We start from the raw sequence: 72,089 nt of genomic DNA on the forward strand, positions 1-72,089 counted from the left end.
ACTTCACGGGTAAATATCGTGGTCCTGCTCATAATCGGTGTAATTTGAATTTTAGAGAGTCGCACACAATTCCAATAGTTTTCCACAATTTGTCCGGTTACGATTCTCACTTTTTAATAAAATCCCTCGCGTCAACTTTTCCCGGTAAAATTACACTGCTTCCCATAAATAAGGAAAAATATATATCCTTCACGAAACGCGTCGATGGAACAATGATGCACTTGAGATTCATCGATTCGTTCCGATTTATGGCTAGCAGCATCGATAAACTTTCCAAATATTTGACCGATACCGATAAACGCATAAGACGTAAATTTTATAATAACCCGACTCAGTTCAGTTTGATGACCCGCAAAGGCGTTTTTCCCTATGAATACGTCGATTGTTGGGGGAAACTCGATGAACCGCGATTACCTGCAAAGAAGCATTTCTACTCGCACCTCTGCGATGCAAATATTTCAGACACCGATTACGAGCACGCGAAAACTGTTTGGAGGGAATTCCATTTAGAGTCATTGGGGGGCTACTCAGATTTATATTTAAAGACCGATGTTCTTTTGCTTGCCGATATTTTCGAAAATTTCCGCGCTAGCTGCTTCAAAACATACAATTTAGATCCGTTGCACTACTACACTGCACCGGGGCTTGCTTTTGACGCGATGCTCAAGCATACTAATGTAAATTTGCAACTTTTAGACAACCCTGAAATGGTATTATTTATTGAAAGAGCCATTCGAGGCGGCGTAGCGCAATGTTCTAATCGACACGCTCGGGCCAATAATAGATTCATGGGAATAGATTTTGATCCAAACAAAGCGGAATCGTATCTCATGTATTTTGACGTGAATAACCTGTACGGCGCAGCTATGAGCGTGCATTTACCAATCGGTTCGTTCGAGTGGGAGTATCAGCACATCGATATAACGAACCATCCGGACGATTCACCGATCGGCTACTTTCTGGAGGTAATTTGGACTACCCTGTAGAACTCCACGAGGATCACAAAGACTTACCTCTTTGTCCCGAACATTTTACTCCTCCAGGTAGTAAAAATGCCAAACTCGCGACCACCCTTCACCCCAAAACAAAGTATATATTGCACTATAGAAATTTGAAACAGTGTCTGAGTTTAGGATTGAAATTAACGAAAGTGCATAGAATTTTGAAGTTTGCGCAATCTCCATGGCTCGAGCCTTACATCACGCTCAATACAGACATGCGTAAGCAATCTAGGAATGAATTTGAGAAAAACTTTTACAAACTCATGAATAACGCTGTGTTCGGCAAGACTATGGAGAATGTGCGAAATCATAAAGATGTTAAATTGGTTACAAAATGGGAGGGAAAAGGTGGCGCGAGAACGCTTATTGCCCGAGCAAACTTTCACAGCTGCACCGTATTTGACACTGATATGGTTATCATTGAAATGAATCGTGTCAAAGTTCACTTCGCCAAACCTATTTACGTCGGCGCATCAATTCTAGATCTGTCAAAAATCTTTCTCTACGACTTCCACTATAATTATATTAAAACCAACTTTTCGAATAAACAGGCTAAATTGATGTATACCGACACAGACAGCCTTATTTATCAATTCAATGTGCCTAATATCTACGATATCATCAAACGTGATGTAGATACAATGTTTGACACCTCTGACTATCCGCCCGACAATGTGTATGGTATTCCCCTTAAAAACAAAAAACAACTAGGGCTAATGAAGGATGAAAATAATGGTAAAATTATGACAGAGTTTGTGGGACTGCGAGCAAAGCTGTACACATTTACTACGATGGGTGAGGATAGGGAAAAATACGACAGTGGCGTAAAAGTGAGTAAGCGTGCCAAGGGTGTAAGAAATTCATCGATAAATAGCATCACGTTTGATGATTATAAGCGCTGTCTGACGGCTTATCGAGAGTTGACTCTTCCACAGTGTTTAATACGCAGCAAAAAACACGAAGTAAGCACGATCGTACAAAAAAAATTGGCACTGAGTTGGCAGGATGACAAGCGGCAATTGATACCTGGACAGACTGACACCGTACCTTGGGGGTTTGTCCCAGCCCCCCAATAGCTATAGGATAAACTGTAGACATAGAACATATTTATTCGTTTACCACGAGAAAAGTTTTCAGAAAATGAAAAAAATTTTTCAGGAAACGAAAAAAATTTTTCAGAAAATGAAAAAAACTTTTCAGAAAACGAAAAAAAGTTTTCAGAAAATGAAAAAAAGTTTTCAGAAAACTTTTTTCCCATTTGATTAACACGTAAAAAAAGTTTTCAGAAAATGAAAAAAAGTTTTCAGAAAATGAAAAAAAGTTTTCAGGAAACGAAAAAAACTTTTCAGTAAATGAAAAAAACTTTTCAGAAAACGAAAAAAAGTTTTCACAAAATGAAAAAAAGTTTTCCAAAAAATAAAATGTGTAATAATCGTATGGCAAAATTGCATATTATCATTATTATTATTATCACTATTATTATTATCATTATTATTATCATTATCATTATTATTATTACTATTATTATTATTTTCGTAGTACAGAGTATGGCACATGTGCGCACAAAGGAGATAAAATGTGGAAATATTTGTATATTCAAAATCTTTTATTGTAATTCGGAAAATACATACAAATTATGTTACATGTCTGTTTTATTTATCCAACTATTGTGCGAATTATCAAAACCCAACCACTTCACATAGAACAGATTCCCCCGCTTGCGTAACACTTTCTCCACAAGGTAGCCGTTGGGATATTTCACTTTGGCGAGCTCTTCCTCGTAGAAGCCCCCCTCGATGGGATGATCTTGATAATCGGTAAGTTTGTAGGTGGGTGGATTGGTATTTTTCACCTCACTCACGGTGAATATTTCAGTCGTCCAATTGGGTGTATAGCCTTTTTCAAATACATTCTTGTACTTGCTGATTCGAACTCGATCGCCTACACTGAATTTCCGCGCTCGATCACTTCGTTTGATTTGCCGAGGCTTGTACACGCTACGATACAGCTGTTTTTCATTCTCCGTGCTAACATCCACCGGTTTCATCCGAATCGTGCGATGTTTGGTGTTGTTGTAGGACTTCATTGAATCATCCAAAATATTAATCCACTCGTACGATCCTTGGAGAGTAAACCGCTTCCACATTTTATTCTTCAATGTTCGATTGAAACGTTCACATATCGACGCCTTTAAGTTGTTAAATGTCGAATACATGTTGATATTGTGATGCTTCATGAGGGCTTTGAATTCGCTGTTGTAAAATTCTTTGCCTCGATCAACGTGCAGATGTGTGGGTATACGACTCTGGATCAGTACAGATTTCATGGCAGCGGCAACATCTTTCCCACTCTTGGACTTTATCGGCACCGCCCACGCGTACTTGGAAAATATATCGATGATTGTTAGTAGGTATTTGTATCCCTTGTTGCACGAACTGTATGCGGTCATATCGACGAGATCAGCTTGCCAGGTCTCATCCAGTCCGCGTACATCTACGAATCGGCGCGGATAGTTGCGTCGAGCCTGTCTGTGAAGTTCGGCAGCTATTACAGTCTTCATTGTTCCCAACTCTTCACCTATCAATTTTTCGAAGTGCTGTCCAACCACTCTGGTTCCTCAATCGATACTAATTCCCCGCTGGTCTGTCCCAACGTTGGTGTTGCCTGCTCCCCAATATGTTTGATGCGATTCAACGTATTTTCAATGATTTTGTTATTTATGCGTAGCTGTTTCAACTCCTCGTTGTGATTATGTGCGAAACTCTCAAAATTTGATTGAAAAGTATCCCCAATATCCACAGCCATAGACTGTAAAGCGGTATTGAGAACTTTTAAGGAAACGGCGTCGGTGAAGTGCTGCGGATCAGCTATGTTACACAATCGTTTACCGTCCAAATCATACTGATTGTCGCTGGTGATTTTGAATCCAACACCCGGAGGCCCTCGAATAAATTTTTTGCCCCCACCACGCTCCGAGTGTCGCCCGAATATGTCTATGCTCATCACTGGACGGTCGCTGAACAAATGATGATTTTATGTTTACACGCCGCTAATAAACGATTCCAGCCTCACGCAACTCCTCAATAATGGAGACTATTTCGTTGGAATGGCTGGTATTGCCTGCAGCCTGTGACGCCATAAGCAGCCGGAGACGATCTACAATTTCATTTGGATCATCAGTAGACGTAATCGACATCTTGCCCCTCCTTTCGCGCAATCTTATAGACGGGTAAGCCTTTACCTGATTTTTTCGGCGAACCAACGTGTTGTGCAATGAAATTTCTATACTTTGCACTTTTTAAATCATCTCGAAGGCTTCCATCGGCTTGGTAACGTTTTCGATGCGCATTTGTCGTCGTTACAATTTTTATATAATTATTCTTGTCCGCGTCATTTACAACCGATGCATCGGGTGATTTTTTAAACAGTAATTCGAGTAATCCAGGTGTTCTCTCATAACTTTTATTCCCCACATTGACCAGATTATCAGTGAAATTGATCGGTGTATCGCCAATCATCATACCGCTTGTCAACTTTCGAACGCCGTATGTAGTATCCAAATCCCTCTTTTTACTTGAGCTGAACATTTTCAAATATTGTGCTGTGGAATCCGTTGTTTTCTTCACCGGTGTACTTGTAGTAGAAATTTCACCAAACTTCAGTGTTTTATCATTTGCATCCATGAAATTCCCCACATCCATATCCTCATCCTCCTCATCATCATCATCATCATCCTCGGCACTCTCGTCATCTTTTTCCTCTTCTTTTTTCATTGTCACATCCGGTAGTTCCGTTTTAATTTCACGTTTAATATGCTGCTGCTGCAGCTTTGAAGTATCCACCAATTTTTGCAGCGGTGTTACTAAAGGCTTGAATACCTCCCCCATAACCTGTTCGGTCGTGTCCTTGTCCAACTTGAGCATCTTATGCTTCAGCCGTATGACATCGGATGCTTTTGATATTTCACTCAACGTATCGCTATGCTTACGAATCTTGGCACTCTCCATGTTGCAGGCTCGATTGTTGCAACGAAACTGTGCAAGTTTATGTTAGTTTATGCTTATAAAGCAGTTAAACCCCTTCCTATATCGCCCCCCATTGATTTCGCTATCCTTGTCAATTACGGTAAAACTGTAATTGCCATCATTCCAGCATGCCGAGCACAAGTCTTTAAATTGCTGATACGTCATGTCCGTGTTCACATGATCGTTGTAGATATGTTTCAGATTCATATCATCCTGCCGAAATAGCACCAATAAGTTTGCATTGTCACGCACTAGATGTTTTGGAATGCGCGCGTACGTTTGACTTAGATAAAAGCTATCGATATCGCAATGCCTGCCCATGCTGAAGTATGCTCTGATATTATCCTGCTTTTCACAAGCCACATCGTCGAAAATCATAATAGAGTTGGGGCGAGCATCTTCCGGTTTTACAACCTCATCGTTCTCGTGAAACGGGAAATAACCCACTCCCTGCACAGGTTCTAGTAACTTTTGCAAAAATTGATACTTTGGTTGGATGAGAGATTTCGAATAAACGTAGACATTTTCGAATCGCAATCCATTGCCGTGGGTGATGAGTGCGAGAAGAGCGTTAGTTTTACCGCAATTGGATGGCCCGCAAAAAATTGCTCTCACGGTATTTGGCAGCAATTTTCCTTGTCGTTTTTCTATCTTCCTCTTACCACGTCGAACCATTTTATCGAAATTTGCGATAGGTAGTTTATCGGGCTGATCTTGAAATCTCATGATGCTTCGTTAGCATGACAACGAAAACTGAGATGACGGTATATAAATTCCGCCTTTTATAGAAGTCACGTTAGTTGTTGCCCGACTATGAGGATGTGCACACGGAAAAAACGCGGTGGTGGTTTGTTAAATAAAATCATCAATCATCTCCCAGTTGAATTGCATGTGCCAGGGTATCAGTACTGCGGACCTGGAACGAAATTGGCCAAGAGGTTGGCTCGTGGAGATTTGGGGATCAATCCGCTGGATGCCGCGTGTAAAGACCACGACATTGCATACGCAAAGAATCACGATACCGCAGCGAGAAATCTTGCCGACAAAGCGCTCGCTGAGAAGGCGTGGAATCGCGTCTTGGCCAAGGACGCTAGTGTGGGTGAAAAGGCGGTAGCCTGGGGAGTCACCAACACCATGAAAGCTAAATCTAAACTCGGAATGGGCTTAGCTGCAAAGCGGTCGAAACTTGGAGTGGCTGCGAAGAAGAAATCTGGAACTGACGGGAAGAGTAAACAGCGGAAGAGAACTGTGAATCTTAAATCCATCATCACGGCAGCAAAGGTCGCCATGCGACCGGGTTATAAAGCCGTCGAGTCGGCGTTGGCGGGTGCTCGTGCGGCCGCGCGTGGGACTGGAAAGAATATTCGTATGCCTCGCGTTATACCTGTGCCTGATAAAATTGGCGGCATCCTGCCGTTTCTCATTCTAATTCTGGCCGGTCTAAGCGCTACTGGGGCTCTTGCGGGTGGTGCTGCGGGTATAGCTAAAGCTGTCAACGAAGCTAGTGTCAACAAACATCAGTTGAAAGAGGCCAAACGGCACAATGCAACAATGGAGGCGATTGCTTTGGGTAAGGGATCATACCTGCGACCCTACCGCAGCGGAATGGGCCTGTACTTACGTCCGGCAAAAAACTAGTAAAGCTGCCACACCGAGCTCTCACCAACATTGATTTACGCAACTATGCTAAAAATATGAAAATTTCACATTTTCGAGGTGTTTTCATGCGGAATGATCTGCCGAAATCAGGACCAAAAATGCGAGAATCCGCAATTATTAATCTTGATGATAAAAACGGTCCGGGGACACATTGGGTGGCGTACAAGAAAAATGGTGACCATGTTGTGTATTTCGATAGTTTCGGTGATTTGAAACCACCTAAGGACTTGATGAGGTATCTCGGTGTTGGCAGCGTTGAATACAATCATAAGAGGTATCAAGAATATGATACTGTGATTTGCGGCCACTTGTGTCTCAAATTTCTCAGCGAACAACTATAAAAAGACAGGTGTTACATGAGCAAGCATTAGTCATGCCGGAATCGTTGACGTTAACACTGTCAGGCACATCCTCCGTGCTGGAGGCTCAATATTTCCCCCTAATCGAGTTATCACCAGAGAAGAACTATGTTCTCGGACTCGTCGAGTTCCTGACATTCAATTCAATACCCAATATTCATGAGAGGTGTAATAAATTTTACCTGAAACGAGCGGACAACAGCAGAGAGAGCATCGCGATACCCACGGGATGCTATGAAATTGAGGATATTGAAAATTTTCTACATAAGGAGCTACCCTCCGACATCACCCTTAGCCTGACAGCTAACAACAATGAGCTGAACAGTGAAGTCACATGCAATCATGTGGTAGACTTTAAGCCCAAAGATTCGATCGGCCGATTATTGGGATTTAAGGCGGTTGAGCTATCACGAAACGTTACTCATAAATCTGAATTACCCGTAGCCATACTGAAGGTTAATACTTTACGCGTTGAGTGTAGCATAACCACAGGAGCGTACATAAACGGGCGTCGAGCTCACACGATTCACGAATTTTTCCCAACCGTTCCATCCGGATATAAGATTGTCGAAGTGCCCACCAACGTCATTTACCTGCCAATCGCCGTACAGTCGATACATCATTTACAGCTGAGAATAGTCGATCAAGACGACGAGCTGATTAATTTTCGCGGCGAAACGATTACTGTACGTTTACACTTGAAATCACTCAAATAATGGGAATCGTGTTTGAGACGAGAAAGTCTGGCAAAAGTTATAAAAGTCAAACGTCATGGCCAAAAATCGTCAGTCGCCCAACACCTCTGACAACGTTTACACCGCCTACGAGACTGACACCTCTGAACGTTCGGTTTCTCCAGAGCCTAGGTCTTCGATTACGTGGAAATTTTGGAAAATAAAAATTCGTGTTCGCTGCATCCTGTGCGTGTTACCATGGAAGAAATAATAAGAATACAGAAACCTGTGGTATTCGACGAATCGATCGCGCACTCTGAGATTCATGCTCATCAACCGTTTGCATCATCCACCTTCCAGAACAACGATGAAATCCATATTGTTGTTCAACATCAAGACTTGTGTCTACTGCCCAGTAAAAGCTCTCTACACATTCACGGAAAAATCACAAAGGATGATGGTGTGGCTGCGGTGACGGTTACGAAATTGATCAATATGGCCGTTTGTCATTTGTTTGAGGAAGTTCGCTACGAGTTGAACGGTGTAGAGATTGATCGGAATAAAAATGTCGGCATCACCAGCACTATGAAGGGTTACATATCCTTGACTCCAGGCCAGCAATATAGTCTGGAGAATACCGGGTGGTTGAGTGGGGATAAGGACCTAACCGATGCCGCTGGAAATTTCGATGTTGTCTTGCCGTTAAATTATGTGCTAGGCTTCGCCGAAGATTATCGTCGAGTCATCGTCAACGCTAAACACGAGTTAATTCTCACACGTTCCAACACTGATTTGAATGCTGTGATTCAGAGCTCGGCGACGGAAAACTTTAAAATCACCCTGAATAAAATCGAGTGGTTGTTGCCCTACATCAAACTGGCTGATAAACCGAAAATCCAGCTACTCAACTACATCGCCAAGGATCCAGCCATATCCATGAGTTTTCGTTCTTGGGAAACGTACGTGTATCCGATGCTCCCGTCAACAACGCGGCATATATGGTCAGTCAAGACATCGACGCAGCTTGAGAAGCCGAGATATGTCATTCTAGGATTTCAAACTGCAAGGAGAAACGAGCCGCTGAAAAATGCTGGCGTATTTGATCATTGTCGGATCAGAGATGTTAAACTCTTCCTCAACTCACAGTGCTATCCCTACGGAAATATGAATATTGATATATACAATAATCAATACGCCATTCTCTATGATATGTATGTTCGATTTCAAATGAGCTACTACAACAAAGAAGCTGAGCCTTTGCTATCGAGGCGTGAATTTATAAACCAAGCTCCCCTTATCGTCATCGATTGCTCCAAGCAGAACGAAACATTGAAAACTGGACCTGTGGACATTCGATTGGAATTTGACTCTAGCACTACGTTCCCACCACACACTTCTGCCTACTGCATGATCTTGCATGATCGCATTGTTGAATATAATCCGATCAGTGGTACTGTTAAAAAATTGGTTTAAGTCAATTTTGGAATAACAATATGTTTAATTAATATGGATATTGAAAATAATATGTATAATTTTACTCGTTAAAATTTAGAATAAGAAAATTGAGAATACAATAAGAAAACTAAATGTAATTGGTGTTAAATAAAAAAATTGTTAAAAGCATTCAAAACGCCATTTTAAACCTTCCTTCAGGGGTCATTTCCTGGAATTTTTTCAATAGATCTAGCGGGTTCTTACCTCATCTGATTTATGTGCGGCTTTCCGGCGCCAACCAAGTCTCGACAGGAATTATTTTGTGTGTGTGTGTGTGTGTGTGTGTGTGTGCGTGTCAAAATCCTATGAAAATAGCCGCCAAAAATGACCGGGGGGGGGGGGGGGTGCGCGTGAGAGAAGGCGCGGCGCGGGTCGGGGGGGGGGGGGGAGACGGCGCGCCGCGATTTGGGGGGGGGGGGGGCTAGGGCGGAGCTAGGGGGGAACTAGGGGGGAACTAGGGGGGAGCGCCGCCATCTTTGAGTTAGAACTCTCATATATACACTACTGTTAACAATTTTCCTCGTTAGGGTATAATCATTGTATGATTATTTTGTTTCATGTTTTATTTGTTATCAAACCTCTTGTATCGGATATAAGTTTTTGTTTGCTCATGTTTACTTAATTTTACTATTTGCTATACTTCTATACTCTTGTGAGTACATCTGTACAATTGAGGTATGCGTATATGTAAAAGACTGTATGTTTATTTATACATCCCAGTCAACATTCACACAGTTACATCGTTGGCATAATAAAATGTCCGCATCAACGATACAGACAAACTGGTATACAAAAAACTACTGTTATATTTCGGATACATTGTTAAAGCGGATATTTCGATACGTGTGCAATGTAACTATTGTCATTGTTGCCTTGGATGAAAGTACCTTATAATAAATATATATCATGTTTCGCAAAGGTGTGTGCTTTATCTCATTTAGTTGTCCTGTATTTCTCATAAGAATACATAGGTGTGGATGTAAAATAATTAATATCATTTAATTGGTGCAAGTTACCATTACTGAAATGGCTAAGAATGTGAGCGTTGCTGTATCATCTAACCCCTGAGATAAGTCCATATTGACCATACAAGAAGCTTTTAACAGCTTATGTATTAATATAGTACATGAAAAATTATACCGAAAACATATTCTCAAGTTGGTTGTTACACGTTTATCGGAACCGCGTGATATTCGATTAAGTGTATTCAATTAAACGTATAATAATTGTTTACGGATATCGTTTTTACGTTAAATCAACACACATTAAGTACGTGTATTATTATAAAAAAAATTTTCCAAAGAACACGCTTATTAAACGTGTTTGAACCACGAAAAATGGTGGCTATAACAGGTATATATTAAACGTCTACGTTAACATTTAAATTGCGTTCTTTCGTACTTGTTTCATTACGTTTCCGAAAACCGTAATTTCGACGTTTACTTCAACCGTGGAATATCCGGATCATAATCACTAACAGAAAACGTTGATGAGCGCAGTCGAAAAAACCTATATCAGGGCGGACATTTTTCACGAGAAAAAACGTATGTGCTGAACGATTATTCAACTATATACAACGTTATTTTTCGACGAATTTCTTACGATTTATTTACCAGCAATGTTTATTGGGATATTTAGACTCGGAAGTATCAAAACAAGAAAACAAATACATGAACAAATGGGAAGTAAATTTCAACGAGCATATAAATACTAATGAATTTGAAATTTCAGTAAATCATTTAAGTTTACATCAACAACGAGAAATTGATAAATTGATAGATAAACACAGATCAGTATTTGCTAAAGACAAATATGACGTCGGCACTATAAAGGATTATGAGGCCCATATCGACCTAATGGTAGATAAATATTGTTACAAACGCCCATACAGATGCACGATTGAAGATAGAAAAGAAATAGAGAATCAGATAGCAAAACTATTGGAAAAAAAACTGATCGAAGAATCATACAGCCCGTTTGCTGCCCCAGTTACTCTGGCATATAAAAAGAAGATGAAAGAAAATCAAGATTATGTATAGACTTCAGAGAATTGAATAAAGTCGTTGTCCCACAATCACAACCCTTCCCACTGATTGAAGATTTGATGGTGAAAACAGTAAAAAGCAAATATTTCACAACGTTGGACATTAATTCTGCATTTTGGTCAATTCCTCTGAAAATTCAAGATAGACACAAAACTGCATTCATAACACAGGAGGGCCATTTCCAATGGACTTGCTTCCCATTTGGACTCAAAATAGCTCCAGCAATTTTTCAGAGAATATTGGGAAACATCATAAGAAAATACAAGATCTCTGATTTTGCAGTAAATTTTATAGATGACATCATAGTCTTTTCAAGAACTTTTGAGGAACATATAACACACTTATCAAAATTGCTGGAGGCAATATTAACTGAAAGGTTCCGGCTAAAATTTTCAAAATGCACCTTTGCAAATAATCATGCGAATTATTTAGGTCACAGAATAGAAAATAATTCAGTAAAACCTCTGAAAGATTATTTAACGGCTGTCAAAAATTTTCCAGTCCCAGAAACAAGAAAAAATATACGTCAATTTCTGGGAAGAATAAATTTTCACCACAAGTTTATACCACATATTGCAATCATTCTGGACCCATTACACAACCTATTGAGAAAGGACGTACAATTCAACTGGTCAGAAGAGTGTCAAGAATCGTTTGATAGAATAAAATCACTAATGTGCTCAGAACCAGTCTTGAAAATTTTTGAGCCGGAGGTTCCAATTGATATTTACACAGATGTAAGCATCAAAGGAGTGGGAGCTGTGCTAAAACAAAGAGATGAAAATGGAGATAGTAAGCCAGTGGCTTATTTCTCAAGAAAATTAACTGAGGCCCAAAAGAAAAAGAAACCGATATACCTTGAATGCTTGGCAATAAAAGAAGCCGTAAAGTACTGGCAGCACTGGCTTATGGGAAAAACATTCATAATCTACTCCGACCATAAACCCTTGGAACACATGAACATAAAGGCTAGAACGGATGAAGAACTAAGGGATTTGACATACTATTTATGCCAATATGATTTAAAAATAAAATATAACCCGGGAAAATCAAACCAAGAAGCAGACTGCTTAAGTAGGAATCCAGTTCTAGACCCTTATGAAGACACAGAAGATTTCCTGAAAGTGATGAATTTAATAAATCTAGAGGATATAAAAAGTGACCAAAATAAAAATCTAAATATACAACGTGATAAAAACAAACTGACAAAAAAAAAAATGAAATTTACCACAAAAAGACAAAAAAAAAAGAGAAAAAATCGTATTATCAGAAGATTTAAGTAAAAACCTGATAGAAAATGTACACAAAACTTACTGCCATATTGGAAGAACTGAAATGCTGAATAAAGTAACACTATTTTATACAGCAAAAAATCTCATTGAGAACATAAAAAAAATCTGTGATACTTGTGAAACTTGCAAAAAAAACAAATCAACAAAAAATCTAAATATGGTTTGATATCACACTTGGGGCCAGCGTCATATCCTTTTGAAATTATATCTATCGACACCATTGGAGGTTTTGGTGGATCTCGTTCAACAAAAAAATACCTACATCTTCTCGTTGACCATTTTACGAGATAAGCTTATATTCTAACATCAAGAAATCAAAACTCCAATGACTTTATAAAATTAACCAAGAATGTGACACAAAGTTACAGCATCAACATGATATTAACAGATCAATATCCTGGCATAAATTCGAAAGAATTTAAGGAATTTCTAAAAGAGAAAAGCATCAAAATGGTCTTCACTGCTGTTGATGCACCATTTTCTAATGGTCTCAATGAAAGATTAAATCAAACTCTGATTAATAAAATACGATGCAAAATAAACGAAAGTGAGAAAAAAATCGCGTGGACAACCATCGCACAAAAGTGTGTAGAGGCTGTGACGTGGATTTTTCTGCACCTCGGTTACTCGGAGCAAATAACCGGGAACTTACCGCGTGCACAATAATTTGGCGTCCACGATGTACCCTGGATCTAAAACAATATCGCAAAGTTTTTGTTGGGCGCCTGGCGTGATTAACACGCCTCGAAATCATTCATACGCTATTCCTCGGGCATATGCTCGATAGCTCAGTACCGCGGAGAGGGGAGGGGTAATTTCTGGAGAGAGAGAGAGACACTCGAAATACACACGCTATTTAACAAAAGTAAAAGAAAATCTTATATTTCATAATAGCGGTGATACAAAACAAAAGAAAAAAAAATATAATTCAAAAATCGCTCATCGCGAGTCTAAAACTAAACATAGAATTACACGTAACCTACTCTATTTCTTACTCTAATGAGCTCGCGGCTCCCTAACTAAAACGTCACTCGACGATCGCAACATCCTCATGCGCAATTCTCAAAACACAAATTCGCCATTTGTTCTCCATGGCGATGATTGCTCGAAACGAAACTAAAACTAATTATTCAACGGTGCGCCGTCAGGTCTCGCAAACTAAAACACCATGCTCAAACTTCTCGTCTCAACTGCTGCGCAACGCAACGGCAATTTCGACTATACATCGCCTAACCTCGACTAAACACTATCTTAACTAAACGTAAACTTAACTAGGTGCAAGCACCACTATATTTAACTTCAACTAAACACAAGCTCAAAGTAACTCAACTAAACCTACATTATCTTAACTAACGGGTACGGAACTCAATGCAGGCGCAACTAAACGTAACCTAAACTATACGCAATCGCAACGCATCCGAACTTAATTCTTTTCAAAATTCCCCAAAACGTTACCCGCTAATCCGAGCACTCCAATTCGGTGCTTCCCGACCTACTCGAGAGGTGACACAAAAGAAAACGATAACGCGGCTCGACCCGATACAGCGAAATTCGGCTATACTTGATTTCACTAACGAGAAAGATTCAACTAAAACCCGTGACTCTACTCAACTTTTTCAGAAACTCAAAATTTACTTTACTCTAACTCGCGTACTCAGGCTACGGTCATCAAGCAAGAGAATCGGCAAAAGAATTTCGAGTACTTTTCTATAACGCAAATCCAAAACGGCTATCCGTTACTCGGCAAGCCTTTTCACAATTATGCTCGAAATTCAATCGCAGAGATAGAAGCAGCGCTTACCTTCTACATCCTTGCAACCCCCTTTCCATTCCCTTCGCGATTTTTGGGCGACTCCATGGCTTCGCGGAACTCCCCCAAAACGCGACTACTAATCACGACCGCCAGAACTAGAGTGGTTTCCAAAAACCTACCACCTGCCGCAACACGGACCCTGATACGCCATCCCACACGTGACGTCATACCCCCAAGAATACGCAATAATCGATCCGTCATCGATTTCGTCGATCGCGCAACTCGAGGCGCACCTTCGATCGCATCGCTGCGCAGAACTTAAAGCTAGCTCGCAATCTCGTCCTCCGCGCAGCTCCATGACGTCTTGGCGGTGAGCGTGGTGCTCCCTCGTCGCTAGTCGGTCCGTCGCAAGTTCGCTGGTCAATTGTTGGCGGGGTGAAGGGGAAGAGGCTGCGGCGCGCCGGCCGCCAGCGGGAATCGCGTCCACCTTGGATTCCCTCGATGCGGGGATCTGCGTCGGCTCCCCCTCCGCAGCCTCGAGATCCTTCCTTCGCAATTGTTGCTAGTCCGCCATTTTGCACTTTCCTCGAATTCGGTGTCGACTTCTTGCCTGATGCCGTTGTAGCTCGAAAAATAAAAAAACAAAAAAAACTGAAATATCTTACGCTGGTCGCTAAAGTGTCCCCTCTCGTAGTTTCGGATGCGTGACTCTAGTCCTGGCGCTCTTTTCCAAAAACTTCGCGACTCAATTTCGGAAATTTCTAAATTTTTGTTTCCGCCCAGGGTTCAAGGAGCACCTTGTAACGGGCATCAAAAATGCCACGTTACAAGGCATATAACAAAACAGAACACACAATCACAAAATTCGCTCCAAAATACCTACTGGAAGGCGAAAATGTAAATATCCTACCACAAGAATTAAAATCAAAGTGTACAGATGATGATCTGAAAAGAGATAGAAAACTAGCCTTAAAAACACGATGAAGTCTCACAACTATAATAAAGAAAATTTTGATCTGCATCGAAAAGAATTAAAGTTAAACGTGGGAGACCGAATTTACGTGGAAAATGGAAATCGACTAAATAGGAGGAAACTAGACGAATTGAGGATTGGACCATGTAAAATACAAAGAAGGATTTCCAATTCAATTTATGAAATCGACACTGGACACAGAAAAACAGAATCAAACCTCTTTCATGTTACAAAACTAATACCGGTGTTGGATGAGCTCTGAACAATTACTTTGAGTATTACCCATAATTGTTCTTATCCCAGGGGGAGGAGATGTAAAGAAAATCACGACACTCGTGTACTTGTGTCATTGCTTCTCTCAAGTTTTGAATCTACCACGTTACCGACGAAGGCCACCGATCGATGGCGCGGTAGAGCACGGGCTTGGGGAGATGACGAGCAATTTTGGAGAGAGTAAAATTGAAAAAGAAAATATTCAACAACGTTGAAAGAATAAGATAACGGTTATTACAAAACGTTTATAGTGAAATAAAATACTGGAATTAAAAGCTTTAAATGTTGTTTCTCTTATTTTTACAGGCAAGAACTGAGGTTATCAGTGAATTTTGTACATAGTGTAAATAAAACTCTTATTTTTACAGAGAAACGCAATTGAGTTTTTATTCTAACCTAAAAACTGGATGCGGAAAAACTTATTACACACACATATATATATATATATATATATATATATATGTATATGTTTCGGCAAAGTATCGAATAGTTAAATGTGTATCTCGCGACACTCAAAATCGTCCTCGCACATGTACGCACACTCGCGTGCAATGTTTACTTGCCGTCTCTGCGTCAAATCTCGCCGCTTGCCCATGTCGCGACTCAAAACCTATTAGCTGTATCTCATGTTTTGTCTACTGTCTCGAAATCATGTATGTGCGTAATCTATGTGTTCTCTCGCTCTGTAAAATCATCACTCTCTGTAACGTTCTCTTGCGATACGGTTTGTATCGCCACATCGAAACCAATAAAAGTCCCGTCTATCGGTAATCATTATCTCTCTCCATCTCAACATCATTCTCGTTTCATTTACACTCGTTTTCATCACTAATTCGCGGATCTCACATCGATAATCCATATCCTTTTGCCATCTCTCTAAACATTCTTTGGTCCTTCGAGCCGGATCAGTCGCGAATCGAATCGGAACATTCGCAAATCGAGTCGAATCTTTCGAATTGTTGCGACTTACGGGAAAACGAATTAGCCAGTGAGTGAAACGGAACTATCGCGTGTGCATCAAGTTGTGAAGGTTCACGTTATCAAAGTGAACAATCTCGTTATCGGTGAAAACCATCAACAAAATTTAGTCGCGTCCGTTAAATTCAAGCGTTCGGTTTCCTCTGTAGTGACCGTGACTAAGATCTGAGCGTCAACAACACCGGTCTCTCGAAGTGTAAATCGCGTCGCGCTACTATCAGTGTGTTTGTGTCTTGTTCCTGAAAACTCAGTTCGTCGCGTGAGTTCAAATCCTCTCGTACATCAACATGTCGATCGAAGAACATATCGAACGTCAAAACGACTACATTTGGCGCATCTCTCGTGCCGTCGACAACCTGCGCAAGCTCGGCGAGGCAAAAATCACTTACGAGCAGGTGAAGTCGCGGCTTGATGCGTTGAATTCAAGTTGGAATAAGTTCCAAGATGATCATGAAAAGATCAGCGAGATCAAGTTCGCAGTAGTAGGGGAGCCCAAGAGGCTAAATGGTAAGTCACTTTAGCGCTGCGAGAACCTATTGGATCATAAAGATTAGATACTAAAAAGAAAAAAAGTTCATATGATATATGCTCTTTTACTGCCGGGGGAAGTAGGTACTAATTTTTAAAAATGTAAAAAAAATTTATTGTAAAAAAATACTCGAGTGCGTCAGACATTAATATCGTATACGCCCTATGTGCTTCCGGTAACAGAGAAGTATTAATCTGCCGGCTTACAAGTCGGGGGTGGCAGCACGAAGGGGTGGAAAATGAAAAAAAAAAAAAATTATTTAAGCTCATCAGATATCAGGGGGAATGTTAAGTGACCTCTAAAAGGTATCCTATTCAAAAGACTGACGATTTGGATGCAGTCAGAACTCACAGTCGATTTTTGAAAATGTAAAAAAAAAATAGTGACCTTGAAATACTCAAGCTCATCAGATTTATATGCGGACAGTTCAGCTCGATGTCCTTGTTGTGCTAACCTATAATCTGATAATTATGTGGAGGAATTTCATTGTTCTGACAGCTTAAGGTAGTACCGTGACATGTAAAGGACACCGATAGTCAATGGCTATTGTTTTCTTTCTCACTCACTAGTGCTGTCTTTCTTTACCGACTATCGCTCACTTACTTCCACTCACGTGAACCATCGCAAGTCACCGACTTCAAAAATTATTTACAAAAAAATAAATACTGCTTGTTAATGTTTTTTTTGAAAAAAATTACTTGTTATATCCTCAATTAATAATTCTCAGTTTTTGAAAACAATCCTAAGAAAAATATGGCTGTTACTAAATAAAATAACTTTTAACTTTTTTAAAACAAATTAAACAAACCAAAGCGTCACAAATTTACGAACACGACCGCGTTGTATTGTGATCAGCTGAGATGGCATCATGGCCGCAGAAAGTGGTGGGGGGATGGTGCGAGAGAGTGAGAAATAGAGAAAGAGTGAGAAGGGGAGAGAGGCGCGGAATGGGAAATACATAGTTCTCAGCACTTGCACGTACCTCACTTTATCAATAATTTTAGCTTTTTTACGTTGTAGAAATCGTCAGATTGAATTGTAGCCGTAATTTTTACATGATTTCCTTCAAATTAAAAAAAAAATAACCGCGCTCGAATACTTCCAGGTGACGTTTTTTTTTTGCTAACTAATTACTCGCTTATTCTCTTATATCATGATCAAATCGTCAGAATATTGAAATTGACGCTTTTTTCCATGTAATTAACTTACCTTCTATTAATCTGACGAGCTCGAATTAATTTGAGGATCGATTTTTTTTTACTAATCTGATTGGCTACCCTAGACGCACCCTTGTATATTAAGGGTTCATATATGGTGGTCGTTCATAACAGGGTGCAAGGTTTCCTCCCTTATATTGTTCTGTCGGGCTTAAATAAAACCCAAAATCCCCTTTTGGGCTCCCCTACTACAACAAAAGGTGATCAACTCGACGCGATCAAAAAGCTTTCGTACTTCGCGGAAGATTATTACGGACTGTGTGAAGAGAACTTCTTGAGTGGCGAAGGAGTGATGCTTGATCTTCTCGAATCGCTAAAGCCTGCGCCTGCAGCAACCGCGCAAGCCGCTGCAGCTCCTCAAGACGCACCACCAGGAGGATCATCAAAACGGTTACCGCGTATCGAACTGCCTACTTTAGCGAGCAGCTATTCAGAATGGAAGCCGTTTCACGACCTCTTCTCGTCGATGGTTCGCGAAAATTCGCAACTTTCCGAAGTGAAAAAGCTGCACTACCTCAAAACCAGTGTGACTGATGAACCGTTACAACTCATCAAAAACATTTCTCTCACTGCAGAAAACTTCCCTCGAGCCTGGGAAACTCTCGTCTCATGATACGAAAACAAGCGGCCTTTGACTGATTCTCATCTCGCGACACTTTTCGCGATTCCTCGTGTCACAAAAAAATCATCATCGGAACTGAAGAGCTTGCACAGTGATACTTGCGAAGCTCTTGGCACGCTCGAACTTCTCGATAGTCCCGAGAAATTAGTGGATCACATCATCGTGCACATGACGATTCGCAAGCTCGACCCAGCATCTCTCGAAGAGTGAGAGAAAAGTGTCAGCGAGAAACTCGAGCCCCTCTTGTTAGCGGAGCTCAAGGCTTTTCTCATCGGTCGCATCCACACTCTCGAAGCCGTGGAGCAAGCTCATGCTCACAATCAAATCGCGACGTCAAAACCGCACTCATCGCACGGAAGGTCGAATCTTCAGACGACAAGGTCACATACGGCGCAATCAAAAGAACAGTCGTGTGCTTGTTGCAAAGGCAACCACTATATCGCGTTCTGTTCGACCTTTCGCGACAAATCTCTCGATCAAAGAAGGGATGTGGTTTCTGCGAAAAAGCTTTGCTTTAATTGTCTCGGTCCACATCAGCAGAAGGACTGTCGATCCAACAAAACGTGTCGCGTATGCAACGGTCGACATCATTCCTTGATGCATCGAAACTCTTTCTCAATCTCGACTGCTGCCAACAGCGGCACATCTCAAGGACAGGCCGCAGTAGCGCAACCTGCAGTGCAGAACGCACCGATCTCGAACAGCGCCTCTCAGGTGAGCAACCACTCAGCTCAGCCTACAATGATCAAGCGCTCTCCAGTTCTTCTCGCCACAGTGCAATTGATCACCTCGAATCCGGAGACTGAAGAAAGAATCATCGCTCGCGCTCTACTCGATCAAGGATCTGATAGTTCATTCATCACGGAGTCGCTAGCACAACAATTGCAACTACGTCGGCATCAAGCAACGATACCGATCATCGGCGTCGGAGCTCATCAATCGGCAGTGACTCGCGGCATCGCGACACTGCAATTCCAATCTCGTGCTCATACCTCGTTCTCGTGTCAGGTGAAGGCACTCGTGCTTCCAGGACTCACATCGTATCTACCCTCATTTCGACTTCTCGTCGAAGACTGGCCTCATCTACAAGGACTCAACCTCGCGGATCCAAGCTTTGCACATCCCAGTCAAATCGACGTAATTCTCGGAGCTGACATCTACATCAACATCATTGGTCAAGGAGTTCGAAGAGGAGCACCAGGAACACCAATCGCGCAAGAAACTCAGGTCGGTTGGGTCCTCTCCGGCTGCGTTTCAGCGGAAGCAGCAAGCCCCTCGTATGACGCAGTCCAAGGCTTCCAATGCTTCCTCGATCACAAACTGCTCGATCTCGTGCAGAAGTTTTGGAAGCAGGAAGAAGTGTCGAAACCTTTAGCACTAACTTTCGAAGAAGAGCGTTGTGAGCAACACTTTCGCGAAACGGTTTCTTGAACTGCGTCCGGTCGTTACGTAGTTCGGCTGCCGCCCAAGGACAATTCGGTAGAGCTCAGAAACTCGCGGAATCCCGCGCATCAAATGCTCCTTCGTTTGGAGAAACGGTTCGGTAGCGACGCGAAACTCAAGGAGGCTTATTCGAGCTTCCTTCGTGAATATCGTGAACTCGGGCACATGCGTCGCGCTATCAATTGTGACGTGGTATTTCGTACCCCGTGACTTTGTTTAATTATCGCATTCCCCTAGGTGCAGATATCGCTAAAAATAACGAAAGCACGTCTGAGGCCATTACTCCAAAAATGAACGACTAATTATCTTTAAGTAGAATTCTCTTTACTAAGCTAATTGTATGCTATTTTCTAATTCTGTAACGCTCTACGAGAACCATCTGCGAAACCTTCGCGTCAAGATACCAGGACACTGCCTGACAGGGGTCACGTACCAGCTCAACATCGACCACCAACGACTACAGACGAAAGAATACCGCTGAAACCACTCCCGATGGATGCCTATCTAGTTGTCGAACAGGGTCGTGCGTGATGCACAAACAGTACCTCCAACTATTTAAGACTTATCGGCCAGGAGCCGAACCACGAATGAACGCTTCTACCGCTCGGATGCATCGTTAGGCGGCGTACAGGGCTGTGCGTGAAAAACACAACAAAGCCTCCCGTCGACGATACTTATCAGCCTGGAGCTGAACCGACCCTAACATCTACTAAGTCGTTGACTATCAAATAGAGGACGGTTTTCTCTTCACGAACCGTCCTATCGAAGGACTGCGGCGTGGAATAGGCTAATGATATGCTGACCACGTGGATCTGGTGGATCTAGTGTGGGGATCCGGGTTGAGGGCCATCACCACCAGATCGTTCCGGCATGAGGGCTTCAATTAATGAGGGCCGGGATGCAGCGCCGACGAAATAACTACAACGGGGAGTACCAGTAAAGCAAGGAGTGAGTTACAGTCGGTCGCAAGTCCAAAGGACCGGTGACGTAATATTGCCGCACACCTCAATATCGCAACACATGAGCAGTACGACCCCCCCCCCCCTCTCGCCGGCGATACCGCACAGCTGAAGGAAAACATCTCTGACCACCTTCCGCCGTCCCGATACCTCGATACCTGTCGTCGAGGGAGAAGAAAAACAAGCGGCGACGGATTATTGCCGCCTACCCGTAGACCAGACCTACGCGACCTGCTGGCCCAATTAGAACAACGCACATTTGAGGAAGAATCACGTGAGAGCAGCTCGACGAAAATCAGGATCATCGCTCACCTCGTCACTATACGTTCAGTTATCGCTAATAGCAGACGTGCTTTTCGTTAACTCTACTTCATCTTCCGTTAATTGCCGACGTGTTCTTATTATCGCTACGTAAGTCGTCATACCGCTATCGTATCGTATTCTCTAGCACCTGTTAGATCTTCTTTTACGTAAGTGAGGTTCCTTTTCTAGTTTGTGAAGCCACGAGAGTACTTGCAATACATCGTACCTTTGCCTTTATCTCTTTCTCTCTTTATCTTGCAGTTGGTCTGCTTGAGCCAATTTGGCTCGTACTCTTTCTGTCTTTATCTTGCAGTTGGTCTGCTTGAGCCACCTGAGCTCGTACCTTATTCTCTCTTATCTCTTATCTTGTCCCTTTCTCTGTCTTATTGCAAGTAACTTTACGACTGGTTGACTATTACTTACGCATTGTAGTGACTATTGCTTTATTTTATTGTCTTTCTCTTCTGGAATAATTTGAATGTCTAATATCGCTGTCTAGCAGCGCGTTCCGTTAAAGGATCAATTTTTATCTTAGCTATTGAGCATTGCTATCTCGTTATGTTTTCTCTGATTAGTTCGTATCTGTCTCTTCACCTATTACCGTTGATTATCGTATCTTAGTGAGTGTACCGCGGGAGCGATCCTACATCGCTGCGCGGTCCCGCTCGTCGTTCATTCGACATTGGAGTATTGTGCCGTATCGCATAACATCTTTTTCATTCATTTTTTTTCGCTAATATCGCTGATCGTAGCTGTCCGTAGTCTCTTTGGTTTGCCGTACGTTGCATATTAATTATCTTGAATATTGTTTGCCTTATCTTGAATTACCTTTTATCGTACCGAATATTATCTCTCTTTCTCTCGCACTTACCGCAAACTAGAGACTACGTATTATCTGTTAGTACCTATAATTTATGATAATTTTCTACTTGAACTGTTGCTTGAATTTATCTTGTAATTCATAATTCCCTGTCTGCTTATTTTTGATCATTCTGGTAATGTGATAACTATTAAAATTGTTATATTTCGCATGTGTTTATAATCGCTTCTCATATTTTGTTCAGTGCCTGAGCGTCGTTTTGTGCCCGTGTCATGGCGATCTCCGTGCGAGCCGCGCTCGAACGATTCGTCTTCGCAGGGATGCCAAATCTCGCGTAGATGAGGAGGCGAGCGCGCATCACGCATTTTTTAAAAACAGTCGAGTTAAGTCGTCCGTCTAGTGACGATCGTGAGTGACGCCGTGCGTTCTCTTGTACCACGACCAAAAGACGAGAGGCCCAAATATCCTCTCGTATACGTTCGCTCTACGGAGTAAGGTAGATGAGTACGGCCCGAGTGTCTCTCATTCTACACGGGACCGAGTGCCCATACACGCATACCAAGGGTCTTGCACCCTTCCATCATACAACGAGCCCGAGCGCTCTTGGTGTACTACCAACACCAATCATACTCTCATACACGTTCGCTCCTCGGAGTAAGGCAAATGCAAATCATACGAAATTCGATCGAATCGAATAAAACAAAAATCGCAATACGAAACGCACTCGAGATTGCGGTGGTATGAGCCAAACGGGCTGTAACCGACATATACCCATTCATATACACAATCGACACATGCTTTTATACGTTTACAAATACACGTTCATACTTCGTGGGTTTTTATGCCGCAAGGTTTTTCCCACAAGAGCCAATAAACATTCATAATTCGATGGCTCAAACGCGAGAGTTTTTTTTATTCAAGAAACCTCAACCTCTATCCTTCATACTAATAAAAAAGGTTCAATTCAAAACTACGAGGCAACTTCGCCTATGAAGAAGCTTCGACTATACATATTTTATGGTTTATTTGCTTACTGCTTAACTTAAGTACGGTATATCTTTTTCTGTTCTGCCTATTCATCATAAAACCGTGTTAATCATTACCATTAGTATCGCGAGCTTGCGCATATTTCCCGCTTATTCGGAAAACGTTCCGTTATATGTTAAATCTCTCGCTTAGCTTTTCTCTGGCTGTAAATATTGTTAATTATCGCATTTATAGTAATTGTATCTCAATCTCTTCAGCTGCCTGCTTGTCATTAAACTTATCGCTTCTTACTTAATATATTTGATACTATTCCTGCTTCACCTGTTTCTTATTTTATCTATTGGATTTGACCCCGCCCCTCTACCATTATCTTGTCTATCTGAGCGAACTGTGCAAAACCGTCGTAGAACCTGACCTTACCTTTATCTATTACCTTTACCTTTACCTTTATCTTTGTGTCTAATTATCTATTTTTGACGCATGTGCGTTTGGCGCCCAACAATCGTATCTTTCTCTCTTATTACCTCCCTCTCTATCTAATTATTCAGGTTAGTGACTGCGCCGTAGGGTAACCAATTATCTCGTTTCTATCGTTTTACCATCAACATAACAAAAATATTGGTTACAAAATATACCTGAAGACAATTCCCGCGTGTTTTATCTTCCCCATCACCGTGTAGTTCGCGACAGCAGTTGAACAACAAAGTTGCGTGTCGTGTTCAACGGGTCTTAAAGAACCAACCTTGGACTCTCTCTCAATGACAATCTTCTCGTCGGTCCAAAAGTGCAAACCGACCTCGCGGACGTTCTGTTACGCTGGCGACAATATCCAGTCGCGTTCTCATCAGACATCGTCAAGATGTACAGACAAATTTTGGTCCACAATGATGACCAAGATTCTCAGTGAATCCTCTGGAGGAAAGAACCAGAGCTATCGATCGAAGAATATCAGCTGACTTCGGTAACGCATGGTCATGCAAGCGCTCCGTATCTCGCGATCGGTGTTCTTCATCAACTCGTTCGGGACGAAGGTAAGCAGTATTCACTTGCGAGCCACGTCATTCTCGAGAACACGTACGTCGACGACATCCTCTCAGGAGCAGAGGGCGTTGATCAAGGTCGCTAGAAAATCAACGAACTCAATCAATTGCTCAAGGCGGGCGGCTTTGAACGTCAAAAGTGGAGTTCAAGCCACCCAGAAACTCTCGTTGACATTTCTCGAAACCATCAAGAGATCGCGATGCATCTGAATCTCGATCAAAGTCCATTCTTTCGGGCTCTCGGTCTTGCGTGGAGACCAGACATCGACGCGTTCGCGTTCTCTCCGCAAATTCATCAAACTCGGGACAATTTCACGAAACGAAAAGTCCCCTCACAAACCGCACAGCTCTTTGATCCTCTCGGATGGCTCCCGCCGATCACGATCAGAGCCAAAATCTTTATGCAGGAATTGTGGGCACTCGGTTTCGACTAGAACGAGCTGCTCTCAGCTTCATTGTCCTCGCAATGGATCGAGTTTCTACAAGATCTTCAAGGCATTTTAGCTATCACCATCCCACGATGGATCGGGTTAGGTTCAGCATCTCTCGGGATAGAGATCCACGGTTTCGCGGACGCCTCTCAAAGTGCATTAGGCGCAGTGATCTACGCGCGAACGTATATCAACACTCACGAAGTGCGCGTTTCACTAGTGTGCGCGAAAACTAAAGTAGCGCCGCTAAAGAAGGTGACAATTCCTCGTCTCGAACTCTGTGCTGCGAATCTTTTCATCCGGTTGATGTGTCATGTGGAAAAAACTCCTAATTTCGAAAACTCCCCGGTTTATCTGTGGACGGATTCCACAGTCGCGCTCGCGTGGATCAAAAGCCACCTATCGCGGTGGAAGGAATTCGTTCGTAATCGCGTAACGGAAATCTAAGAGTTCGCGCGCGCTCGTTGGTATCACATCTCGGGTTCTGAAAACCCCGCTGATCTTGCGTCTCGTGGTGCATCTCCGGAGCAACTCCAAATTCAGAACTTTGGACCTTCGGACCATCCTGGCTCTCGAAGCCTTCGGTCAATTGGCCATCCTCATCTCCGCGACTGGAAGAAAACATTCATCTCGACGAAAGAATTGGGCTGTCGACGCACATCCCAACAGCTAAGCTGCTACAAATCTGGGATCTCGTCGATCGCAACTCAAAACTATCGACTCTCCTCAAAGTTACATTATTGTGTAAACGCGCAGCAAATCGGTTCCTCGCGAAGACGACATCGAATCGCGTAAACACGTCTATCACTGTCAGACCGATCTCTACTTTCGAATTGAACGACGCCCATCTCTTTTGGACCAAGGTGACCCAGCAGGCGTACTTCGCAGAAGAAATTCGCCAAATCGAGACAAGCTCAAGTCTTACTCGAAGTCATCCACTATCGCGACTCACGCCGTTCATCGATTCGAACGGATTCCTCAGAGTCGGTGGTCGACTGAATTACTCATTGCTTTCGTATGACGGAAAGCACACGTTAATCTTCCCTCGCGAATCATTGTTCTCCACATTGATCATCGATCATCGTCATTGGTTGACGCTCCACGGAGGTCCGCAACTTACTTTCGCCACAATCCGACAGCGGTACTGGATCCTGGGAGGAAGAGTACCGATCCGCATGTTCATACATCGTTGCGTTCCTTGTGTGCGTCATCGCGCCACTCTCAGCAGCCAACAGATGGGCCAACTCCCTCAGTCTCGAGTCACGCAGTCAAGGCCGTTTCTTCACTCTGGCGTTGACTACGCTGGTCCATTCTCGATTCGAGCCTCTCGCGGAAGAGAAGCGAAATCATGCAAGGGATGTATCGTTATCTTCATCTGCTTCACGATCTCGGCTGTGCATCTCGAGCTAGTTTCGGACTACACGACGGAGGCATTCATCGCGGCGTACAAACGCTTGACATCTCGACGAGGAATTTGTGCCTCGATCGCAAGCGATTGTGGAACGAATCTCGTCGGCGCAGACTCAGAACTTCGCCGTCTTTTCGCTGCATCGTCAAAGGAGTTCTCAGAAATCGCAAGCATCCTCGCATCACACGGAACCCAGTGGCGGTTCAATCCTCCCTCCACGCCTCATTTCGGTGGAAAATGGGAAGCGGGAGTGAAATCGGTCAAATTTCACCTCAAACGAGTCATCGGAGAATCTACTCAAACGTTGGAGCAATTCGCGACGTTCCTCACGCAAGTAGAAGCTACGCTCAATTCTCGATCTCTTTGCGCTATGTCGGACGATCCAAGGGATCCAAGTGCCTTGACTCCAGGACACTTTCTCGTCGGCTCAGCATTAAACACAATTCCTGAGTCGTCACTCATCGAGGTGCCAGTTCAACTGCTATCGCATTGGCAACACTCGCGTCAAATGCTGGACCATTTTTGGAAACGGTGGAGTACGGAGTATCTTCAGTCCTTCCAAAACCACTCGAAATGGCAGACTTATCACGGGAACATCAAAATCGGATCCATCGTCCTCGTAAAAAACGAAAATCTACCTCCATTTGTGTGGCCGCTCGCGAAAGTGATCGAAGTGCATCCGGGAACCGACGGTCTCGTTCGCGTTGTGACCGTTAAAACGAAATCCTCCGTGTTAAAATGTCCAATCGTGAAATTGCGTGTGCTCCCAGTGTCCTCTTAAGACAACTATTGACTCTAAAAATTAATAGCGCACGGCGGGCGGCATAATCAAATTTCGCGAGCGTTGCCGATAGCGAAGCGGGGGGTATGTTTCGGCAAAGTATCACATCAGTTAAATGTGTGTCTCGCTACACTCAAAATCGTCTTTACGCATGGACGCACACTTGCGTGCAATGTTTCCCTGCCGTCTCTGCGTCAAATCCCGCCGCTTGCCCGTGACGCGACTCAAAACAAATCAGCTGTATCTCATGTATTGTCTGCTGTCTCGAAATCATGTTTGTGTGTAATCTATGTGTTCTCTCGCTCTGTAGAATCATTACTCTCTGTAACGTTCTCTTGCGATACGGTTTGTATCGCCACATCGAAACCAACAAAAATCTCGTTTATCGGTGATTATCATTTCTCTCCATCTCAACATCATTTTCGTTTCATTCACAATCGTTCTCATCACTAGTTCACGAATCCCACGTCGATGATCCATATCCTTTTGCCATCTCTCTAAACAATATATATATACATATTGTTACAAAGGGTGAAATCACCCGGTTCGCCCCCTCTTTAATGATCTAGTAGTCAGCATAGATAAAAGACGTTTATAAACCTCTTATGTCTTTCAAAAGAATAAGGTTGCTGCGTCAACCAACATTATTGCAAAAACAGTCTTGTATTTAGGAAAGAAGTTCGTGACCAGGAGGTAGATTGAAGATGAAGTTTGTCGAAATTCCGGTCAGGAAGAAGAAAGTTTAATACTTTCAAAGACGTGAGAATAAAAATCGACGTTTCGGCCGGGCCCTGCCGACCATCCTCAGGAATAATTTCTATAATAATTAACAAAACAGGATGCTTCAAAACAACAATTCTGAATTGAGAGCATGGAAATATGTTCAAACGAATATTTGTTGTTGTACAAAATCGGTGAAAAATTAAGCAGTTGCAAGAAACTTGTCTGAGTGACAGTTTTAGGTTAAGTGTCAAATTTTAAAGAATGGTTAAAAAGAGGAAAAATTGGTTGATGAGAAATGAAATGTGTCAGAAAAATTCTTAATAATAATATTTATAATAATATTTCCATGCTCTCAATTCAGAATTGTTGTTTTGAAGCATCCTGTTTTGTTAATTATTATAGAAGCTATTCCTGAGGATGGTCGGCAGGGCCCGGCCGAAACGTCGATTTTTATTCTCACGTCTTTCAAAGTATTAAACTTTCTTCTTCCTGACCGGAATTTCGACAAACTTCATCTTCAAAACAGTCTTGTTTCAGACTTTAAACGAGAAACACATATCTTGCATTAAAGCATTTTCACAACATTTTATTCACGCTCTTGATTTCGTTTGACTTGATAATTAAACTCGCGGATCCATATTTATTTTCCGTAAAGTCAAAGTACGTTACATTGGTGTCAGAAGCGGGATCTTGAGTTTCTTCTCAATTAAGTCAATTCAGTGCGTGAAATAGACTATGAACAACAGTCGTTTGACGCGCTTACGTCGAGGGGAAAGTAGCGGAGAAGAACCTTTTGTTATGAAGAATCCGCGGGTCCCTGAAACGATTCCTGCACCTTCAGTGGACTCTTCACCTGTCCCTACGATGGTCTCAGTTTCACAAATCGACCTACTAAAGATTATGAGCCAACAACAAGAAGCCGCCGAACGATATCAACGGCAGCTTCTGGATACGGCTACTCAACAACAACAACAACTTGTCCAGTTGCTTCAAGAGCAACGAGAACAGCGGAGGCTAGATAGAGAAGCTCAAGAGCGTTCCGAGACTAGTCTTCATGAACTACTCCGGACGACTGTGGCATCTCTTCAGGCTGTTCATCAGGTGAATGGCTCAGGAGAACCGGCTGTCACCCCTCGAGGTTCCAGAGTTGTTACTCCGCTTCCCTCTCCTGTTCCCTCTCCTGTTCCCGTTCCTGCTGTTCAGGAGGTCCAACATCCAGGACGATCCCAGGATGTTCCTGACTCAAGGTCTGTGCCTTTTATTAGGGGAATAGATGAATCCCCAATTGGTAGAGTAATAATTAATAATAAGGTTGACTTTTCCGAGTCTTTGCCTCACGTTCAGCCTCGTTATTCCCATTTAAGCCAATTAAATAATACAAGATTTTCTGGGGTTGCTTCTCAAATTAACGAGAAACCTTTTTATCCTTTAAAACTGCCAATTTTTGATGGAAAGATTCCATGGGCAGATTATGAACGACAGTTTAATACGATTGCAAAACATAACCAGTGGGACTCCGCCATGAGGGCCCACAGTCTTGCCTCTTGTCTTCGAACGCCGGCTTTGAATGTTTTAACGGCATTGTCTGAGGAAAAATTTACCGACTATGAGAAACTTAGCTCTGCACTCAAATTGAGATACGGAAATGACCACTTGACGAAACTGTACACAGCTCAATTACAGACCAGAAGACAAGGACGAGACGAAGACCTCGCGTCTCTTAGTCAAGATATTGAACGGCTTTCTTGTATAGCTTTGCCAGGTCACGAGCCGTCTCCTAATTTATTAGCAACACAAGCTTTCTTAAATAGAATCAATGATCCAGAAATTAAAATGGCCGTTGGGACATCGGGTCTCACTTCTCTGCGGGAGGCAACGGCCAAAGCCCTCGAGGTAGAGGCAATGAGGAAACAATATTTTGGGTTGAACAAGCTTCGTCGGATTGAGGTGTCTGAAAACACCTCAGAAAGACGAAGTTTTGAACACTCGGAGGAGCCAAAACCTCAAAATTATAGAAATAAAAATAACAATAGTAATTTTAAACCAAGAAATCGAGGTTCTTTTCAAAACCAGCAAAACAAGCGTGTAAATAAGAACGCGGTCATGACAAGTCAAACCGGCTTGACTTGTATATTTTGTAAAAAAACAGGCCACGAAGCCAATCATTGTTTTCTAATTAAAAAAATTAGTGGAAAACCGATGCAAGGCTCGAATCCAAACTCTTATAATTGGCCTAAGAAAAATACAGAAATAGGGGAAGCAAATCCTCAGTCGAGTTCTTCAACAGGAACTCACCCAAAAAACTAATTCCAGATGATTTATCGGGGCGAAAATCATCGCAGATTGTTAGGAGTAAAAACCCTCTTAGAGAACAGTTTTCAATTGGAAGTCTACGACAGTCTGGTCTCTACGCGCGCGGTACTGTAAATGGCGTCGATTGTCTATGGGTGATAGACATGGGCGCGGAAGTAACCGTAGTTCGATCGGATCACTATCAATTCGATGACCAGATTGTTCCCTCTTTTTCTCTGCGAACAGCCACTGGAGAGACGACCCCGGTTTTGAGACAGGCTACTGTCCAAATTAACCTTTTTGGGTGTATCGACTCTCCGCATAAGGTTTTTATAGCAGATATAGAGGATGAAAGTATTTTGGGAATAGACTTTCTTACAGCTCATAACTGTGTTATCTCGACTAAGAGAAATTCACGAGCTTCAAACAATCGCGAAATAACTCTTTGTACAAATAGAAATGGAATTTACTGGACTCCTCCTAGAATTCGGGAAATAGAACTTTAAAAGGATGATTTGCAACAACATTTCCCTTCACATTTACAGAGCCTTGTTGAGAAATCTTCGATTTCGTTAAATTCAGCTCTGGTAGAATCGTTGAAATCTCTTTTGCTAGAATTTATAGATTCTTTCGCCAAAGATAGTGGTGATAAGGGCCGATGTACTTCTGTCAAGCACAAGATCGACGTCGGAGAGAGTTCACCAATAAAACAAGCTCCTCGAAGACTCGCTCTCAACGCCCGAGAAGAGGTGAAGAAGCTTGTGGAAGACATGCTAAAGAACAATGTAATTGAACCATCGTCTAGTCCCTGGGCCTCACCAATCGTCCTTGTTAACAAAAAGGACGGATCCAAACGATTTTGTATCGATTACGGGAAGCTGAACGATATAACGAAGAAAGATTCTTACCCTCTACCCAGAATCGACGAGACACTCGACCTGATAGCTGGCGCAACTTGGTTCAGCACGATAGATCTTCAGAGCGGATACTGGCAGGTCGAAATGGATCCTCTAGATAAAGAAAAAACAGCTTTTGTTACGGGTTTAGGAGGATTATGGCAGTTCAAGGTTGTGCCGTCTGGTTTGAGTAATGCCCCGGCTACCTTTGAACGAATGATGGAGGCTGTTCTCCATGGGCTCACTGGCAAAATATGCCTCGTTTATTTAGACGATATAATAGTTTTTGGCAAGAACTTTGAAGAAGAAGTTCAAAATCTCAGACAAGTTTTCGCTAGGCTGAAGCAAGCAGGTCTGAAAATGAGCCCGAAAAAATGCCATCTGTTCCAGAAAGAAGTAGGCTTTCTGGGACATATCGTTTCAGCACAAGGTGTGAAGACCGACCCATCCAAAATAGAGAAGGTTTCTTCTTGGCCGACACCTAAGAATAAAGAACAAATTCAAAGCTTTTTAGGCCTTTGTACGTATTACAGAAGATTTGTAAAAGGTTTCGCTAGTATAGCTAAACCTCTCCATCACTTGACCGGAATCAAGATTCCTTTTGACTGGACCCCGGAATGCGAAGAGGCTTTCAAGAAATTGAAGGAAAATCTTATTTCTTCGCCGATTTTAGCTCATCCAGAGGTCGAAATTCCTTTTATTTTAGATACGGATGCATCTCTTTCAGGAATAGGCGGGGTTCTGTCACAAATTCAGGGAGGTCAAGAGAGAGTGATAAGTTATTTCAGCAGAGTTTTGAGTAAAACCGAGAGGAATTATTGTGTCACTCGTAGAGAGCTTTTAGCTGTCGTTAAGACCGTACATTTTCACCATTATCTGTACAGTAGGAGATTTTTGATACGTACAGATCATGCTTCTCTCAGGTGGCTACTTTCGTTCAAATCTCCTGAAGGTCAGGCAGCTAGATGGTTAGAAAGGCTCGGTCAGTACGATTTTGATATTCGTCATCGAGCAGGAATTCATCATGGAAACGCCGATGCTCTCTCTCGAAGACCCTGCGAGGAAATGCCAGAGTGTAAACAGTGTGCACGATTAGAGAAAAATCGTGACCTCTCTCTTATAATACGGAAGATTTCTTTCGAAAATAACCAGGAGGAATGGAGAAAATCACAACAAGAGGACGACACTTTGAATCAAGTGAAGTCTTGGAAAGAAGCAGAAACTCGCCCGGACTGGCAGGATATATCTTTAGCCGAGCCAGATTTGAAAATTTATTGGGCTCAATGGGACTCTATCCTTTCAATTGATGGAATTTTATACCGAAAATGGGAGTCTGCAGACTTGAAAGAAATCAGGTGGCAACTTTTGGTTCCCAGGTCACGAGTTCCAGAGATTCTTGCTCTTTATCGTGATTCTCCTGCAGGCGGACACTTTGCTTCAAATAAAACTCTGGGCAGAAATCGCAACTTCTACTTTTGGCCCCGTTGCCGGATGGACGTTGAAGATTGGTGTCGAAGATGTCGAATCTGCACGGCAAAGAAAGGACTCCGAGCGAAAGGACAAAGCTCTCTTCAAATTTACAACGTGGGAGCTCCATTTGAAAGGATAGCGATGGATATTCTCGGACCTCTCCCGATAACCCATTCTGGAAATAAATATGCTTTGGTTATTGCTGATTATTTGACTCAGTGGCCTGAAGTGGTTCCTCTCGCTGATGAAGAAGCCTCCACTGTAGCACAAGCATTCGTTAAAGAGTTTATTTGTAGACACGGAGTTCCTCTAGAACTTCACACTGATCAAAGCCGAAATTTTGAGTCAACCTTAATGAAAGAGGTTACTCAGATTTTAGGGGTTAGAAAAACTCGTACGACTCCTTTGCATCCGCAATCTGACGGCATGATAGAGCGTCCGAATCGAACCTTGCTACAGTATTTGTCGTCCTTCGTAGAGCAGAATCAGACAGACTGGGACTCCTGGATCCCTTTCTTCCTTCTATCTTACAGATCTGCGATTCATGAAACGACGAAACAGACGCCAGCCCTCATGCTTACTGGAAGAAATCTTCGACTTCCGTCAGATTTAGAGAAAGGCCCTGTTCCTGTGCAAAGACAGCATCAAACAGATTATGCCTTTTTATTACAACAACAAGAAATTCATCACTTTGCTAGGAATAGAATTTCTATAGCTTCAGATAAATTAAAAAGTCGTTATGATATTCGAGCCAGAGATTTAAAATTTAATCCTGGAAATTCTGTCTGGCTCTTTCAACCTCGAAGACAGAAAGGACGATGTCCAAAGCTACAAAGAAATTGGGAAGGCCCTTACTTAGTGGTTAACCGGATAAATGATGTTGTTTATAGAATCCGAAGATCCCCTCATTCGCGTCAGAAAGTGGTTCACTTGGATCGTCTTGCTCCATTTGAAGAAGATCAACCTGGAACAGTCTCTCCAAGACCAGGAACATCCTTCGAGGTTAGATCTTCAAACGAACACCCTTGACGACTGTGATCGATTTGGCCTTCTTTACAGTCGGTTATCGATTGGGAGAAGAATTTGCCTTTTGGAATTCATTTGAGTAAAACTCGACCGCTTACCATTATTATAGAAGGAAATATCGGATGCGGAAAAACAACTTTCACTAAGAGCTTTTTAGCAGATCGCCAGGTCTGTACACTTTTGGAACCTCTTGAGGAATATCGAAATGTAGCTGGAATTAATCTTTTAGATTTGATGTATCAGAACCCAGATCGTTATTGCTATTATTTTCAGCATTTCGCTCAAATGGTTATGTTAGACAGACATCTGCAGACGACTTCATTGCCTGTAAAGGTGATGGAAAGATCGATATTCAGTAGCAATTGTTTTTCAGAAGCTCGCCGAAGGTTAGGTAATTTTCGCGACTTCGAATCTCATTTATTGATGAAAAATTTCGATCTTCTCATTCGCTCGTCTGAACTCAGAGTAGACTTGATTGTTTATTTGCGAGTTTCCACAGAAACTTCTTTTGCTCGAGTTAGTTTCCGTTCTCGTAAAGAAGAATCGAGTATTTCTTTAGAGCTACTCAGAACTATTCATGAGGTTCATGAAGATTGGCTAGTAAAACAAACCTTTTCTTATTTATCGGCTTCTGTCTTGGTTATAAATGCAGAAACTACAGCCGATCAAGTTTTCAAAGATTTTTGTACTTCTATGATGTACGGGGGTTAATTCAGACTTGAATAATGAAGAAGTATTCTTAATTAAGAGAAAGACGAAAAACAAAGTTTAATTTTCTTTATTAGAACAAGATGAAAAAAAAAGGAACGAATGGTTGAAACGGGAGGTTACGTATAAAAAAAAAAAAATCAAGTTTCAAAAATTTGTTCTGCAATAATTTTAAGAGCAGACTTAACTTCTGCGCAATCGTTGCAACCTTCGGTGGATCTTGTTACAAATAATTTCTTCCTGCATTCGCGGCAAGTTTTGCTTTCTCCCGCGAAGGTCAAATGCATTTTTTTGTGTTCATGGAAGTTCTTCATGTCCGCGCTGAAATAAATCAAACACGGGGAACTTATATATTTTTTTAACTAAAAATTTGCGTGAAAACTTACCGAGTAACCCAACAGTTTAAGCACACTAGTCCCATTTTGTGTTTCTCTCTGATGGTCTCACCTCGACCACATTTTAGAGTCCTACATTGGTTTTCGAAATAAATTTTAAATTCTTGCTGCGTCATATTTTTTACGTTCTCCCACGAATAGTTCGAAGTGATTACACCCGCATTGATGAAAGCAGAAACGGGGGGAGTCTTTATGATTGACATTTTGTTCAACTGACTAAGACTGTCTTCGATGAGGACTTTTCTTATAATGATTTGTTATTTCTGCGTTGCTAATCAATTTGAAATTTGTTTTCTTCGGTTGTTTCTTTCTAGAAACTTCTTCTCTAGAATCGAGTTTTGTGTCGGACAGGCTTTGGTTTCTTTTGAAATGTGAATAGAGCCACGATTATTTTTTTAAGGTCGATGAGCGATTGCTTGATTTTCACATTTTATTAACCTTAAGTGTCAGTTTTTGTGAGTACTTTTTCAGGTTACTTGACACAGCCTTTTCCCATCCAATCTTTCCCCGATTCCTGAGGATGACTGGTGGTCTTATTTTGAAGAAGGACACAGAAATGATTCAGATAAGATCGTTTCTTTTCTTTTGAATACATATATAATTTATTTTATTCGTGAATTCTCCCAAATTCACTAACTCCCAAATTCACTTAGTGAATTTGAATTGTTATACCACCACTCACATTTGTCCTCCAAACTCTAGGGTGTGCTGTCTCTGAAGAAGCCTTGGATTCAGTCACCCATTACTTTTCCCTGTTTCCTGTGCCGGTTCTCAGAGGGAATCAGTCTTTACGTTGCCTAGGACCCAGAGTTCTCCCATTTATGGTTTCCCGCCTCGTCGAACTCATGTGTTTGATTCACCGGACTATTTTCCCTGAAGAGGAATGAATTTTCTTTTCGACGACGATCCGGATGATTTTGATGTCTTCAAATTCATGAAGATACACAACACTAGATAACACTTACCTTTGTAAGAACAAGGCACATAAATTTTTGAAATTATTTAACACTCAACTATCTGCTCAAGGTTTTCTGTGGTTTACCTTGAGACTGTGGGCAAATGCCAGATAGTAAAAAAGGGAGTTCTTAAATTTTTAGAGCCACAGCTCCAACTCACCTTTGAGCACTGACTGCCAGATCGCTTTTATAATTGTTTTATCTTTCCCGAGTCGGGACGACTCTTTTCCTCGGGGGGGGGGGGGGTAGTGTTGCAAAGGATGGAATCACCCGTTTTGCCCCCTCTTTAATGATCTAGTAGTCAGCATAGATAAAAGACGTTTATAAATCTCTTATGTCTTTCAAAAGAATAAGGTTGCTGCAACCAACATTATTGCAAAAAAAGTCTTGTTTCAGACTTTAAACGAGAAACACATATCTTGCATTAAAGCATTTTTCACAAGATTTTATTCACGCTCTTGATTTCTTTTGACTTGATAATTAAACTCGCGGATCCATATTTATTTTCCGTAACGTCAAAGTACGTTACAATATATATATATATAACTACAATAAATTCTATTAATATTTTTAAAATGTAAAATTTTTACCCTGGGGGTAAACTATTAGCGTGAAAGTTTACGGATCGTCATTAACATTCCCTGTCTATCTAATTGCGATGTCACCATCCGGTCGATTAACGCAAAAGAATGTATTCGAAGTACGTGGATAATATTATTTTTCGCCTGGGGCGAACTATTAGCGCGAAATCTAATTGCGATGTCACCATCCGCTCGATTAACACAAAAGAATGTATTCGAAGTACGCGGAAAATATTATTTTTTGCCCTGGGGCAAACTATTAGCGCGAAAGTTTACGGGTAACGGCGAAAAATTGAGGGGGTAAACTGTTAGCGTGGAAGTTTACGGGTAACGGCGAAAAATCAAAATAGCTATTCATCCGACCAAGAAATAAATCACATTATCAAACTGTCTGACGATAAAAATCAAAATGGCTGCTGATCCGACTGAGCAAAATTCAAAATGGCCGCCGTCAGACGGTAAAATCGGTCGATTATACTGGTGACGTCATAGCGAAAATCACATTGTCAAACTGTCTGACGATAAAAAATCAAAATAGCTGCTCATCCGGCTAAGCAGAAATCAAAATGGCTGCTTATCCGACTGGGCGAAAATCAAAATGGCCGCTGTCTGAATGGCTGCTCGTCAGACGGCAAAATCGGTCGATTATACTGGTGACGTCATAGCGAAAATCATGTTATCAAACTGTCGGATGATGAAAAATCAAAATGGCTGCTCATCCGACTAAGCAAAAATCAAAATGGCCGCTGTCTGAATAGCCGCTCGTCTGACTAAGCAAAAATCAAAATGGCCGCCATCAAAAAATCAAAAATGGCCGCCATCGAAGAATCAAAATGACCGCCGTGGGCACGTCAACAGGTTACGTCACCTGGTTACGTAATGTTTTTGGTGTAGAACTGTCATATCCTATCTACTGGGAGACCTCACATGTCAGATACCTACAAAAATTATTTTTTAAATAATTTTTTTCAATTAGCATTCACCAGGCCTAGACATGGCAGCAGGACCATTTTGTGTTCTCCTATGAATGAAATTACGAATTATATGTATGAGCTTTGCGACCCCTATGATGACAGGTTTAGTATCGCCGGCTCCTAGACTATTACAAAAATTTCATAAATAATACAAAAATCAAAATAATATAAATCAGACGAGGCAGCATAATCTTAATTTCACTATCAAATTCATGACACAACTTTCTTATATTCCTGTTTGTGGCACGACCAAAGCGCAGCGGTGAAGTTGACCGCTGCAACGTCACCGTTCCCGCGCCCGCCAGATCCCGGGTGTAATCAACACCGGGATGAGGCGAGCGCGAGATCACGCCCTTCGAGGATGAGCATCGCGAGGCGAGCCTTTGTTTCACATTACAAAGTCAGCAAAAACCTTGCTCGCTGTCCGACGCTCCAAGGGGTGTCGAACGAGCGAGCGAAGGTAGTCCCGTTAGAAACCGCTTAAAAACCACATCAACGGAATCCGGCTCCTTCAAAGTTACCGTGTGTACAGTTTAGAAGTCCTTTTTCCGTCACCAACGATTGGAGTGTAATACTCTAATTCTATACGCGGTTGGAAAGGCTTCTCGCATCGCCATTTGAGTCTTTTGAAGTTAGATTAAGTGTTTGAACCTCGTGCCACGAACTCCTTTAGAGACGTGTAGTGATAAGCGTATGTGAGTGTTGCTATTGAGTGTAATCGTGTGAGAGTGTGAGCTATTTGGATTTTAACCACCGAAAAGTGGGTAATTGAACGAGTGAGAACAACTAGGTTAAGAACATTTTGTAAGCTGCTTCCTCGTCCCGCATTTTCACTTGTTATTTTCCTTCATTTTATTTCATTAAAAATTAGTTCCATTATAAACATTTCTAATAACATTAATATAAAATCCTCAAACACTATTCCCAGGATCGCCCTGTAGAGGACGCCCACCTACTTATCCACGTAAAGATAAATATAAACCTCTACGCCTATCGTAGAGGTTAAGTAGTCGCGTGCGAGACCGCTACGCACGTTACAATATCATCACTCGGAATAACAATCAGCAGGGTTTACAATAATTGGGCAAGATAGGTCAGCATGCAATCCATAATCAAAGGTTCATAAATCAGGTCAACAATGCAAGCGAAAGCAGAATGGTGTTGCGAGAGAATAGTATTATCGCAGTGAAGAAAAATGGTCAAGATAATTTGCAGGAAAGGCGGAAAATATTATAAATAATAAAGAAGTTGAGAAATACTAGTAGTGACAAGAGGAAAAAAGAATTACAAGTCAATCAGATAATATCAAAATCAAACAGAGATTCATAAATTCGAAGAAATAAGGTACTCGATAAAATACTCAGGACTTAACTATTATAACAGAAAATATAAAAAACTACGTCGTATTTAGCTTGAGATAGGTGCGATAGATATGGAAGAACTGACAGTAAGATATAGAAAAGAGACAAATATTCTTAACTTATTAAGAAAATAAATTATAAGCAAGATGGTATAACGCGATATATTACAAGCAAGAGGGTCTACGGACAAACTACGTGACATCGATAATAGAGAAGAGAAATAGATAAAACAAATATTATTCAGTATGGCGCAATACCCCAGATTCTAAGAACAACGCGTTACATCGCGCAGCGACGGAAGATCGCACACGCGATATATGTACGTTATCAATTACTCAAAGATATCCGATGCGAAGGCAACTTATAATCAGATCAGAAAAGATATAGACAAGATAATAAGAATTAAAGTATAAGATGACGATGAGATAATAAGAATAAGACAAACTAAGAGAATTCATCAGCTAATTAATTCACCGATCACTGCAAAAAAAAAAATGGGAAAGCCATTCAAGTAAAGCAGGTAATTAGACATTTACTGTTAAAACATAAGCAAAGCGAAAGTAAAATGCTGCGATTTAGCGATATTAGATAAGCGAAGCAAAATTAAGGAAGAAATCAACAGTCACTACAAATCGATTAAGTAACCTAACTAGTCGCAAAGTTATTTGCGGTATTAGATAAGAAATAAGGTAAGGGACGAGCCCACCTGGCCCACGCAGCACAAGCTACGAGAACAGATAAATCAGAAAAAAGGTAAAAGATAAAAACAAGATACGATGCAAATAACTTCGGGCTTTACCATATAACGAAGAATACCTCACTTACGTGAAAAAAGGATAAAGTGGAGAACAGATAAAAAGGAAGGAAAAACAGGTTTTAGAGATGCGATAAAGGGAAACTAGTCCAAAGTGAAAACACGTCTATATGAAGTAAGCACTGGACGTAGAGTGTGTCGGGTCAAATGATGCTCCTCGCGATTCCGGCCGATTTTCGGCGTGCAGCCGTCACGTGATCCTATCCTTGTTCTGGGCGATCGCAATTGGGCCAGCAGGTCATGCGAGACGGGTTCACACGCAAGACGGGCGGTAGTCCATCTTCTCCCGCGTTGACATATATTGAATTATTGGTTGGTTGAGCGACATGTCGAGGGGCTTTCCGTTGGTTGCCTCGCACTGCGCGTGAGAGGGAAAGGTGTACCCCTCACGGTACTGCGGTATCGATGCGGGAATAGATCTTGTCGGTAGATGATGATATTAAACGGAATAATGATCTTACTTAATTTTGTTAATAAAACGATATTAAAAAGGTATAGAGACGCTGCCTACTCCTCGCTATGCTACGCTATTTCTCCGGTGTGGCAACTCGCTACTCTTCCTACGGCACCATCGTACCGAGACGTCCTGGTAGTGGTGGTTACCACACGGGCCTTTTATTTGAAACTCCCCAGTCTGCCATGGGCAATCCTCTATTACTCGGGTTTGGTAGACATATTGCGTTTCTTCGTTGAGACATGTGCTTCAGACAAACATACTACAACTTGATGGCTGGCGGCGAAATAGGCGGTGGAATTGGTTCAGCTCCTGGCTGACAAGTGTCGTCGACACCTATGTGAAATTGGCCCACAACCTTAGAATTTCATGAAAATTTTTGTGCCAATTAATTGACGGTTCGTGTATCCGTTGGTGACGCATCCAAGTGGCTGTAACGTCAATCTGCGTGGTTCGGCTCCTGACCGATAAGTCTGGTCATTGGAGTCTGTATTGGCACCTTGCGCTCGATGCCAAACATAACCCTGTTCGCAATTCTTGCAGGCATCCACCTGGAGTTTGATGGCGATTAATTTCGGGATGATTCGTGGCGAAGAATTGACAGGTAAATTCTGCCCTGAAATCTGAAAATGAAGATCCTTTGCAAAAAATTCTAAGGCCCGATAGTTTTCAAATTGGCACAAAACTTATCTGACCAACCAGGACAAGGTAGAGTGCCGTGAGTGGTGCCCCCGTAAAGATGTAAAAATCATAAAGATATTGAGATATATCCGGCGAGGCATAGGTAGGCCTTTCTGTAAGTGGAAACGTCCGCTGAATAGAGAAGGAAGAGAGATCAGACAGCCATTCCTGTTTCTATTTAATGACGATAGCGCGACAGGAACAGACACGGCTGCGAAACTTGTCATCTCTTTCTATTTCCAGGACGCTTTGAGCACTGCCTCACCGCCTCTATCTTAATATCTCTATGGTAAGAATAGAGTATGGAAGTTAGCCGAAAGTATAATATCGAAATGGAAGTAGAGAGAAGAAATAGTGTGTCAATGTTACCATTGTTTATTGACGTGTGTTAAACAAAGATAACTTGGTCTCACTGAGCTCCCCTTTCTCCTTGGTTCACAAACTCTATTTCTTATATCTCTGGTGCGCCACACCACCTTTTACTTTCATTATCTGCTACGCATTATTCAAATCAATTTTTCCTTTTTTTGAAAAATCAGAAGCAAAGAATGAATCGAGTAATAATAACGAGCTTGGCGTTATTTCGATGTCAAAAACGATTTTTTTTTATCCCACTCGTATTCAAATGTGTGGTTGAGTCGGTGAGGTCCGGTTATGCCGCACGCGACGTGAGATTTATGTTTTGCTAGCTGTCAGTCGAGGGAGGTTATGTTGGCTACGATTTACGATCAATTATTTGAATTATTTTTGGATTTTTCAAACGTCGATAGCGAGTATACGAAACGAGTATGAATAAGCTTGTAATTTCGATCCCAATGTTGGAATTCATCAATCCTTCGTATGTTTATATTTTATGTTATGTGTGAGTTCAGTGGCGTTATGCCATTTGCGATCTGCGAGTAATTATTCGTATTATTTCTGTTCTCGTTCTCATAGAATAAATCAGCGCAGTGTGACACTAATAATCTCTAGTTACTTCAATCACGATTTCGATTTGGTTCGGGTCTTTTCCAAGTTCCGAAAAAATACAGGCAATTCATGTGAGTTACAGAAAGTGATGCAGGAACAATTATGGTCAGAAAATTTCGAAGTCACGGATTCAGTTCACACTCAGTTGCCATGTAATTTGTTGGTGGCAGCACGAACAATACCAGACAATAACAGAAGATATAACTAGCGCTGCCCCGCTATACCTTTGATGCAAGAGTAAGAGACGCAATGCATGCGTGTAATGTCGGTACAACATGTGGCCAAAATGAGATGCCGGTGTTCCTCGTAATGAAAAACTAGAATAGCTGCCATTTCGTCATTTCACCGTCAAATCGTATGGGACAGGCACAAAATGTGAGTTTCATCAGCGCTGAGTAGCATTATACCGGATAATTCCATCTATTCAGTGGAACTGTAAAAAGTTTTCCAATATCTTCGAGTGATGACCAATCTGTAAAAAATTTTTCAAAATTTTCAAAAACGTCAAAAGCCGTTCCGCTTTTCGCCAAAATAAAACATTAATTGCCCAAGTTTTACTCTGGTCGCTGCAGCGGTGTAGGAGTTTTGGTTCACTGCATTTTCAAGGTATACAACGCGACTTTAATATCACCTCAAAAGTGGGTCACTGAAGTTCAGATTTCATATGATTCTTATATCAATTGCGGTCAATCAAATAATCGATCACAACGGCCGTGGCACATGTGTTTCTGTCAGTGATCACTTTATAAGACCAATCGTCTTGCACTAACAAAGCTAAAAACTAATCAGGTGTCTCTTCTAGATATTCCACTATTGAAGATCCTTTTCGAACTAGACAGATGTAAAAAAGAATCACTTCACACATCAAAAGAGAATAGAATTAAATTATGCTCTATTAACTTGGAACCCGCCGATGACCAAATGAGATCAAAATTTGCTGAACATATTGTGCTCGTTTTGTGCTGTTTTGTACCGCAAAAAAAAAGTTTTGTACTATTAGTATTCTCAAAATATGCAAGAAATTAGGAGCGGGTTCCAACTTAATGTTAAGTTAGAACCCGCAAGGTTGGAAGACACTCAACATTATGTACTTGTTTTGTGCTATTTTGTGCCACCCAAATAACGTTTTGTACCCTCGTCATTACCGAGATATATGCCTCCGACGAGGTATGCAAACGGCCCAACGAGTTCGGGTGGTACGGAACTTGAAGCATTCGTTTTGTGCTATTTTGTGCCACCCAAATGACGTTTTGTACCCTCGTCATTACCGAGATATATGCCTCCGACGAGGTATGCAAACGGCCCAACGAGTTCGGGTGGTATGGAACTTGAAGCATTCGTTTTGTGCTATTTTGTGCCACCCAAATGACGTTTTGTACCCTCGTCATTAACGAGATATATGCCTCCGACGAGGTATGCAAACGGCCCAACCAGTTCGGGTGGTACGGAACTTGAGGCATTTGTTTTGTGCTACTTTGTGCCTCCCAAATAACGTTTTGTACCCTCGTCATTACCGAGATATATGCCTCCGACGAGGTATGCAAACGGCCCAACGAGTTCGGGTGGTACGGAACTTGAAGCATTCGTTTTGTGCTATTTTGTGCCACCCAAATGACGTTTTGTACCCTCGTCATTAACGAGATATATGCCTCCGACGAGGTATGCAAACGGCCCAACGAGTTCGGGTGGTACGGAACTTGAAGCATTCGTTTTGTGCTATTTTGTGCCACCCAAATAACGCTTTGTATCCTCGTCATTAGCGGGACATATGATGTAATTACTTCACGCCAATGCATAAACGGAGCCCACAGACCTGTATTGAATTATATATATATATATATATGCGGTATTCATTGGTCGGTTTCATTTGATGGTGGATATATTTATGGCAGTTTTAAAGAAACGAGGTCTTTCTGAGTTGTGACAGTTCGATTCTGGGGGTTGACATCTCGCCTCTTTTCGTCTTTTTCCGCCTTTTTTAGCACAAAGCTTGATCTTTGCGACACATACCCGAAGAAAAATGAAACAATTCATACAGGTCTGCGGGCTCCGTTTATGCATTGGCGTGAAGTAATTACATCATATGTCTCGCTAATGACGAGGATACAAAGCGTTGTGATGGAGCTGGAACATTTCTAATGAAATGTAACAGTTTATATCCTCTCGTAGGAACATGCCGGGGATCATTTAGATGAGTGCAAAATTTATCAGGCAGCGTAGCCCGCCTTATGCGCTTGGCTTTCTTATCGGCAGCAGAGTGCTCAAATTACGCGATTATGCACTTCATATGCACTGTCGCCGAGCCCGGCGAGAGGCCGTGTGAGCAGTCTCAATACTGCTTCCAGGCGTAACGCACGTCTAATTTAATATAATATAACGTTAACGCTTCCTTTTACCATTTGTTGTTATCAATTACCATTCAATTTCTCTGTTTGAATAAACATATAAATACATATATAATCGTTGCGCAATATTTGCATGACAAATTTGGCGATCCTTGCCAGGATCCGGTTTAAACCAACGAACGCGGCGCGCGTATCAAACGGCCGGATCATAGTGACGAACTTTGGAAGTGAGTGCATAAGCCCAATAAATTCACGCGCGAACCTTCGGCTACGCGTTTATAAGTAATTATTACGAATTGTACCTAGCAAGGGATAGAGTGAAAGGCCGCCTTGCGTAGACAATCAAGGACTGCGTGTAGACCGCTTGATAACCAGGGACTGAGTGTAGATCGCCTGATTCTACACTGGACAATTCCCATAGTAAACTTGTGTATTTATTGGAAAGGAAGCAAGTATAAAATTCTGCACTCCTTAGATACAATAAACTTCGCGTATAAACCGTCTAAGTGAAGTGAAGTGAGAATAAGGACACTCAGACTCGAACCGCTCTTATATTCTTGCCCCCGGTGCCTGTCAGAGACTCCAGGACATCGAAGCCTCGTACCGACGGCTACCACGATCTTCGAGTGTGATGCTTCACACCTCAATTTGGCTACTCCTAGCGTAAGTACAAGCATTTTGTTACTTACTTGAGTCACCATAAACTTATCGAAGGACAAATCGTGATCGAAACTAAGAATTTGATGGTCAAACTTGAATCATTCAAATAAATAAAGTCAAAGCTTGACTCAAGGTAAATTTAAAAAATAAATTCACAATGGACGTGAACGAAAACAATGACCGGAGATCGGCAGTACCTCCCACTATTGTTGAGACTGCAGAAGATGGACAATCCGTCACTTCTGAATCCCGGTTTGAAGAGAGATTTTGGGATTTGACGAACCAAATGACTCAGCTTGTGAATAGGCTACAAGAAGCCACCGAACGTAATGATTTAACGGCAATAGGCAGATACCGTCTTGGTCTAGAGCAATTAAACGGAGAGAGGTTAACTGCGCGTCAACTTGCTCGCCGTGAAGATTTGCCTATAGAAGAGGTTACCCGTTTTATTCAATTGAGAAATCAAGAACGCCGTGAACACGACTTCATTCGTCGCAATAATGTAGAAATAAATCGAAACTCTGAAACAGTTCCGCGTCCCGAAGACACGCTTGAAAGCGTCACCAACCAAATGTTTCAGGAAATGCAACAACCGAATAACCAATTAACCGAAGAAAACCGTCAAGTGGATGCTCTTACAAATAGTAATACAAATCGAGAAGCAATCAATAACTATTATCGCTTAACAACTAGCGATGATCCGAATGTTTCTAATATTTTGAGACCGCCCGGAAACCATACCGGAGCGATACCGCGAATTCAACTAGATACCGCGCGTCTCGTTGAATCAGAGGTGGAAGGTCCTACTCAGATAGCTCCCTCAACCATAACAAACCCACCACGTTACTCGGCATTATACGGGCTCGCTCAAAACCGATTGCTGCCACCGACACCGCGCATCAATGAGGTGGGCTCCCCAGCCAATTCAGACTCGGACCATCAAGGTATAAATGCGATGCCAATACCGATCCTTCACCAAAATCGCTCATTAGAAAACGACCGATTCTCCACCGCGCGAGCCAATGTAAACCATGATATCTTGTCGGATACGGATTCGACACTGCAACGCGTTCTCGAGGAAAGCCGACGTTTATCACGGATGCCGAACGTACGCCTTACACCAAGGCCTAGTCCACAGTGGCCTAATGGTCCGACGGATCCCGAAATCCCACTAGGTACTGGTAGCAATACCCGTAACAACGTCTCGTGTCGTCGTCTAGAACAGCAAGAAGAGGATGAACTTCGAAGAGCCTTGGAAATGTCTGCTACTTTACCACATCGTCGTCCGGACACTGTGACGTTCAGTATGTCCCAGTTGTTGAGCGATCCCGAAGCTTTACGCCAACAGCAAGAGATAATGAGGAACATTGAGGAACTCGCGCGAAGAAACCAAACAAGAATTCAACTACCGGCAACTGCGCCACCCCGAGACATGCTTCCCCCTCGGAATCCAAGAGACCCAGGCCCGTATGCACGAACAGAAGCTTACTTGAATGATGTCAGCCTACGCCCCGATGCTGCCGGAAGATACCCCGGAGAACCAAATCGCCCAGCGGACGAGCCCTATGCGATACAAGATTTCCTACCCGCGTTTCAAGCCATCAAGATGATTGATTGCAGACTGGAAGGAAAAGCAGGCGAAGACGTACACGCTTGGATCATGCAAGTAAAAGCCGCCGATATGGTAGTTATGCCAACCCAACGTTTCCCGTTTTTGAGCATGGTAATCAGCTTGAAGACAGGAGGAGCTCTTCAGAAGACCATCAACCAGAGGAGACCTCGTACAATCCCAACTTTACTCGAAGTCATAAGATCAGCCGTTATTGTCGAGAAAAGTGCCACCACATTGGAAATGGAGCTTGGCAGAACAGGCCAAAAGGGCGACACTGTGGACGCCTACAATCTCAAATTCAATCAGATCTACCAAGACCTCGTAGCTGCCTTCTCGAATCAACAACTACGAGCGAACATCGATCCTAATCTTCAAGACCTCGAAAATAGAGTGTGCCAGTACTATCTGTACGGACTTAATCCGAGGATATTCCATCAAGTCAAAAACCGTCAGTACTTCAAGTTACTAGAAGCCCAGAAGGCCGCGAAAGAAGCCGAAGGCGAGGAATTGAATTTCCGAATGCATCAACAACAGCTGATGAACAGTAACGACACAGCCTCGAAACCCACGTTTTGGAACAAGTCCCAAATTTACGGGCCAGGCAGCGCATCAGATACGCGAAGATTCCAGGTACAACAAAGAACCTCGACGAACTCGCCAAGGTCAACTCCTGGACCACCAGCGTCTGTCCACCACCACGATGAAGCGGAACAAGATGAAGATAAAGAACTCCAGAGATGTGAATGCCACACCTGTAACACACATCGGACCGCCCATGAACAACAAGCAGTATGTCATAATTGCGGAACCAAAGGACACTACAGCCGGAACTGCTACGCTCCGCGCCGACCACAGAACGACCAACGCCGTAATACTAACGGCAATAAGCGAGACGCAAATTTTCAAAACGCCAGCCTCAAAGACAAACCGCCCAACGACCAAGTCAATTGCACGTCAGAGGAACTCCAGTCAGAGGAAGAGGAAATAGAGGGACAGGAGGACGAACTAGAGGACAAGTGCCAACAGGAGCCCGCGTATGTTCAGTTTCACAGGGGTTACTACAGTGTGCTGTAATAAAATTTGGAGAAACAAAGCGAGGAGTAGCCCTTATGGTCGATACAGGTGCATCAATAAACCTCATAAAACGGAAGGTTATTTATCCATCGGATAAACAAATTTGTCCAATTATCAAACGCAAAATTTCCTTTAAGACTGGCAAAGCGCTAAATTCCGCGAATGAAATTGCTGTACTAACTCACATGGGGCTAAAGGACGAATTCGTCATTATACCAGACGATTATCTGCCTGACGAAGAAGATGGAATCATGGGAAACCCGTTCATGAGGAGGCGAGATTTCCAGTTGAATGCCTCGACGCTCACCCTGAAGAATAAGATACACCACCTTAGTAGCGACCGAAAAATTCGATTTAAACCAAATTCGGTGAACAAAATTGCCATCGATACCGACGAAAAGAATCTCGATCTCATGTTACGCATGGTCTATAAAGACGGAATGCCTATGGAAAATATCCCGGTGCAGATTGTACACACGAACGATCATGGTACGGCTTATGGAATCATCACCACCGCTGAAGACGAAGATATCGAGCTCGGACTGGAGAACGTCCAAGTCCACCGGGTAAAGAGTATGTCAACCCCGGGTGTATGGCAACAACCACGTAATGAAAGAGAGCAGGCGCTCCAACATACTGTCGACTTGAAACACCTACCGGAGGAGTACCAGAAAGAAATTTGGAATATTCTTCAGGATTTCAGCGATATCTTTGCCTTACAGGAGGAAGACATGGTCAATGGAACTTCAATGGCTGAACATCGCATCGAGTTGTCAGATCCTCAACGCATTGTAAATGTGAAAAGTTTCCGTGCTCCACAGCTGCACCAGCAGGTTGTAAAAGAGGGAGTAGAGAAAATGTTGAAACAAGGAATAATAACGGAATCCGAGTCGCCATACAACTCGCCAGTTTGGGTTGTACCCAAAAAACCGGACCCCGACGGAAAGCCCAAGTATAGAATTGTGATCGATTTCAGGAAGATTAATGAACTTACCGTTCAGGATTCTTATCCGATACCAATAATCGAGGATTTACTCGATCACATGGGAAGGGCCAAGTTCTTTACTACTGTCGACATGGCCGCAGGTTTCCACCAGATCAACATGGCTACTGACTCCAAGAAATATACTGCCTTCTCAACCCCCGACGGGCACTTCGAATACCAACGAATGCCTTTCGGATTACAGAACGCTCCTGCGACCTTCCAACGCATGATGAACGATGCGCTGAGAGGATTGAATCAGAAGATCTGTTGCGTCTACATTGATGACGTAATAATTTTTGGTGAAACGGAGGAAGAACACCATCGAAATGTAAGAACCGTATTTCAGCGTCTAAGACAATGTAACTTGAAACTCCAGCCAGAGAAGTGCGCCTTCATGAAAACTGAAGTGAGATACCTCGGATATGTCATCACTGACGGAGGAAGCAAACCAGATCCGGAAAAGACCAGAGCGATACAACAATTACCCGTTCCAGTCAACGTTAAGACGATTCGATCCTTCCTTGGGTTGACGGGGTATTACCGAAAGTTCATACAAAACTATTCAATGTTAGCGAAACCATTAACAAGGTTAACAAGAAAGGACACCCCATGGGTTTGGTCAGCAGCCTGCCAAGAAGCCTTCGAAACCCTGAAAGAAAAGTTGGTCACACCACCGATACTTGTGAGATCAGACCCAGCTAAACAATACGTCGTAACCACCGACGCGTCAAACGATGGAATTGGAGCGGTACTATCTCAAGACGGCCACCCCATATATTTCTTATCTCGAACCCTGAATGATGCGGAAAGGAATTACAGCACGACGGAGAAGGAGATGCTTGCTGTTGTATGGGCCGTCAAGAGACTAAGGGTATATTTGCTCAATACACCAGATAAACCCTTCATCATCCGCACCGATCATCGTGCACTAGTATGGCTGAAAAATTGCGTAGACCCCAGTCAACGCCTGCTGCGTTGGAGACTAAGATTGGAGGAATACTCATTCCTGATAGAACATGTTTCGGGAAAAAGTAACGTAGTAGCGGATGAGTTATCTAGAGTCTTTCGCACAAAGGAAGAGATCTTCGGAAAACTCACCGAATTGGAAAAGGGACTATACGAAATCACACCCATTGATAGGAATCCCAAGTGGGTCCACCATATTGCCGCACGCCACATTGACATCGAGAGATTGTCACTCACAACAGGCAGAACAAAATCTCACATCAAACTCGTTCCCAACCGAAATCGAAAAGGGGAGGACGGCAAATGGGTGAAGATTACCCTAGAAGAAAAGGATGCCTCTGACAACACCCTGATTATACCAAAGAATCAGACTGATAGACGTGAGAAACTCAGAAACTACATTCATCCGAAAAGGTACGAAAAGATATACTTCTGGATTGACCCTAAGAAAACCACCAAAGAAGAAACCAATTCGATCATTGAAGATCTCAAGAGGATACGTCAGGACTCAGGTGCAGACATATCATTTTGCTTGACAGGAAAGGATGTGCCTAACAAACAGCAACAGAAAGAAATCATGGCCAGCGCTCACAACGACATCAATGGACACTTTGGCCTAGCAAAAACAATTGACCGAGTAAAAGAAACGGCCGTATGGTCACGTATGGAGAATGATATCAATTCCTTTATCCAGGCATGCCCCACGTGTCAGATGTATAAAAAGGAAAGGATACAAATGAAATCGCCCGCCATTCTTTTCGAAACCTTTGCTGAAAAACCTAACGATCAAATTTCAATAGATATCGTCGGACCTCTGGTCGAATCTTGGAATAAACACCGATATATCCTTACGATGCAGGATTCAATAACTAAATTCATTAAATGTGCCCCACTTACGAACAAAACCGCGATAGAAGTTATCAAGGCTCTATCAGAGTACTGGATAGGTAACTTCGGGTGCCCCAAAGTAATCCTGACGGACATGGGAAAGGAGTTTTGTAACGAGCTGACCGATTCCTTTCTCGAACACTATAATATCAAACATATCACCACAACTGCATATCACCCGCAGTCGAACGGCTCTATAGAACGAATGCATAGTGTCTTGAAAGACTATATTCGAACTGCCTGCAAAGAGAGAATACACACTTGGGACAAGGTTTTAATAGAAATGGCACGTGCCTATAACACTTCCGTTCATCAATCAACAGGTGAAACGCCTCACAACCTCATGTTCTGTCACGAAGCCAACAATCCTGACGGTTTCCGCGAAAACCGATTGGAAACCGTGATTAGTAAGAAAATGTTGTGGATACGAAAATGGGAGGAACGGTTCGAGAAAGCTCTGGTCTGGCTTACCAAATCCAGAGAGAAAAACCAAAAACAAGTGGACCAAGGAACACGACGACAAACTCCTTTATATCAAGTAGGAGATAAAGTAATGATCAAGAACCATACGCGACAGAACGCCTTGGAAAGGATTTGGAATGGACCGTTCATCGTCGTCGAGATCAACGAACAAAAAGGAAATATCACTTACAAGAAAACCGCGGATGATTCCACAGCGTCTTATTGGAAGACCCATCTGAATAATACCAAACCGTACTACGAATACGACACCGGACCAAGGGAAAACGATCCAATCCCTAGAATTAAACTAAAACGGGTTCAGGGTAACGATTGGATCTCCACGGAATAGAGTCTTAGTTTCTTTTGTTATAGGTGTAGCAGTCTGTCCCTAGCCTACTTCGATGTCTCAGTTATCAATGGGACTCTACTCCAGGAGGAAGTGGGCAAAGTATACATGTACCAGGAAAGATGGAAGATATTCCAATCCATTGACGCAAGTGGGTTCACCAAACCATTACTCGACATTCACGACAAACTCGGAGGCCTCCAGACGATACGGGATACCTATCTGGACCATTGGAACCCTGGTCAGCGATCCCTCGCCCAGTCCGCCCTGGACGCTTTAGATTTAGAATTTGCCCGTGCCTCGTCACACAAGAATATTTTGGAAGTCATTTTAGACTTGGGTGCGCCTATTCTTCAAATGACGCGCCACCCCTCTAAATTAAGGGAATCTCAATCCCACGGATCCAAAACAAGTACTCCGAAAGCGCTCGCGTCGAGCGACGTTACTTACGAAGCCTCGCGCGAAGCTGAGGCGGTATTTGGAAAACATGTCCTTCTGGCGGGCCTGGCAAATGAAATGTATCCCCTAAGGAAATCTTATCTCACGCCAAACATCAGACCGAAAAGAGGAATGTTTAACTTTTTAGGAACAATCCAAAAATCAATCTATGGAACTGCTGACGCGGATGATTTGGAAATAATTAATGGGAATCTAGCCTCACTAAAAAATGTAACGGACACTCTAAATCTTGTTGTAACCAAGTCCTTGCACATAAATCAAGTCCAAATTAATATCTTGAATACAAATCAGCTCAAACTTAAACACTCTTTGGAAACTGTATGGGGACAATTAGAATCATTAAAAATAAAAGGTAACGAAACGCTTGCTTATCAGGAATACATGGAAGCTACAACTCTAAGTTTATTTGAAATTAAGGAACTGCAACGACTAATCGACCTGGTAATGACTGCCGTGCAATTAGGAAGGCATGGTATCATCGATAACACCCTTTTTACTCCAAAGGAGCTTATGACAGCTCTTCAAGCTTTCGACGCCAATGACAAAAAGACACTAATACCTATTAAGGAGGAAAATTACGAGAAGTTTATTAAAATAAGTGACTTAACTATAACCACAGATAAAGGCAAACTTATCTATATACTCACAGTGCCTTACTTAGAAAAGGAACCTTGGGTAATAATTCAGAATACCCCGGTACCCGTAAGAATAAATCACACTTATGTAACGCTTAACCCAACATATGCTTTGAAATTAGTACGTAAGAATTTTATAAGAGAAGTCACATTTTCTCAACTGAAACAGATAACCGATTATTTCATTGGTGATTACCGCGATGTGGGACATCGCAACGATACTATTGAACTTTGTGAGAAAATAACTGATCCCATACCACGAGGATGCACTCTCAGTCGTTTTCTCGTCACAGATATTGCTTAAATAAGAACGCAGGGATCGCAAATAATCTTACCTTCGAAGCCAATTGAGGTAACCATAACATGCGCTTTAATGCAGACTTTTATCATTCAAATCACCAAGCCATCCCTGATAACCACGAATCAGAGCTGCGAACTCCAAACTTTGAAAACGCGAGTCAAATTAATCGTAGAACATATGACTTCTCAATTAACAGAAATACATGCAGATACCATTTCACCGCTAAACAAATTTGTAACAGGCCGGGAAATTGTATTGCATCACGTGATTAACTTGGATACCCTCAAGGATCAAGGACAAGCCATTTTAGACCTTGAGAGTGTCCTCGCGAATAACGAAGCGACCCTTCGGGTAAACAATACATGGGCTAACTTCAGAGGTATAGGGATCCCATCAATAGCTGCCGTTTCTGGAACGATATCCGTCTTGTCTATTCTACTCTTGCTGTGGAAATTTAACATACCCACCTATATTTCGGCGTTCGCCGGATATTGTTACCAAAGGAATCCCTCTGCTTTGGAAGTAGTAGAACGAAGGAAATTAAAACGCAGGATTGAGACACAAGCTAAACGTAACGAAAGAATCCTACGAGAAATCAGAAGCCGCAGAGACGCGCCTTTGTCTTCGTCGGGGGATGTGATGGAGCTGGAACATTTCTAATGAAATGTAACAGTTTATATCCTCTCGTAGGAACATGCCGGGGATCATTTAGATGAGTGCAAAATTTATCAGGCAGCGTAGCCCGCCTTATGCGCTTGGCTTTCTTATCGGCAGCAGAGTGCTCAAATTACGCGATTATGCACTTCATATGCACTGTCGCCGAGCCCGGCGAGAGGCCGTGTGAGCAGTCTCAATACTGCTTCCAGGCGTAACGCACGTCTAATTTAATATAATATAACGTTAACGCTTCCTTTTACCATTTGTTGTTATCAATTACCATTCAATTTCTCTGTTTGAATAAACATATAAATACATATATAATCGTTGCGCAATATTTGCATGACAGCGTTATTTGGGTGGCACAAAATAGCACAAAACGAATGCTTCAAGTTCCGTACCACCCGAACTCGTTGGGCCGTTTGCATACCTCGTCGGAGGCATATATCTCGTTAATGACGAGGGTACAAAACGTCATTTGGGTGGCACAAAATAGCACAAAACGAATGCTTCAAGTTCCGTACCACCCGAACTCGTTGGGCCGTTTGCATACCTCGTCGGAGGCATATATCTCGGTAATGACGAGGGTACAAAACGTTATTTGGGAGGCACAAAGTAGCACAAAACAAATGCCTCAAGTTCCGTACCGACCGAACTCGTTGGGCCGTTTGCATACCTCGTCGGAGGCATATATCTCGTTAATGACGAGGGTACAAAACGTCATTTGGGTGGCACAAAATAGCACAAAACGAATGCTTCAAGTTCCGTACCACCCGAACTCGTTGGGCCGTTTGCATACCTCGTCGGAGGCATATATCTCGGTAATGACGAGGGTACAAAACGTTATTTGGGTGGCACAAAATAGCACAAAACAAGTACATAATGTTGAGTGTCTTCCAACCTTGCGGGTTCTAACTTAACATTAAGTTGGAACCCGCTCCTAATTTCTTGCATATTTTGAGAATACTAATAGTACAAAACTTTTTTTTTGCGGTACAAAACAGCACAAAACGAGCACAATATGTTGAGCAAATTTTGATCTCATTTGGTCATCGGCGGGTTCCAAGTTAATAGAGCAATTAAATTAATTGCAGAACCAATTTGGACTTCTGCACAAAGAATTTTACTGAAACCTAAACACCACAAGGTTTGTAAATCAAACTGAAGTCAAAAATCACGCAGTGAAGAAAAGATTTCTCACAACGTTTTTCCCAGAACGTAACAATGTCTAACATTTAAATGACGGTATTTGATTAAGAATTATTAATCTTTCTATAAAAAATGTAAAGTCACTCAGAATCTGGCTGTGGTAGTCTAGACAAATTAATAAGATTTAACCCTGAGTCCTTTTTTCTTATCGGTGTAATTGGTTTTCACAAAGATCCACTTTTCGTGCATATTCGCTGAATATTAAATTTGATGATTACATTGTACACTGACATTTTGAACCGCAATCCATCTGTTGCAGCTGGCTGATCATACAAATGCCTTAGCATCCGCATCTATAAGCGTGCAAGTGTACGTGTGTACTAAATTGAGAGCGAAAATTGCATCTGAGGTGACCGCGAACGCCAAGTTACTTAAGGTCTGTATTAAAATATAATTTTTTGCTCCGCTGCGTATACACTAGTCACGTACGCTTTAATCGTAATGAAACTAGTAATTTATTTATTCTGGAAAGTCGACAGTACATGGAATTTTTGTATACACATTACTTGGTCGATATGGATTGGATTAGTTTGTATATTTCTTACGTTTACATCGTGGTGTTTATGTTATTCGGTGGTTGTACCCAACTTATGTTAGTTACAAAATAAAAAATTTAGATGAAATAAAAAATTTAAATTCAAGTTTTTCTCGCGATCTGAATAGTTTTTGAACAGTTGTGCTTCGTAATATCAACATTTTCGTTTTTACGACCAGTATTTGCGTAAAAGTGCCTCTTCTTAAATTCATTTGTTAACACATGATAACATCAATACATCTTTTATCTGTGATGACTACTGATCAGAAACGGTGAGCAAAATGGTGTTACGTGAGGATAAGATATGAAAGAGCGGTGGTAATTATTATTATTATGCCTGTATTTCCCAGAAATAGGGGTTCAGCTGCGGACCCCCATTCCACTTACAAATTCCTTAAGTCTGCTCTTAACCTACTGTATCTTACTTTCAAGGTAACATTCTGCCATTCGCCGGCGGGAAAAGAAAACTTAAAAAAAAAGAAAACCGCCCTTTTCTCTCTCTCACTCTCATTCGGCAACTCATCCATCCACACGCTAGGACTTCCGTTTCCGTTGCATATTTTTTTTCTCTTTTCTTTCTATATTTACATTTCTTTATCCATCTCTTGAGTCCCCTTTTAACTTTTCTATTTCCTTCAACCATCTTTCCCTTTGTCCCTCCTCTCCTATGACGTCTAGCCTCATCTCCTGTCAGCCTGTTTCTATACCAAACCCCGGACAAAACTCCCACACGTGTTTCCACGTCTTCTCTCCTAGCCCACAAATTCTACATACCCTATTTTTGTCCTTTTTCCAATATCAACCTCCCCGTATTCCATCTCCAAGTCCGTACCTCGCAACCCTGCTCCATCTCTCCTCACTCAGCCCTTTTTTTAAATACCCTGACACGCCCTTTCCCTTTATAAACTTATACTCCCTGTTGTTATCCGAATCTAAAATTCTTTCTCATCTCTCCTTTTATTGCCTCTTCTTCTCTATCCTTACTCACTTCTTCCCCCGCATTTCCCCTCCTTCCCATTTCCTTTTTACCTCTCCTAAATCCCACCCTCTGCCTTTAAGGAAATCTTTTCTCTCTGCTTCCCACCCCGCCAAACCTCTATCTGACCTTGCCCTCCTCCTCATATCCATTCTTCATATCCCCGCAAGTTCCCCTTCTCTACCTTTTTCTATTCTTTTCTTTGTAGCTTCTCTCTCACCATGTGTCCAGCAACCCTTCGGGATACCTCTAGAACCCACCTCAAATATCTTTCCTGCGTTCTTTCGACTACCTTCCTTTTTTTCCATACCGAAATTTCCATCCCGTAACTAATCACCGGCCAAACTAGGTCGTTGAACAACCAAATTCTTCCACCCTATTCTTTCCCAAATTTCGGTTTCCCTATGCTCCACACCTGTACCATTATCCTTGTCCCTTTTTTAACTCTTTCCGTAACGTGATAGTTCTAATCGCCGTTAGACTTAATGAAATAACCTAGGTAAGTATGTCAGAAACACACAAATAACGTGTGTTAAAAATAAACTAGAGAGAGCAAGAGTGTGCTCTCAAGACACAATAAATATCTCACTGACGGCCGCAGTGACACAGCGTACAGAATTTATTAAATGATTCGATACAAAGATTAAAAGATGCAGAATAATCGTTATAAAGAGATCTCTCGTTGGTGGTGCTAGCGGAGTGTATCGCGCAGAACCTTTTCAAAGTATGTTCTTTCTGACTCGATGACTCGAGCGAGAGTGCCCGGAATCTATTCCCCAAAAGCCTGAAACCTCTTCGTCCTTCTTTATTCTTTATGACCTAGGCCTCTACGCGATACAATCCACTCGTGGTACCTGCACCACGCACCCCCAATAGGCTAAGTATTTCTTAAACATCCTGACGACATCTGGTCACTCGATGTTCGACTTATGACCCTCCATAAACGTCATAAAAAGGTTGAGTGCGTCGTCCGGACTTCGTCCTCGACTGCGATGCGACAAGTTTATCTCTCCGCCTCTTCTATGTCTCTGCCTTGCCAGTTCCAGAATACTTTCCTTTTCCTAGCTCGCCCGCCCTGCGTCTCATAACTTTCGTTTTTCCAGCATTGACCTATGAGCCTTTTCTGTCCACATACCTCTAGGATCCCTCGGTGGTCGGAATCGTCGTTCTAGTATCTTGTTTGCTTTCGCCGGAGCGCGAAATTATAGAATTTACAAAGAAAGAGTTAGTTACTAGTAGTTATTGCCTATTTTGTATGGAGTTCGCTTGGAGTACTCCGCCAGGGACGCGTTTTTCGGAGGCTTCCTTTAGTTCTGTGCCATTGTGACGAACGGCTCTGAAACGCTATTTTATAGTACATATAGATCTTTGATTGCAGAGATGAAAATTCATTCGCTTTTGATTACAATATTTTACACTATTGCTCAAGAATGTGTCAGAAGGAAATGTGTTTTTTAATGAAACTTAACTTTCCATTTGACTTTGTAGATCGATAACACCGGCCTACAAAAAAAAAAAAAAAGTGGTCTGCACCTTTGACCGGACCTACCTATCTTTATGTATTTTGACGCGCTGAATCTGAATCTGAAATCATTTTTGCCCATACACCCTCAAAATTTTGAGTCAATTGCAAAAAACCATAAAATCGCCAAAAATTAGCAGTTTTGGTAAAAAAAAAATTTATTGAACTATAGACCAAGTGTGATTTTCATGTATTTTGGTCCGCTGAATCGAAATCTCAAGTTTATTCAACCATAATCCATTTAAAATCTAAGTAAATTGCAAAAAAAAACCCTGAAAATTGCGGAAAATAGCAAAAAATCTCTGAAAATTTCAAAAAATTGATGTTGTGATGAAAATCATTTTTTAAATCAAAACAAAATACATATTACGTTATTTGATACGCGGAGTATAAATTTAAATTTATTTTTCAGATTTTGATGGCTTTCCAGTCTTGTAATTCTTTATTAATTTTAAATTTTAACAATTAGTAAATAAATATAAATTTGAAGTTTATTTGATCCGTTAGCCCTCAAAGAAATCAAGTTAATGCGGAAAATTGCACATATAGTAATGAAAAAAATTGATTGAACTTGATTAAATTTATTTCTATCAAAAAATCTTTTCAAAAACCATACGAAGATAAGGAACGACCTTTCTGATTTCAAGCTGTTCTTTGCTTGTGTCGAACCCTGTTTTCTTCGAATGACCTACGCAAAGGGTTTCTTTTTCGCTTTCTGTTTTTATCGGGTACATCTCTCTTCAGTGTCCAGCAATGATCTGCCATCATATTAACATTCCACTTTCCTTGATATCGACTCTCCATTTCATTCATATCTTGGTGGAATCTTTTGCCTTGCTCTTCACTTCAGTCGCCAAGATTTTCAGGAAAGTGTTGAAGGTGAGAATGTAAGAAATGAAATTTAAAATTCATTAAGCAACACATAGTATAGTAATTGTTCAACAACTCTTCGACTACATTTCCGTGATTTTCGCTCTTTTTATTTCCCAAAAAATTTTGTGGCACAAGCTTCTAACGTTCAATTTTTTGCTATTTTTCGCAATTTTCAGGTTTTATTTTGCAATTAACTTAGATTTTAAATTTCTTATGGTTGAATGAACTTCAGATTTGGATTCAGTGGACCAAGAGACATAAGAATCACACTTGGTCCATAGTTCCATAATTTTTGTTCTCACCAAAACTGCAAATTTTTGGTGATTCTTATGGTTTTTTGCAATTGACTCAAAATTTTGAGGGTGTACGGGCAAAACTGACCACAGATTCGGATTCAACGCCTTATTTTCATGAAGATAGGTATGTCCGGTCAAAGGTGCAGACCAATTTTTTTTTTTTTTTTTGTGAGCCTGTGAATTTATGGTAAACTCGTCTTATTCTTCCGTTTTTATGTCCTGAGCTATCGCTGTTTTGTTTTCTATCAATTGCAATAAAGTTGTCACTCTCGTTTTTAATTACCAGAACAATAATCCGCCTAGCGTCATTTGCAACTTGGGTAAGGTCACGTCGCCCAGTGACGTGTAGTTTTAAGTAAATTCTTGCATTATATCGCATCTGTAGACCTACGCTCATTTTCCACTGTTAGCTATCGTCTCTCGTTCCAAAACTACCGTTTAATTCTATTCTATCAAAATTTCTGTGAACTATTATTGTCTGATTTAATAGCTACCGCTATCGTTGCTATCTAATTTGACTGATTTGAATGTGTAAACCAAACCAAAAATATACGATTGATTGACCTCTTAATTTTGCCTGACTTGAGTTTATTCTTCATTTTTTCATTTTCTTTAATCCTTTAATTATTGTTAGATGCCTTGAATACCGCCACTCTACCAGTTCGTGTGAGTACCTGAACCTAGTGAGCCGTACAACTGGTTCTCCAGTTATTTTCCGTATTATTTCGTATTGTTTTTCTTGTTTAGTATTATTGTTTGAAATTCGATGCCGACGCGTTTGGCGCTCAACGTGATTAATTTTCTTATAGTTTAGTGTTCAGAATGAGTGGAAAATTGTGCCAAAGTGTCAATAGTAAGTCCTCATCTAAGGGTAACAGAATTTAGCGTTACAGAACATAGAAGCGAAACTAGGCAGTTTTGATGATTGAGTAGGGATGATCTTAGGAACTAAGAATGATTTATTACCGACGTATAGATATTACTGAGATGTTCAATATCATGACGTAAATTAACTGCAAGAGGATGTGCAACAATATTACACATCTCCAGAAGAAGGCGTTTCTAATACATCGGTTCCACGGCTAAGATGCTAGCTGGTTCATCATTAAAAACATGATCTATTTCAACGGAGTGTCTGGTTAAAGCAGTGTAATTTTCATCTAGGCTGTGAATGTTTCGTTTCTGCTCATTGATTCTAGTATGTAGTTGCCCACTTGGCTGCCAACAAATTTCATGTTATATCCAACTAAAATTCTATTTAACGACCCAAAACGCCAGCAACGGGTGGTGCGAACGATATTTTAAATACCTTTGTGACTACGTGGATTTGTGGTACCAATTAGTTTTGATGAGCTGATTATCGTTGATCATTGGTAGGTCTAAAAACTGATTTGACCGTTGATTTCAGGTTCAATGATGTTGGCGAGCGTGCTGGTCGCATCGGGGGCGGGAACAGTTGCCGAGACTGAACGGTAGTAATATTATGGTTGTGATGGTGAGAATTTGTCGCACCGCGATTGTACCAATCGACCACCAGAGGACGGGTCCTCTGTGAGTGCCCTTCGCGTGAGTCCATGAGAATTTCAGTTGTTGTCGGAGCGTCGTCAGAGTTGGGCGGACCGGCGGCAGAGCTTTTGAGCGACAATAACAACAGGGTAGGCATTGAGGAGGGCTGGCGACTGTCGCGTTGCACAGGGATCATAAACCAACGAGTATGCGAGCACGCAAGTGCGAGGGAGCTAGGGCGAAGGCGTTTGGGCACGGGTGTTAGGCGAGTGCCTTTCGGTGAGAGCCTTTGTTTGGGGCGTTTGGGCAAACAGCAATCGAGAATAGAAGCATTATCACGGTTTGTCCATCGTGGGGTAGTCGGTAGCCGGTCAACCGAGAGGTCTCCGAGGCTAGCCACCTCAAAGAGATGGTTTTCCTCTGGGAAGGCTTCCGAGCCGCGGCCAGGGTGGATGTCAGTCCTCGCGAGATAGCGGCTAAGCGTGAAGGTCGATATAGGACCACACCACGCTTCAAGTTCACGCCTCGGTCGGTCGGTAGCAGTTCACCCGAGAGGTCTCCGAGGCTGGCCATCGCAAAGAGATGGTTTCCCCCTGGGAAGGCTTTCGAGCCGCGGCCGGGGGGATTTCTGTCCTCGTGAGATACCGGCTAAGCGTGAAGGTCGATACAGGGCTACACCACGCTTCAGCCCACGCTTCGGTCGGTCGGTGGAGATTATCGTCGGTGGCTTCCCTAAGGTTGAACGTGCTGAAAACGGCTTGTTTCCGGGAAACTGAGGGTGTGTCTGTCTCGAAATAAAGCGACGCGGATTGACGAAATGGTCGATTGGTGCATTCACGTATATATCGTTGAGATTATCGAAGAATTAGAGTCATTAACGAAATGAGATCAATAAACTCCTCTGGCCAGAAATCAATGCTTTCGATTTTATCATTTGCATAACCAGTATACCCCTTCCCCTGATTAGAGTCCCTGACGGCGTCGGCAATAAATGGTGAATTGTAACCTAGGGTGGAAACTGTTGAAAACTTCAGGAAGAGTTTCAGTCTTGATAGTGGATGCAGCTGTAATTATATCGTCCACATATCTAAATTAAAATGCGAGAGCGAAATCCAATTTTTTGATACAGAATTTTTCTAAATCATCCATCACAAGATCGGACAAGATTGGGGAAAGCGGCGAGCCCATAGGTAAACCATAAGTTTGAGTGTAGTTGGTGTTGTTGAATTTAAAGATAGTTGTCCCGGATTCTCACCGGGACACGATTGACGGTAACGCTTCCACAAAGAGTCAGGTCACTAGGGACTTCTCTTGTCACCGACTTAGCACGGTTCATAGTTTTAGTGCCGCGGTTACGATTAAGGATATCTTTGGTCTTGTTCAAAATACTCTTTTATTCATTCTGCGATTCATGACGCTTCACAATATGGCGTATACACATGTTGAATGCAGTCGTCGTAATAGACCGCAATGCCTCAAACTACTGGATTCTAAGTCACTGGAACTATCTATTATTTCTTTCTGAGATTCCGATAACCCAAAGTGATAGTCAATCCGATCCATGTAATCCATTCAAAAGTCAGACGCTGGGATCCCGACTCGAACACATGGACACCTCAGTGTCCATGCCGAATGGAATCAGAGACTTTTTCACGTGTACAACGCCTATTGGTGTCCAACTTTAAATCGACGGACTTCCCCCCTCATGCCGTGACTGCTTAGAAGTCAATATCTACTGAACTGCTCCGAGCGCTTCTTGTCTCCACCATATCTGGCGAGCGATTGAGAATTCTAAAAGCCAGCGTGCTACCCCTACTCGCGCCGTTCCCACCCGATTGCAGCGCCCGACTCCAGTGGCAAATCCAAGAAGGTTTTGACTGATAATATCATCGACGCATAGTATGGACCCTGCTTAGGCCGGTAGAATATAGTAGGCTGGGCGATTGACCGACACCTCGTTCCCTCTTTGTCTAATTCTAGCGTGCAATTTCGAGAGCCTTCATGTTGGGATCGCTCAATCCACACCATACATCGATGGATAATACGCGATCCATTACTCTTACGTGCCTCTCACGCAGTTGAAGCCGCATCTCTACGTACAGATACCGTGACGAAGTTTTTTTCATTGTTTATTTCAACTGAACATTTTTATTTGTATTACCGTTAACGTGAACATAGAGATCTGACATCGTTTTAAACACATTAATCGAAATTATTCACTTTATTCTCACTTAGCTGGTGACATACTCCTTCCTGGTGCGGGGATGGATTCCTCGGCACTATTCACCGCTGTCACCAACTTAATGAACTTAACGGCTGGTCTTTTCAGGATGCCGTTGCGTGTTTTAGGTCCACTACTCGAACATGAACATCTCTTCTAGGATAAGTTTTAACTATTTTTCTTCTTGGCCGCATATTTCGCGGAAGAGTACTGTCCATCACGATGACTAGATCGCCGACTTTTAGTTTATACGTACTTTGGTGGCATTTTTGTATAGGCAACAACGTCGGCAGGTACTTTTTTACCCATCTACTCCAAAACTGATCTGCCAATCGCTGAGCAATCCTCCATTGTTTTCTTCGGCATAGGTCGTCATTACTGAATTTACGTGGCATTGGAAACCCAAACGATGTCCTAATAAGGAAATAGTTCGGAGTGAGCGCTTCCTGGTCTTCGGGATTGACGGACACGTGCGTCAGCGGCCGACTGTTGACTGTATGTTCAGCTTCTGCCATCAGTGTCGCCAACGTCTTATCGCGTGGGGACCGTTCTTTCAATGTCACCGCTAAAGCCGATTTCACACTCCGGACTAGCCGCTCCCAGCAACCACCCACGTGTGGTGTCATTGGTGGTATAAAATGCTATTCCATGTTGTGGCTCGTGGTGAATTCCCGTTGATTGTCTGTGTTTATTTCTTCCATTGCCCTACGCAGTTCATTGTCTGCTCCTCTTAAGTTTGTCCCATTATCGGAAAACATTTTCGACGGGTATCCTCGGCGTGCGGCCATACGTCTTAACGCGATGGTTGTAGAGTCTGTGGTTAATGAAGCTGCGTCTCGAGGTGGATTGCTCGCGTTGTCATGAGGTAAAAAGTACAAACCAGCACTTCTCCTTGCGTCTACCGATAGTCACTTGCATGGGGCCGAAATAGTCAATTCTACAACACGTGAATGGTCTGTAATGATGGGTCACGCGGGCTGCTGGTAAGTCGCCCATCATAAGTGGTTAAGGTTTGAACTCTCGTATCCTGCAAATCTGATAGTGACTAGCTACTGATCTTACTATCGGGCATAGTTTCAGTATCCAGTACTTCTGGCCTAATTCATTTACTACCTTTTCGGTACTTCCGTGATTGGCGAGTTGATGGCTGTGGGTGACCAATAGTTTGGTAAACGGATGTTTGCCGTCTAATATCATTGATGATTTGTCCAACTCGTTCACGCCTTCGGCTTGTGTGATTCTCCCCCTTAGTTGGATTATCCCGTCGTTGTCTAGAGTTGGTGTTAATTTTCGGAGTCAGCTGTTGTGACCCACAGACTTCAACGTCCGCAACTCTTGTAGTTCCGCAATAAAGACGTCTTATTGTGTTTGGCGTATCCACAGTCGTTCCGCCTGGTTGGTGTACACTTTGGTAAGTCCTACATTTGGAATTCGTCTGCTTTTGTCAATGAAAAACAACGCCCATGCCGTGCTACGAATCAATCGCTTACACGAAGAAAACGTTGTAATATGTCGCAATGGGAGTGGTTCCTGGATCTTCAAGGCGCCAACGAACTGTGGTCTTTTTTCTTTTGTTGACTCAAATTTTTTTTTTTCCCCTCTATTGGTGTTTCTCGGCCTCCTGGCCACTGTTTCACAGGGTAATTTAGGAATTTCGGTCCCTGAACCACCGGCTCTGTTGCGTGACCACATTTCTTGAATCTCAGGTTGCGTCGTTTGCCGGATTCTCTTTTGTTGGTCGCCATCGCCACTCAACTCGTTGGGTCAACTCATCTATTTCCCCAAGTCGATGGGACACGAATGTTTTATACATTCTCGGGTCTGACTGTATCCATAACAACACCATACGTGAGTCTGTCCAGAATACTCGTTTGTCGACGACGAATTCGTGTTCTTTTGACAACGTTACAGCTAATCGATTCGTTAATAACGCGGCCTGCAGTTCCATTCTAGGGATTAACTGCGGTTGCAGTGGGGCTACTCTATTTTTACTAGCGATGAACGCTACTTTAACCCGACCGTGTGAGTCGCAAAACCTTCAATACGACACCGCTGCGTACGCTTTTCCGCTCGCATGACAAAATGTGTGCGACTCTACTTTCCCGAGCTCTTATAACCCGTTGAGATAGCATCGGGGTACGGACAGACTTGCGAGCAGCTGCAGATCGGTCAACCAATTGCGCCATTGGATGAATTCTTCATCTGCTAACCGCTGATCCCAAATGATTCTACTGCATCAGAAATTTTGTAGCAGTATTTTGCTTCTAACTGTATAGGGTGCTAAAAACCCGTGTGGATCGAATATGGACATAATGACACGCAGCATTTGCCTCTTCGTTGGTCTTTTTTTTCCTTTTCCAATGTCCTCAAAAATCTTTTTCAAACTTACGTCAAACATGAATGTATCTCTTGTCAATTTCCATTTCAGTCCTAGGGTTCTTTCTATCCCTTGATCTTCCAAGGACAACGTGATTTCAGCGAAACTCAGTGTAGGATTCGTTACATTTTCTAAAACCCGTCAGCTGTTGCTAACCCAACCACGAATTTCAAACCCACCTCTTTTGTGAATCTCTGATACTTGTTTAATCAGTTCGATGGCCCCATCCTCCGTGTCGGCAGAATCCAGATAATCGACCGTATAATGTTTGTGGAGAAGTGCGTTTACAGCTTTGGGGAAGTCTTCTTCAAACTCCAACGCATTTCGGTTCTTGACATATATTGCTGAGCAAGGTGACGGAGTCGCTCCAAAGATCATTGAAGTCATACAATACTCCTCTAGTTCCGTTTGCGCATCGCTATTGTTATGTGGGGGTGAGAGTGTACTGAGCGGTGGTAGTTGATGATTAATTGAATAATCAAGCTCCCACGTAACGAAAATGAATAAATATTAAAACTAAGAAAAGACCTACCTTTTGATAAGCCGGTAATTTGTAGGATCGTGTTGCTATAGTCCTGCACAGGTCTGTGAGGTTTGTTTAAATTGTTGAGGCAATTTTATGATAATGAAAATGGGAAAAAGGTCGTTCAAAATAAGTGGTCTAATATGATTCAACTGGTAAAAGATGAAGTATATTCTGTATGATTTGGTGATTGAAATGTCTGATAACAATGAATGGTGATAATGACATAAAAGCCGAAAGTAACAATTTATAAAGCGTTTGAGTTTATATAACGATCCACGCCGACGGACGAATTTATTTTCAAATGCAGAGAAGCTGCAGAATCACTAAATTTGACCGTTTGCGGGTTTTGGCAAATTATCTGTCATTCTATTTCAAAGTATATTATTATTTGGTACCAGGAACATCTACTCTGAACGATGGTTATAACTAGCTGGTCGTGATTATTCGATATTGTATGTCTCTTTTTAGATTATCTTAAATCAATTATATATCCTGTTGTTAATTCTTGTTGGTTAAATCTTGGAAACAGTAAGTATGATTTAATTGGGGGTAGTGATGCTAGGCACCAATTCTAGACTTGCTTTTAAATGAATATTACTGAAGTAAATTTTGATTATAAAGGTGAAACAAGAATTCGTTCAATTTCGAAGATTAACACTCGGATTGACTTATCTTTAGGTGAATCAGTCGACGAGATTGAGAGCCGTCGGATCGTGTCGATATGCGTCAGTAGAATTCTGGACCAGGGGCCTCACCTCAAGTTCGGAAGAGTTGATGAATAGAACGATGTTGAACGTCGGTCACTTAGTCTTTGTAGATTTAGAATGATATCTTACTATCGAAAGCTATAGTTGAAAGTGTCAATTTGCTGATTTTGATATATGTTAAAGATGATTCCAAAGATTATTTATTAAAAACGCTAATGTCGTTATTATTATTAGCACTTAAAATTACCTGATTCGGTTGAATCAGGGCCGAACTCAATCTAATAACGGAAAATGGAATGGCATGAAAATGTCTATTCTCGAATCGATGAGAATTAGTAAAGCAGAGAAAAGACGGAAACGTAGAAGATAGTGAGTCTTTTGCAGCTAACAGAATAACTGAATACTCGAATTTGACGAATTAGCGCGAGACTTTAGGCCGGTCACAACTAAGATTTTCCGAACGCTACTATTGCTCGAGAAGGGCTAATACGGGTTGACGTCGACGCACCTCGCGACTTGACAGACGAAAGACGCGGCTTCTTGGGCCCGAGGGTCCAAGGAGCTGCAGTTGTAATGAGTTACAACGGTAATTAGCCAATGAGGTGCGAAGGCGACCTCCTGGCGCCCAAATCCACATGGTCAGCGTTACTTCATGCTCTTCGACGGTGTTCCGATGATTCTCAATCTCGTCGGTGACACATTAAAAATAGGAACAAGAGATATTTACATACAATGTTCACACATTCATTCATACATCCTAATAAGTAATAGCTATTTTAATTTGGTGTTTCCAAAGGTAGTGGTTTATCCTAGTTATTGGTTATAGTTTTAACTTAAAAAGAGAGATATTTCCAGACTGAACGCTACTGATGCTAATTCAGCAGTCCCTTATCTTCATTCTTGGTACCAGTAAAATAGAAGAAAGTCTAACCTTATACCAGGGATCATTGTTGGTCTCTACGTGAATTTTGCCGGGAGGGGTGGAACTCGCCGTTATTAGAATATGAGATTTTGATGAAATCATATCTGTGCATTGAAGAAATTAAAGAAATGAAATGAAATGGAATTTTGAAAAAAGTACGCCAAGGCGGTACGTCGGGGCGTAACACTATCACACTACAGGAAGCGTTGAGCGTGGCGATCTGTCGGGCTTAATTTTACTTCTAGGAACATCTCCCGGATATCTTCAATAAATGCAACTGCCTTTCGGCGGAATGGCATCAGTACCCCTAATAGTGATGTCAACATGTCAGGACCGAAAAGTAATTTATCATTAAGTGATACTCCCCGCGTTCTCGCAGCGGCGTCGAATACCAGGTGTAATTTATTCGTTTTGTTCAGGTTTGTAACTCCGAAGTGTGGCAAATACCAAACCTGTTCTCCCGTCTTTGGTGCTTTGGGTATTTTTTCAGCGTAACCGTTTTCTTTAAAATGTATTATTTCCCGGCTGTATAACGCACGGTACTCTGGATCTCGATTCATTCGTTTTCCTTAACTTCCAAAACGTTTTAACGTAGTTTCACGATTATTTGGAAGTTCCGTGTCATCTTGTTTCCAAAGTAGTCCTGTCTCCCAACGAGTTCCTACCAGTCGTGTATATTCTTCGAGTACCATCTTGGCCCGATCATCCTGTAGGTTTTTGTAACCTCGCTGGATTATGCCCATTGAATCCAGCTGAAAGTAAGCTCGGACCATTCGTATTAACCCTTGCTCTCCCTGGCTGTTAACGGACGTGTCTTTGATTAACGTCTTATCAGTTTGGGTCTATAATATGTTCTGTTTCATCATTTTTAGCGTTCTGGTTGGCATGTGACCGCGAATAATCCACCGCAGATTGTTTCGTGAGGCTACTAAGGCCTTACGTTTGCCTTCACGAATCTCTCGCGAGACAATCAAGTCCCAATTATCCTGTCCCAGGAGTATCGTTGGGTGGACCTCTCTGAGGGTGTTGATTCCCAAGCCTCTTGTATGTACGTATTCCTTGATATGATCTTCAGAGATCGTTTGATATGGTAGTTTGAGATCACGGACTGTATACGTCGTATCAATGTGATATGTAGGGCCTCCTTGCTTGGGTTGTATTTTCATGTCCACAGCTTTATTATTATAATCCGTTGCTTGGGCATGTCTTTTACACCGCTAATTGCTAATGGGATCCGCGGACCTTCTACTCCAATCTCTATCGCAAAATATCTTCGTCGATTAATGTGAGTGTAGATCCTTCGTCCAACAAGGCGTAGGTCTTGACCCCTTTTTTCGGTCCCACCCCAGTTATCCGTGCTACTTTTAACAGTATGCGTCATTGGGTCTGTCGCTGTGGGTTTCTACTATTCTTCTCTGGATTCTGATTTGAACGCCCCGCTGATCCCACTTTGTTTCTTGTGGTCTTCGAATTCTTCCCCTGACGTGTCATCGGCTGTAATAGGGTATGATGAGATCATCTACAATTTGGTATCTGACATTTGTCTTTCCGGCACATGTCTCTCCTGTGGCCACTCTTGAAACAGCGGAAACAAATAGTATTTGTTTTCGCCCAGTCCCAATGTTTTTCGACAAGCTCTTTCCCGAAACTCGGACAAGCTCCGATTTCGTGTCCGACTTGATTGCAGTACATACAGGATGAATGTTGCCTTCCTTGAGCTCCGTAATAACCCCTTTTCTTCTGGGATGAATCGTCTTCCTGGCCGCTACTTGTCACAAATACCGTTGACGGTCTTTCTTGCCTAGGCTTGAAATGACTATTATGATTATTTTTATTTTCATCGCTAGATTCCCCAGATGACTTTTCTAACCTTACGTGGGTAAAGGAATCACTGCTCCCTGCATTGCACGCCATCTCTGCTTCAGTGAACAAGAACTCAGCGATGCTCACCATTCTTGGTTCTTCTTCCGGCATTTTTCCGATGATGTTCGCTGCCAGTTCCGGGCTGTGTAGATATCTGCTATGTTTGGCCGCTTCCATTGCCGCGACACCATTTTTTACTTCAGTAGCTGAAGTTATGAGATCCACTCCTCGTGGGCCTACTCTAGGTAGTATTTTCAGATCCTTGACTATCTTTCCCAATATGGTATCTGGGTTACCGGATCGTAATTCGAGTGTCTGCATCACTTGTTGGCAATTATTGCTACTCATCATCAGAGACGCATCTGCTTCTTTGGCTTTGCTACGGAGACAGTTGTACAATCGTGATATATTTTTTCGTTCTGTATAACCACCAATTTCGGTGGATATTGCGTATGTACGTTTGAAACGCAACCAATCGAGGCAATCTCCGTTGAATATTGCAGTTCTTTGGTTCAGGTCATTCTACTGACCATCCTCATTGTCGCACCTGCTTGTGTGATTTCCATATGTTGAGTCGAGGTCGTGTCGGATGCATCTATCGCTGTGCCTCCTGGTTGTAAGGTCAGCTGATCCCACGTCGGCGGCACTTTGGGTCGTTCTTGGGATACACTAGCCTTCCGGAACTGGGGTATGTTGTATGGAGGCTCTGGGTGATGTGCCGGATCTTCCACCCAATCGCGTACACTTTGACTTCTGTCAACAATCTGGCCGGCCACCACATCTTGTCGCTCCTCGTCTGAACTTAACATTTTAGCCATTTCGGCCCCCAGACGCTATTTAACAAGCTCGAGGTCGATATTCTCTTGCTCCAGCAATCTAGCCTTTTTTATTTTTTCCCGCTCTTCTTCCGAACGTAGTTCCAGCCTGCGCTTTCGGGAACTAACGCTTCCTTCGCTACGATGCGAGGACGCATTTCGCTGACTTTGATGCTCTTGTACTATCGGTTCCTGTGTGACTGAACCGGCGGTAGTTTCTCCTCGTATTGTACGTAAACCCTGGGTCGTGCCTCCTGCCGCTCTGTCGAATTGCTGCTCAGTGCCGTCCTCTCCTCCTCTCGACATCCTACCAACCTCTTTCCTGGTCTGTGCTGTCAAGCTCTCGTCTCCTAGTCTTTCTGTCATTCGTACAAATCATTAGAAATCACACGTCAAGTTGCTCAGTGGCTCAATGTTCAACACAATTTCAATTGACACGTGTGCACGCCATCATCGACCTCTTTCAGCATAATAACCACACACGACTCTACGCTTGCTTACTATCCGGCTCGAAAGACCACTATGTTGGTGCTGGAACCCGGGATTGAACTGGGGACATTGAGTCTTGAAACAAATATGTAACGCATTGATTAGGTCACTGACAAGGAAACGTTTTCAGGTGTCCCCCTCCGATTCCGATGAAACTCTGGTATGTTATAGAGGGTCAAAATCGATGATATACGTATTTTTTTTTATCGGCCCAAACTCATTTTGAAGGGGTGAAACACCCCTCCAAAGTGGACCACCTCCCAAAATGATTTTTCTGTTTTGCATACAAGGAGGGGATTTTGATAACTAATAATGATAGTAATAAATACCTTGTCAAAAGTGATAAAAAACACACTTAGAATATTCTCAAGAACTCTTTATTTTAGGGGTAAACTTGTACGTACAAAGTTCATTTTTTACATTGGAAACAAGATGTTCATCAAAGCTCAATGAATCCAACAGCACTGTGAAGAGCATGCAGGAATACAGAATACGTGCTTTCGATTTTTTTACAGAAACTGAACTCTTGTCGACTTTTTTCCTAATATTGCGGATTATGTCTAGTATTCAGCCATGAATCATTGAATAACATTGTTTGAGGCTCGCATTCATTCTGGCATCGCTCTCTTATCATTTTACTGTTTTGTCATTCTTTTTCAAGAAACGTAAATATTTTTCATTTCAAGCAGACTATCAACTACTCGAAAATTCGATGCGTGTCATATGTAAACAAGTCTTATCTCTACTTGAATTAATTCTATGGCACGGATATTTGAGTGGTAAGGGCTGGGAAAAAGATAAACAAAAAACAAGTAGTGATTATTATGCAAGAATACAGAATACATTTTGCATTTTGCATTTAAAAAATGGATAAAGAAATTTTTTTTTGTTACTTTGATTCATACACTAAATACGCCTGTACATAGTTTTGTAAATAAATTACGTTTTTATATAATACAAAATTGTTGAATATGCACATGATTCTACTTCCTTTACCGTGGCCACACTATTTAAACAAAAACAAGTTCCAAGTTTATCTATAAATCGCTTTATGAATGATAGTCGGTACAATAATGATATTCATCAAAAAAATGCTGTAGGCAAAGTGTTTTTTTTACACCAAGAACATCTGATTACTGCGACATTCGTGCAACCTTCGATTTCACAATTCGGATGAGATGACTGTCCAAATACAAAATCGACGGGGTTATCAAATTCATCAGGTTTCTTTGCAATGAACCCGCTTTTATGCCACGCATAACGAAACAAATTATGATATCGCGGAGATGACAGTTGGTTGTGAACTAAAGACTGTAATTTTATTATATTATTCCTTGAATGTAAATTTAAATCATACTCAAGAAGAACTACGGTGTCTGAAAAATGACGAATATAATTTTTTCCATATACGGAAACCGAAAAAATCGAGAGGTTGAATTTTTCCAGTGGTTCCTTTCGTTATCAATAAAGTCGTCAACTTTTTGTCTGGGGATGTTGTCTCTTGCGTAACTCTAGAACAATGCCCACTCCAAGAATCAATTAGAAGTAGGCTCTTCGGTCCCACTTTTGGGATAAACACTTCTTCTGACCACATCTTGAAATGCTCTGTAATGAATCATTGTGATTAATACCATTTGAATATATGCAGCGCGAAACAAGAATTATTATACCTGAAGTAATTTTTCCTGATTTGGAAGCTGTGATGAAAACATTTGGCGGTCTGAATAAATGTTGTTCAACTATAGGTCCGAAGGTTCCGGATGGTTCCTTTAAAACAATAAATAAAGGAGATAATAATTTTCCGTCCGCTGAAATTATAGGCTGTATAGTATAACTGTGCGTTGTTGAAGTTACTGATTGTACTATGCACGACACTTGTTTAGTTCCTTCTTCCGTTAACGTTCGTCCAGAATGAATCTCTATTTGAAAACCACTCTGATCAGAATTATATATATTTTGTAATCCATATTCGGAAATATAAGGTTCAACTCTTTACAAAAATTCTTCAGCACTCTTGTGTAAATATTCACTATTTTCCACTGATTTTCGCGTGACGAATTTATTGATTTTTCTGCTAGTAATGCGATGGATCTTCTTAAAGTGAAGTAACCACGTTGGCGATGCTTTAAATCGAAAATCCTTATAACTGATAACTCCTTGGGCCTGTAAAGCCCATCTTCGCAGATCCGTATCATGAACAATCAAGCCTGCGTCAATGGCATTTTTCATATTATGCAATGTATACTCTGATATGCGAGTCAATTTTTCCACGTATGTCCCTCCCTGGTTGATTTGGTGTGCCCAACGACGCAATTGTCGTACTGATTTGACTTTTTTATATCTATGACGAACCGTATCAATTGAGCGATTTTTTTCGTCTTTGCAATTCTCCAATATTCAACAGCTCTTGTTTTATAATCGAAACTTAAAGGTTCGTCATCTTCGGAACAGCTATCTTCAGGTCCTTCGGAAGGCACCTGAAAATCTGCATCTTCC

General features: G+C 42.0%; 1 protein-coding gene across 1 annotated transcript; it reads left to right on the forward strand.

Annotated features, from left to right (window-relative positions):
* Nucleotides 1-26,112: 26,112 nt before the first annotated feature.
* Nucleotides 26,113-27,066, forward strand: LOC124309433 (uncharacterized). The gene has a single exon (XM_046773095.1). The coding sequence runs from the start codon at nt 26,113-26,115 to the stop codon at nt 27,064-27,066; it is 954 nt and encodes a 317-aa protein (XP_046629051.1).
* The last annotated feature ends 45,023 nt before the right edge of the window (nt 27,067-72,089 follow it).

Source organism: Neodiprion virginianus, chromosome 7 (genome assembly GCF_021901495.1).
Source record: "Neodiprion virginianus isolate iyNeoVirg1 chromosome 7, iyNeoVirg1.1, whole genome shotgun sequence".
NCBI lineage: Eukaryota > Metazoa > Arthropoda > Insecta > Hymenoptera > Diprionidae > Neodiprion > Neodiprion virginianus.

What these genes read in the sequence shown, in the direction of transcription:
- LOC124309433 (XM_046773095.1), top strand. Translation starts at nt 26,113, where the DNA reads ATGGGCCAACTCCCTCAGTCTCGAGTCACGCAGTCAAGGCCGTTTCTT.